The sequence below is a fragment of the Theobroma cacao genome, chromosome 7, assembly GCF_053813885.1.
Source record: "Theobroma cacao isolate CCN51 chromosome 7, ASM5381388v1, whole genome shotgun sequence".
NCBI lineage: Eukaryota > Viridiplantae > Streptophyta > Magnoliopsida > Malvales > Malvaceae > Theobroma > Theobroma cacao.
Window position 1 is genome coordinate 11,887,162 of NC_142645.1, and position 72,089 is coordinate 11,959,250.

Consider the following 72,089-nt stretch of genomic DNA (forward strand, 5'->3'; position numbering starts at 1 on the left):
CCAGTGAGTAAACAGACACCATCTAAACTATCTAAAGGCGAGTAAATGGAGACAATTAAAAAATAATTAACTTCAGCAAATTTTTCACATCACGAATATTCATTTCAACCAAATAATCAATATGGCTCGTGAATTACTCAAAACTTGGCTCATGCCAAATCCTGTACTCGGTGACACCTGGACCAGGAGTATCTAACCGAGCCCGCTAAGGCTATTAAAAATTCATATTTCGCATAAATCATATTTTTATTTTGAAACATAGCCATTCCTTGGCGTTGGCTGAGTCTCACTCTCACGCGGTGGTCCACGTGAAGTGCACTCAAAAAGCCCACCTCAGGAGATACCCTACGTGCCTCTACGACCGAGGTGAGAATATAAAGGAGTTTACCGTACCCCTCTAATAGGCTGGCCCACGGAACCCCCCACTACTGCAGTAGCTAATCTTTTATCTACCACCTGATTTATAAAATCTTTTTCTGCTTGACATGGCAATTTATCGCAACCTAGCCTCTCAAGGCTAAATACACAGTACAAATAATTCTAACACCAAAATCAGTTTAGCCATTCATGCTCATTTATTGTCATAAGCCATTCAATTTAAAACCATAAATTTACAACACAAGCAGGCAGTCTCCAATTACTCTATTTTCAAAATCAGTATTCGATTTTCCAGAAAATTTATAAAATCATTTTATAAAATCACAATTTCTCTTAAAACATTGCAATTTACCATTTAAACCTATTTTTCATAAAATCACACGATTGTATAAAACTACTCTAGATAATTAAGACGATAATAAGTTTACTCACAGTTTCCGAAAACTAAATTCGGGTACTCCAACTATTACTCCTCGAGTGCGATTTCTTTGCCCTTGCCAGAGGATTCGCCACCTTGACAAATTGTACAATTAAGAGGTTTACTACTTTGGTACTAAACCAAAATAAACTAATTTATACTACTAATGCATGATATGATGTGCAAAATGTCTAAATTTTGCCTAAACGCGATGTTAGCCTATTTCGATCTTTTACCTGATAAATCGATATACGTGTCCGTTTAAACTCCAAATTAATTTTTTTCAGTTTCTATACCTCAACTGCACCTAAATTGACTTAATGTTCCTCAGTGTGGTGCAAATTATCAGTCCCGATAGCAAATTACGAAAATACCACTAGCGGGTAAAAATTCATATTTTTGCTCTGAAAATTCCCATTATTTTTCTAGGCTCATAATTCATCATTATTCATCATAATTCCTTAAATAAACATCAAGATCAGCAGTCAATATTCTCCTAGAAAATTCAGCATAATGGGTTTCAATGGGAGAAAATTATTTCTCTAGCTTATTTTTGCTATATTTTAATATAACCTAACTAAAATCACTTAATTCAATTAAAATCAACCAAAACTCAAGCTCAAAACTCATCCATGGAGGTTTGGCCAGCATGGGTGTCCATACCCACTTTCTAATTTTGCATGGAAATGAGAAAAAAAATGCATGGGTAGTGAAAATCACAAGGAAAATCAATGAAATTTACCTTTTTAATGCTTGATTTGATTTTTCCCAAATTTTTTTCAGCTAGGGTTCTTATTTCTTTTCCCCCTTTTTCTCTCCTGGTTTGGACAGCTGAAGAAGATGAGAATTCTGGAATTTTGACATTTTTAAAGACTAAAATAATATAATATTATTTTATTCATTTTTTTTGTTTTATTAATTCCTTAAATTCTAGCCATCCATTTATTTTCAAATTTTCACCATACACTTGTCCCACATATCCATAGCTTAGATAAAATTCTCAGACTTATCCAAAGTCTTGGTGGAGTAATTTTTGAAATTTACACTTTTGCCCCCGTAAAAGTCAAAAATTACATTTTTGCCCCAAAAACTGAAAAATTGCCCATAGACATATTTTTCATCCCTTATACTCATACCATTCTCCAATTTGTCAAATTTGATCTAAATTCTCTCAAAATCTCAAATTTTGTCCATAGATGGAAAAATTATGATTTTACCCCTACACTCCAGAAATCATCGGAATTAAACTTTTTCACTGCCAAACCCTCAAATTAAACTTTAATAAGTTTAATATAATCAATCTTAATCAAACAGGATTAAAAATTTTCGTATTGATCTTCAGGTGGCAAATTACCATTTTGCCCCTATAATACTTAAAGTCTGGATTAACTCCATATCGGACCTCAAACTCTGAATCCTCATTTTAAATCAACCCATGGGTTTTAGTTTTCTCAAATTCATCATCGATTCTCTGTTTAAACTAGTTCAAGACTTATTTGACTGAACCGTACCATTAGGGGTAATACAGTCATTTAACTTGTTTTTCGGGGCAATTCAATAAACAAACATGCTATCCAAAGCATGTGAATGATATATCACAGATAATTTAGGGTCGGGTGTTACACGTTGCACCAATTTTGTGTATAAATCCTGTAATCTCTCCCTATTGTTAGACAAAGTTTCCTTATATAATATAGTTTGTAACCTATTTAAAGAGAGGAGAACCAACTAAATTCTCAAGCAGAAAAAAATATAGAAACTTATACGTTTGTTTTTCTCTTCCTCTCTTGTCTACTATCTCTCTCAACTTCTTTCTGTCCCTCTCTTTTTCTTAAAGTTTCTTCAACCCGCAGTAACGCTTCATCTTTTTGGTCCTTAATTGCATTTTTCACTCTCTCAAAATAATTCATCTAGATTTTAATTGTAAGTAATTTTCAACTTAAATTAAGTTTTTAAAAACTTAATATCTAAATAGTTTTTGATTAAATTGATAGTTTGAGTTCATAATTATAAAGCACAGACTAGCAATCGAATGAGTGATGAGTGGGTGAATGATTGCTTGGTGATATATATTGAAAAGGATGTATTTGATAGTGTTTCTACTTATGCTATTTTGCACCGTTTTCAAAATATAAAAAATCGTCATGGCTAATTATAGTAATATTAGACATTTTTACTTTGAACTATTAAATAAATATACTAAATTATGTTTTCTTTATTTTAATGTTAAAACTTCTAGTTTATGAATTTTAGCATATTTATATATTTTTAATTATTATTATTATTTTAGTTATGACACCGCTCAAAAAAATTTCTAGATCCGCCCTTCATTTACATCTTTTACCCAAACCTTTAAAATTATCAAATTCAAAAAAAAAAGATAAAAGAAATAAATATCTCTCAATTCAATTCTCTCTTTCCTCAATTATTAGTAGAGCAATTAGTAATTGATAATGCAGGAAATTTTAGTTTATCAATTAATCTAAGAATAAAATTTAGTTGAAATTGTAGCATTCTATTTTAATTTCAATTGTGGCCACTACAACATTTTAGACTTGTGGATGCAGAAAAATACACAGCCATAGGTTAAAAATTTGTTGCCTAAAGTTAAGGCTGCACTTAGAAAAAGTGTAACCATTGCCAATGTATAAAAAAGTTTAACTGCATTTTTTTATGAGATTTTGTAGCAAAATTAATATGCAGCCATATAATATATATAAAATCAGAATACCTCTCTAGAATTCCTTATATTGATGGTCGATAATGCACCTTTTCATATAGAATAATATAGCTAATTACAATCTGTGTAATGAAGACCATATCACCCAATGAAGGTAATGGCCTATAATCTAGCTAGGAATTATGCTATAGTCTAGCCATGAATTATGCACAAAATAGAAGTCAATGATTCTGTACATATAAAAAGGAGTGATTCTATACATATGGAAAAAAGATATCATCAAGATCGTCAATACTCCCCCTCAAGTTGGAGCATGAAAATTTGAGATGCCCAACTTGGCAGCCAATTCAAGAAAATGATCCCGTCCTAGAGCTTTTACGAATATATCAGCCAACTAGTATGTAGTGAAAATGTGATGAGGAATTAGTACCTTCGATTGAATGTGATGCCAAACGAAGTGGCAGTCTATTTTAATGTGCTTCTTTCGTTCTTGAAAAACTAGATTTAAGGCGATATGGATTGCAGCTTGGTTATCACAAAATAACAAAAAGGAGTGGAACACATGACACCAAAGTCACGAAGAAGTTGAATCAACCAAATTATCTCACTAGTGACTGTAGCCATGGCTTTGTACTTTGCTTTTGCTGAAAAGCGAGAAATAACTGTTTGTTTCTTTTCCTTCCAAGAAATAGAGGAAGACCCAAGAAACACAATATACCCAGAAGTAGATTGTTGGGTGAGAGGGCATCCTGCCCAATCAGCATCGCAATACGCGCGAAGTGTGAGTGAATTGTCAAATGGAAGAAAAATACCCTAGCCCAGTGCATTTTTCAAATAGTGGAGTACTCGATAAGAAGCCTCTAACTGTGGCTATCTTGGATCACGTATAAACTGACTTAATATATGCATAGTGTAACTAATATCAAGTCGTGTAATGGTAAGATAAAGTAATTAGCCCACAAGATGCCAATATTGTCCTAGATCTTCACAAGGCTGGCCAGATCCTGCAATTAATTGGTGTTGCTACTCCATGGGAAATGCAACAGGTTTACTACCCATCATGCCACTTTTTGCCAAAATATCTAACACATACTTGCGTTAACATAAGGCAATGCCAGTAGGTGATCGCGCAACCTCAATGCCAAGAAAATATTTTAATTTGCCAAGATCCTTGATTTGGAATTTATCATCCAAGTGTCGTTTCAAGAAACTGATTCGAGTCGAATTCGTGCTCGTGCTGATGACATCGTCCACATAAATCAAAACAGCAACAAGGGATTTACCATGACATGATGTAAACAACGAATGATCAGCACGTGATTGTTGGTAACCAATGGCAATGTGAGAGAAAGTAAATTTTTGATACCAATTTCGCAATGCTTGACGGAGTCCATAAAGAGATTTCTATAATCGATGGACACGATGCTCCCCTTTACGTGCAAAACCCTACGAAATCTTCATGTAGACTTCTTCGTCCAAGTCACCATGAAGGAATGCATTGTTTACATCTAATTAGTGTAACTCCCAATTACGAGTAGCAGCGATAGCTAGTAGACACCGAATAATAACTAACTTGCCAACCGGTGCGAAAGTCTCATGAAAATCTATCCCTTCAACCTGAGTGAAACCTCTTGCCACTAGTCGTGCTTTATAATGCTCCACACTACCATCCAGATTGTACTTGACTTTATAAACCCATTTTGAATCAATGGCATGTTTACCTTCTGGCAGAGTGGTGAGTACCCACGTTTTATTTTCCTCCAATGTCAAAATTTCTTTGGCCATAGCGTCCTTCCAGTGATCATGCTTGACTGCCTGAAAGAAGGTTTTTAGCTCATCCGTAATGGAGATGGTCGTTAGGAAGGCATTATGAGTATAAAAAAATCGAGCATATGTGAGATACTTAGATAAAGGAAATATCGTTGAGTTAGCTGATGGTGGAGTGGGCTGTAATGGAGCGAGAGAGTGGAAGCACAAAATTGCAATCTGCCAATGTGCTTGAAATTTTCTAGTGCGTTTAGTCGGAAGAAAGGTGAAATTCTTAGGCATTGAGTAATTAAAGGTACCATTGGTTCAATGGCTGCAACATCATGAGTGGTAGAAGGAGTCCCATGTAACTGATCATGGCCCAAAGAAGATTTATGACCCAAAACTTCATCATGAACAATTGCGTGATCATTGGTAAACTATGTATTATCAAGACTTAACTCATCTATGACCCATGAGTCCATACGCCCAATGTGAGGCTGTTCTGTGTGATCCAATAGAATATACTCATGATTGTTGCCTATTTAGGAGGTATGTCCATTAAGACTTATTGTATCTCTTATAGAATTTTCATACCAAAGAGATTGAGAATTTGCTGGTAAATCGCCAATATTTTGTTGAATTCCTTCTACCACAAAAGGGAAATAATTTTCATAGAAAGTAACATCCCGAGAAGTATAAATGTACTTATCTTTGAGATCAAAGATACGATATCCATTTTGACCATTAGGAAAACTAACGAACATGCCAGGTCAAAATCGTGGGGCAAATTTGTCTCCAAGCCTAGTGTTTGCATGCTTGTAACACAAACAACCAAAGCTCCTCAAGTGCTCATAAGTTGGAGCTTTTCCAATCAATAATTCATATGGTGTTTTGTTGCGTAAAACAAAAAGAGGCATTTGATTAATTAAGTAGGCCACTGTCAAGATCGAATGGGCAGAATAACATGCAATCGTAGCGCCCTAGCAACCTCCAATATATGTCGATGCTTACGTTCCACCACTCCATTTTGTTGTGGAGTGTCAGTGCAACTATATTGACATTCCATCCCATTTTCATTGTAATAAGCCAATAATTCCTCATGGTTGAATTCGAGACCATTGTCAATTCGCAGAATCTTAACTGCCAAATTAAACTGATTCCTTACCCAATGGAAAAAATGAAATAAATAATTTCTTATTTTAGACTTGAATTTCATGAGATAAACCCAAGTGACTCGACTATAATCATCTACAATTGTGAGAAAATAATGTGCTCCTGAATAAGATTGAGTGCAATATGGACCCCAAATATCACAATGAATCAATTTAAAAATGCAATTAGTTTTATTTGTGTGAGTAGGAAAATGTAACCATGTCTGTTTCGCTTTGCAGCATGTATCACAAAATAAATGTTTCTGAGTATCAAAGTAACAAGATAAGTTTGGAATCACAGAGAATTGATGAGCTTCTAGATGTCCCAATCGACGATGCCATAAACTTGCGTTCCATTGCCTGTTTGCCATCAGTGCCATGCGCCCTCTCATGAATTCCAAGAAATAATAGTCTCTTCTCGCTTTACCCACTCCAATCAGTTTCCTCGAACATAAGTCCTGCATCACACAAAAATCAGGCCAAAATATCAGTGTACAATTCAAGTCCTTTGTTAGTTGTGTCATTGATATCAAATTATAACAAAACTTTAGTATGCCAAGGACATTATTCAGAACCAAACGTTGGCCAAGGATCACTTGCCTTAAGGCCCGCACATCAACTATCTCTCCACTAAGAATCTCAATTAGAGGTATGTTAGGATTCTTTACCACATTGGATAGTATCTCAATCTGATAAGTGATATGATTGGTGGCCCTTGTATCGATGACCCAAGGTACTGTAAATGCAGTCTTACAAGAAAAATTATCATTTAGGAGTTTGTTGCCACCATATTTGCCGAAGGAGTCTTTTGGGTTTGTGTCTCTAATAAAGCCATCAGCTGTTGCTGTTGTGTACTTGACAAGCTTAGAATTAAAGGAGATCTAGTTTTGACATTTGCTGCAAAAGATCTACCCATGTGTGTCCCTATGTGTGATGATGATGCACCATTGCCGTAACTTGCTCCTTGTCCCCGTCCTTGATTTCCAACTCGATTTTGTGGTTTGCGCCACCAGGAAGGATACCCATTTAGCGCATAACATTGTTCACATATGTGGGTCGTCTTGTGGCAATGGGTGCAACTCAAATTCCCATCATCGCTGTTTCCACTGTTCCCACCAACGCATGTCTTCTGAGTCCTTTCTCTGATCTGATTAGCAACCCTCATCTGTCCACCTTCGATGTTCTTTGCCATCAGTGCTGTTGCCTCAACGATCGATGTCCTAGCAGTGACGACTAACCTTTGTTTTCCTCTTATGCAGCAACGGTGTATGCTCGACCAATGGATTGTAGTGGTTCGATGCTTAGTATCTGTGACCAAACGGTGGAGAAACTGCCATCAAGACCCATTAAAAAATCATATAGCTTTTCTTTTTCCCTCATGATCTGAACCTTCTTGGTTGCACCACAAGTACAACCGCAAGTGTACATAGGAATTGGGCTAAAGGATTGTAACTCATCCCAAACGTCTTTCAATTTTCCATAATATGAAGAAATCAAGGTCTTCTCTTGCTGAAGGAGAGCAATGGCATGTTTCAACACATAAACTCTAGAAGCAATCTCTTAAGTGAAGCATTCTTCCAAGTCTGATCAAACTTCACTTATGGTGTCGGCATGGGCAGCGCTTCCTTGGATCTCTTTAGCTAGTGTATTCGTCAACCATGACAACACTATTGCGTTGCATCGCGTCCATGGCTGGAAATCTGCTGAAAATCTCCAAAGTTAACATCTGATTTCTTTATGCTTCCGTCCACGAATCCTACTTTGTTCTTGGACTGTAATGCATTTAGAAAATTGCACCTCTAGGTGACCTAATTTTCGCCATTCTCACTAAGAGAATGTGTTACGAAAATCAAACTTGGGTGATCAGAGGGATACAGATGATATGGTGAATTTGTATCGGCTGTAATGGTTTGGGATGTGTTTGCAACCGTTAGCAAATCCCCACTAGTTTTATCTACTGTACCTCTAGACATGCCTGCAAATAAGATTTAAAAGAGACTTGCTCTGATACCATATAAAATCAGAATACCTCTCTAAAATTCCTTGTATTGATAGTCGGTGATGCACCTTTTTATATAGAATATTATAGCTAATTACAATATATGTAATGAAGACCATATCACTTAATGAAGGTAATGACTTACAATCTAGCTAGGACTTATGCTATAGTCTAGCCACGAATTATGCACAAAATGGAAGTCAATGATTCTATACATATGGAAAGGAGATATCATCAAGATCGTCAATAAATATATGGCGGCAATGAAGTCTAGCCTTTGTAGAGGTTTGTTTGGTGCTTGTGGGCACCAAGAAAGATGGTGTCTAGGGCATCTACCTTGATGGTAGTCTTTTGTTCCCCTTTTTTTTATGAAATGCATCCAACTTTCAAATATATATATATATATATAGCTACTGTCACGACCCGGAACTCCCATCGGGCCCGTGACAACCGCCGCGAAGTCCCGATAAGCACTCATTACCCCGAATGCCGATCGAAACCCCGTAAGGCTTAGCATCAACTTCCGCATCTCCCCGGTGAGCGACAGTTATTAAATCTCGCATTTCAAGAAATCATAAGTTGTTTCCAACTCAAAACAATAAAAATATTATTTTCTAGCTCACTGGGGCATTTTCGTCATTTTTTTTTTTGAAATTTCGAAATCCGAAAAAATGTAATATGTAAGTGGAAACACATATTTCATGGTTTAAATTAAATTTTGAAGTCTAAAACATTCGTTTAAAGTAAAATTATAGCTATTTGAATATAATAAAAATATTAAATAAAATATTCTATTTTCTTAAAACACAATATTTTCAAAGTCTTCCTAAAATAACTTTTGTAGCGTAAGAGTAAAATAAATTTATTCATATAGTAATAAAGATAATTAAAGTATGAAATTTTGTTTACAGTGACACGTGGGCCCCCAACTAACCAAGAAGGTGTAGAGCTACGAACCCTTACTTCCTATGATGCAACTCCGAGATTAATTCTCGTCTTAATCAACTATCAACAAACTGTCCTGAGCCTGAAAAATGAATAGGAAGAGGGGTGAGATTAAATAATCCCAGTGAGTAAACAATTACTATCAAAAGCATCTAAAGCCGAGTAGATGGAGACAATATAAAAACGTTATATCTCAATAATGTTCATAACACAAAATTCGTTTCAATCTATACCAAATAATTTCTTTTCATCAAAATTTCCCCGACTTATGAATTTTTTTAAACTTGGCCCCTGCCAATATCATTCTCGCGGGTACCTTCGTCAAGGTATCCCACTGAGACCGCCAAGACTGTTCAATGACCCATACCCATAAACATGTTTTCACATCTGACACACAGCCGTTCCTTGGCGTTGGCTGAGTCTCACTCTCACGTGGTGGCCCGAACGTGAGGTGCACTCAAATCATACCTCAGGAGATACTTCACCCAATATCTCCCCCCGGAGGTAAGTATATAATTGAGTTACCGTGCCCCTCTCATAGGCAGTCCACGGAAACCCCCACCACTGCAGTGACCGTTTAATATACCACCAGACCCATAAAAATTCCAGTAGCATAATATGGCGAATAAAATGTAATCCAGTCTACCGAGACTAATCCAAAATTGTTCATATATTTCATGCCAACCCCAAAAATTTAGCCATCATGCTACCATAGTGTCATAAGCCCCAATTTCAATAACATATAAAATCAAAAATTTCAACACAGTCTCCATATACTCAATTTTCCCAAAACAATATTTGATTTCAAAACCAGTATAAATCTCATTTTTATTAAAAAATATTTTAATTGGAAAACATAATATTTTATAATTTAAATTCACCATTCAATAAAAGCATCAAACAAGTATAATTACTCTAGATATTTAAGACGATAAATTGTCCACTCACAGTTCTAGGAGTCGATGTACTCCTAATCCCAGTCTTCAAGCACAATTTTGGTACTTTTACCAGTGTAATTTGCTCACCACCTATCCACAATGTACAATACATAATTCACCACATCAATGCTTGACCATTATAAAATCAATTCAGGCTCAGTATATATGCATGATATGACATGCAACTTATCCGACTACCGCTTAAATGCGGTGCTGACTTAATTCGGCCTATTACCCGATTAAATTACTAACGCGTCCAATTTAATCTCAAATTAATTTTTTTCAGTTTCTATACCTCAATTGCACCCAAATTGACTTAATGTCCCTCGGTGTGGTGCAAATTATCAGTCCTGATAGTAAATTACGAAAATACCCCTAATGGGTAAAAATTCATATTTTTGCTCCAAAAATTTCCATTATTTTTCTAGACTCATAATTCATCATTATTCATCATAATTCCTCAAATAAACATCAAGATCATCAGCCAATATTCCCCTAGAAAATTCAGCCAATAATGGTAATGGAGGAAAATAAATTCTTTTCTTGTTGTTTTGTTCCTAAATATGCTAAACTAACTTAAAACACTAACATAACTTAAAATCAAATTAATCTAACAAGTTTCTCTCTCCTAACCCATTTTTCTAAAATTGAATTCATCCTCAAATCACATGATTCAACCATGGAAAATGATGGGAAATGCATGGGAAAGGTAAAGCACAAGTCAAAATCAAGAAATTTTACCTTTGGTCACTTGTTTCCTTGAATTTTCACCAATTTTTCCTTGAATTTCTCCCCCTAGGTTTTTGTTTTTCTTTTCCCCTTTGTTTTCTTGCTATGGCCGGCCATAATGAAGAGAAAATGGTGGTGTGGGCTGATTTTTATAGTTAAATAATATAATAATCTAAACTTGCCACATGTCACTACATTATTGGTCCATTTTTTAAATTCTTATCTTTCAAGCTTTAAATCTCCACCACACATTATTCATTAAAATATCCATAACTTAGATAAAATTCTCAAACTTATCCAAAGTCTTGGTGAAGTAATTTTTGATATTTACACTTTTGCCCCCGTAAAAATCAAAAATTACATTTTTGCCCCAAAAATTGAAAAATTGCCCATAGACATATTTTTTATCCCTTATACTCATATCATTCCCCAATTTGTCAAATGTGATCTAAATTCTCTCAAAATCTCAAATTTTGTCCGCATATGGAAAAATTACAATTTTACCCCTAATAGTGAAAATTTCAATTTGACTCCGAATTGATCCTCGAACTCCTAATTACCATTTTGAGTCATCCCTGAACTGTGAAACTCTTAATTTCACCTTAAAATTCCTATTTGAACTAGTTCGAGGCTTAATTGACTTAATGATACCATTAGGGGTAATATCGTCTTTTAACGATTTCTCGAACTTCCTAAATATATAAACATTCTATCGAGCATGTGAATGATATTATAATTATTTTACAAAGCAGGGTTTGACAGCTACAATCCAAAAATTTATGGCAACATTTAAAATATGCACTTCAAATATATAATAACAACACATTTTACATTCTAATATGCTACAAAAAGGTCCAAATTTTACAAATTTTACAACAACCTATAAAGTAAATTATACAAATTTTGCAAAATTTACAGCAAATATTGATCATCAAAGCAATTTTTTTTTGTTAAGTCATTCATGCATTTTCATGAATAGAATGTAAAATAAAAACTACTGGATAACGAGCTAGCAGGAAAGGCTCATGTAACCAATTTAATTACATTGAAACAAAAACCCAAATAACACCCCATCATAATAGAATCATGACCAAAATCAAAACAAAGAGCCAACAGACAACAATCATAACAGCAAGTTCTTTCTATTTGCATAACCAGAATCAAAGCCAAGCAATGAATAAAGTGCTGCGTCTCATTCCTTGTTTCGCAAATTGATAAGCACAATAGTTGCTTTCATAGGGGACATGTTTGAATGTTACATGTCCTCACATATAATTCATTAACAGTAGTAGAATTTACGCACTGATAGTACATCATATATAAGCAAAACCCCAACTATATTCATCCTTAACCTTAACTATACATTTTGTCAAACAACAAAAATGAAGCATAAAGAAACAAAAAAAAAATTAGCTTTCTTGTAGTTAATCATATTAAAAATTTTCAATTTTGTGTAAACACCCCAAAACCGGTTCGGCTGAACTTGATTCGGATTTTCCAATATATATAAATTTATGTAATCTTGTCTCAGAAAAAATTTGAGTATAAAATCGAAAACAATTGGTGAGAAGTTAAGTAGGAGAAAAAAGTTGAAGTAAGAGCAAAGAGTTACAAGAGTGAGAAAGGGAGAGCTGAACCGTAAACTATTTTTCAGAAAAATATTGCTAAGTTAAAAAGACGGAGGCACTTTTAATAAATCTATTTTAATTTTTGACAATGGGCTTAGGTTATCTTGACAAAAAGGGCTTTCTTTAGTTTGTGGGCTTCTTCTTGTTTTTTAAACTCACAAATCTGTTTTAATTTGCTTTTAAGACAAATCTATTTTAATTTAGTTCAAGTGATTACATTTTAAATAGTGCAGCCAAATGAAAATATATTAAATGTTATGTAAGGAGTTAGTTGTATTAAAATAATTGCAGCTAAAATTTTGCACTAAAAGATAAAAAATGTTGCAGTGGGTGTTGAAGATTCAATTACTCAAAGACTTGTTACGGCATAGAATGGAAGACTTGTTGGCCTCAAAGGTCTTGAGCAAGGATCACATTTTCTTTTCAGAAATCTGAATTGAAAGAAGAAAGAGGAAAAGTTAGAAAGGACTGTTCAGAGAAATTGAGAGTAGACCTTCCGCCATCTTTTCTACAATCTTGGGGTTGAATGAGCAGAGCATTCCTTGATTGTTTATCAGCAATTGAGGACTTGTCTTTTTTCCCTTTTTCTTTTCTAACTTGTAATTGGAAAATGCTCGAGTATTCCTACGTTGTTAGAAAGTTAGAAAGGCATCCTATAATGCAGCACTTGAACCACTTACCTCTGCCTTATACCTTCCAGCAACAAATTTAGCTTGCTTTTGGGACTGGAATTAATGTTAAGAATTTCTGAGCCACAAGTTGATCAATAATTATGTCTGTTAGTGATATATGGTTAGAGACCCATAAAATTTCCCTTGACCATGCAATAAAAAGAAAAAGACTTTATTTTTTGTTAGAAAGGGAGGGAAAGATAATAAGCAGAGGGAAAAAAAGAAGAGGAAAACATTTGAAACAATTTATTTTTGGTACAAAATAAAGAAGCACAATTGCAAGAATAAGGATTCAAACCATGTTCTTCAACTACTGAGCCAAACTTAAATTGTTATTAAATATAACTTTTAATTGTACATATAATATTATAATACAATATACAAGAATTGTCATATAAACTAGTTGTGGAATTTTTAAATTTTAGGGATGAGATTAAAAGGTTTTTACATGTCCCTATAGGTTATGTAATAATTAACTAGACATGTGATAGTAGTCTAACTCCACTTGTAATGTTTACAAAGCCCATCAATTGTGTATAGAACAATAGTCCATGTATGTATTGGTCTCTTTAAATTTTATATCTCAAATTTTAAAATTATAAATTTGTCATTAACTATGAAACTAATTTTAATATTTATGACTTTATACATAAAAAAAGAGTTATGACACGTTAACTGAAAATTCCAAAGATATCAAAAGGATTTTGTTTTATGTAATTTTTTTTGTATGATTCACAAATCTAGACAATCAATCTATACTTGTATAGAGTAAAGGTTTTTCATCCATTTTAATTGATCAAGGAAGAGAAAGATCTACTAGGTTGAATCCCAATAATTAATTTGATTAATATTGCTTCTGCTATCAAATCATATATTAAAAATCAAGTATACTTTTTAATTTTCAATTCCTATTATAATAGATCCTAGATTAATATTTTTTGAAAATTATGCAATTTTATTACTCATTACCAAAGTAAATTAACTTTGGATTTTGTAATTACAATAAAATGAAAATAACAACAAAATAACCCCACCTATGCACTTAATCAGGACTTTAGGAATGTCTGGGTGCTATACATGCCAATAAAGTATATGCCAAAAATGTAACATGTATTTAATGGTAAATGTTGAATATATATATATATATATATATATCAAAGAATTAGTCTTTGGACCTTACATGCCAATAAAGTCTATGTATATGCTGAAAATGTGACGTGTATGTAAGGGTGAATGTTGAATATATATATCAAGCAGTTAGCCTCTAGACCTTACATGCCAAATAAACTATATGTATATGTCGAAAATGTGACATATATTTAATGGTGAATGTTGAATATATATCAAACAGCTAGCCTCTGGACTTTACATGCCAATAAAGTCTATGTATATGTCGAAAATGTGACGTGTACTTAATGGTGAATGTTGAATATATATCAAACAATTAGCCTTTGAACCTTACATGCCAACAAAGTTTATGTATATGCCAAAAATGTGACATGTATTAAAGGATGAATGTTGAATATATATCAAATAGTTAGTCTCTGACCTTATCTAAATTGCCATTAAAGTCATTTTGTTGATTGAGAAAACTGTACTAAATTAATTACAATACGTCTTGCTACACTTCAATTATCTGACATACATATTAACGTGAAAAAGTTGAGTACCAAACATTTAGGTTGCCGCCAATTTAGCTTTGGTCTAATTAGAAAATTCTGATTTTTATACCTTTTCACAGCATAGTATACTTTTGGATTTAAACAGGGACAGTTCAATAATTTTAAGGCTTAAAGTGAAATATTCAAATGAGATCTTTTTTTATTGAAATTAAGAAAAAATTTTTATCGTTCTAGCTTTTTTGAGATGCAAAATTTTTAATTAAATTTTTATAATCAAGTTCTTCTTAAATTTCTTTTTCAATTGATAATATAGTTAATCCATTTAATCTTTCTTGAGACATTGTTGATCTTAAATAAAATTTTATTAATTTTAATTTTAAAAAACTTATTTTTTCTGAAACTAGACTTACTGAAATTAATATATGCATTTGGAAAAAAATTGAGTCTTCTTATATGATTAAGTATGTCGATTGACCAAAGTGAGTATCCTCAGACCTTCCAATCTTCTCTGGGTTTCTAAGGGACGATTGGCACAGGAAGTGGAGTAATTTTATTTGATGACTCTGACACTCCTATGGTTTTTCTTTCCCATGTTTCCTGCTGAGCGGCTTTGCATTTGTTGGCTGCTTTAATTTGCCTTGTTTCCTTCTTTTGATGATGTTGTCTGCTGTGGAAAATGGTTCTGCTACATTCCCAAATGGTGTGCTCGCTCTTGATAACTTGCCTGAAAGTCTGGTGCGTCCCTTATGGAAGATTGGAGCTTTTTTCTTGGCTGCATATCGGTGAATTAATTGTTTGGAATTGTTGGAAATATTTATGTACAGGGAACTATGTTTACTTTGCTAGTTCTGTGAGCTAGGTAGTTAGCAAATCGTATTTCTTTTGATTTTGGATCCTGCTTTCTGTACAGGTTCCTCTGCTCTCTGGTAGACTTCTGGAAGGGGGGTTTTGCTGAACCCCTATTTTTGTTCTGGTCTCTCTTGCACAGGCAGTTGAACCTTTAGCCTGTTTTGAATTGTACAGTTTATACTGAAATGAAATCCATGCCTTTTTTTTTTTCTAAAAAAAGTAAGACTAATTCAAGATTAAGGTAATATTCTTTCAAACTATTATCGTCTAATGAATTCAACATTTTACTGTTAACTAGAAAATCCAAAATACCTTAAATTGATCAAATTTATTTTAAAATGAAACAATTGTTTGATCTAATATATATAAGAAGTAATCAATTCTAAATGATTCTTCAAGAGAACTTGTTATTTCATTATCAACATTATCATCAAATTGTTCTTTTTCTATGAATGATACATGTATTATGAAATTACGGTTCTAGGTTCATTTTCAATGTAATTTCTTTAGAAGAAATCATAGCAGATGTAAATCCATCTTTTTTATATTTTTTGCAAAAAGTTAAAAAGTCCTTTTAAATAGGAGAAATAGTTGAGAAATAATAACATTTAGGAATTGAGAAGTGATAAAATATTGAGATTTATTAAGCCTATAATTAGAGAAGTGAAAAAATATGTCATTTTATTAATTATCTTTAGCATTTACATATTTTGATGAAAAATGAGATAAAATAATTGCAAATTAATAAGAATGTGAAAGTGAGAGAAAATAAATATTTATTAACTATGGAAGAAGTAAATGTTTTATTAATTATCTTAATTTTATACATTTTTAATATAATTAATTATATTATAATTATTATAAAATTATGGAGCCTTTTTAAATTTGAGATCGAAAGCTCTTATTTGGATGGAAAGACTGGACCTGAATTTAGAATTTATTTAGATTTCGTTTGGTTGATACGTTTATTATTTACTATTTGCTTAATCTTAATGAAACTTGTAAGGAACAATGATTTTAAAGTCAAGGGTGAAGGTGAGACCAAGGCAGAGGTTAACGTCTAAATATATGTTCCTTCCGAATCTCTACATAGTTTTGCAAGGTCTTAACAATGATAAAGTAGTTTTATTTATATTCAGGTGGTGCCGTACTGTGGTATGGGCCAAGCCCTTTCTCAATCACACTTTCCCTGCCTTTGTATTAACAATGATATAGTGTTCTACAGGGTTAATTAAAGGCATTAAAAACTATATAATGAATTGGGTGATTCTTTCAAGGTTAATGATATAGTGTTCAATGATTCAACTGAGACTTTGATTTCTCCACCTTTTACGTCCAGACAAGAATTGTCATTGGTAACATCAAAATGATAAATTAGGCTTAAGAAATGTTGCCAATAAGTTGCTGGTTGTACCATCTGTTTGCATCCCAGAAGTTCTGAGCAGTCCATTTGCTTCTTTGCCGGACCCAACTCTATCTCTCTCACGCTATTTGCAAAGTTCAGAGAGCATAGGGTCTCACCAAGGTCATTCTCCTGACGACTGCTTTGTACAAACATGAGTGTCTTTGAATCTCCCCCTAACAAATATAAACCTAATTATCAGGCTTTTTACTTCTATCTCTGTGGAAATCCTATGAAAGAAATAACAGAAGTTTGACCATGAAAGTAAAAAATAAAGGAAATTTAAACTTGACTTGTTTTTGTCATTTATGTCAGAATAATTTCCTTGTTAGGGCGTATAAAGATAAAAATGTACCTAGAGAGTCTTGAAGCAAGTGTGTAAGCTTTGAATTCCTGCATGATTAAAGTACAGTTAAGTTTAAAACCTATGAGACACTACTGATTTCTATGTTCTTACTAATTTTGCATTAGAAATGGCATTAGAAATATTTTGCAGTGAGCCTACTAGAAATGGCATTACCTTGGTCTTTTGAGGGCCAAAAACAGCATCAAACTTAAAGGGTTTCTAGGAGCACCATTTGATAGTACAGTGAGTTCACCATCTGTCGTGGATTCAAAATCAACAGCCATTGAAGCTCCTGCTGCTATTTCTTCAGAATTTAGAGGCCTACACCGGCAAAAGACTCTTATGTTTCCTGCAAGAAATGAAAATTTTAAGTTTCAAAATTTTCAACCTATTTCAGATTTTAATATGGAATATTGAATGTGGCTAACAATTCTAGAACCATGTTGTAGAGTTCTTTCCTTTCTTTGGCCCCTCTGAGAAATTTAATCTTGAGATCTTCATGCAAATCTGCTTGCTGGTTTACTTTTGGAAATATGATAATAGGATTATAAAAGAGGCTAAAGAAAATGGATTCATGAGGTGATTAAAAACTATAAAGTATGATTAACTGTGCAGACTAAATGCTAACTTACTTCTGGACAGAATTGAAGAGCCAATTTCATTGATATCCTTGAAGCAATTATTATACATGGATACCTCCTCTGATAGCTTGATGTGTTCCATTTTCATTGTCTGCAAATTGGAACTTAGAATATTGAAATTAAAGTTCTAGCTTTGTATTAATTATAGATGCATCATTCAGTTCCAATTTTATACCTTCAATTTTCTGGTCAGGTCCCTCAATGATGAGAACCATCTGCTCTTCTCTTTCACTTGTCCCTCAATTGCAAAGGCTACAAATGGATATAACAGCATTTGTTCCATATGCAAGCAAGTGTTAGGCAGTTAATTCCTTACTCTTAAGTTCATTTGTTCCAACATGCATTGATTTGCCCATAAGCTCATTTTGAAGCTCCTGTAAAGATTTGCACGCTTCTTGACACTCTTTACTCTTAAGTTGGTTCTCCCTCTTAAGCCCTTCAAAGGCTCTCATCTCTGTTAATTCCTTACTTTGGCGCTCATAATCTCTTTGCAGCTTTTCGTATTTTACTTCCACCCCACAGTCACTCATATCCTGAAAGCAATCAATTTTAAATGATCTCAGATTTTCTTTACTTCCTATTTTCAGCTGTTCCTTTCAAACCTCGAAAAAGTTAGAGAGTTTTATTACCCTTAGTGACTCATGATCTCTCAATTCAGCCACTCCCATGTCTTCCTGTGATTCAGCTTCTTTAAAACCTGTTGCACAAATTTGTTCAGTAAAAGTTTGAGTTCTTCTTGACTTCAAGCCGAGGGCAACCATTTTTTCTGAAAAACAATAAATAAATGGTTTGCACAAATTGTGCAAGTGTGGAGGAAGCTGAGTTGCGAGCTCTGGTGTGGGCATTAAGGTATTGTGATAATGAACAAATTACTCTTGCGGATGTTTATCTGGACAGCCAGGTAGTTACGGGTTGGATTAATAAGAAGCAATTTACTGGAATTTTCGGTCACTTAATTGAGGATTGTGCATATTTGATGGAGAGACTTAACTGTAGAGCTATAAGATGCAGGGAACTATTTTCTATCAAGAATGTCGCAAACACTTATGGCTTTTAATATGAGGTTTGTCCCGTAGAACCTTAAATAAGTATGCCTACATTTGAAGTTCTAGACAATATGAATAAGCAGAGAGAACAAAGATAAGTATCCAAGCTACAAACTTACTTGCAGGAGAATCTTTCCTTACAGTAATACCACATACAATTGGACTCCTCATTAATCCTTCAAATCTAATGAGTAAGCCTCCACCGCTATCAACAAAAGTTTTAATGTTAGATATAACCAGAGGCTTGTTTGCACCTACCCGGCCATATTTGTCTAGGCCGGACACAACCTACAATACGTTCAATCAAACTTGATCAAAAAACAATACTAATCATTTAGTGTAATGTAGATCAGAAGCATAAAATCCGGATTTCTCACCTTCTCTTGTTGTATAAATACATCAAATACTCTAATTCCAGGTGGACCGCTAGTGAAAACTATTTCTGCAAAATGCAGATCAATGTTGTAAAAACCAGGCTCCAATGATGAAAACTCGTATGAGAAGTCACCAAATTGTGTTGTGTTGTACAATGAATTTCCCACTCCATTTCCAACCATGGTATCAGTCCTTAAAACATCACCACCCACATAACAATCATCTTCCGAATAAACGACACCATCTAATTCCACTGCTCCATTTATGCACCCTGCATTGATGCTTATAACAGGAAGGTGTTCATGCTCCTTGTGTAGATAGTCTGCACTTTCTGGTAATGGCCAAACAAAAGAGAGCAACTCTGTGATTTGAAATGACAAGTAATCAAAGAGTTTTGAGAATAAAGAGAAAAGAGAAATGAAAGCTTTATTGGATTCGGGCGTTTGATTTCTGGATTAAGGTAAGAGAAAGAGAGAAGGAGTTTGAAGTTTGCGTTACCGTTGGATGTTTTCAAATTCGAATTTAGGCAGCGGACTTAGGCCTCATGCCTTTCTCACGTGCCGGGGCTTCCTTTCTTCTTTCTCATCAATTTTTGTATCTGCAACCAGTAACCCACAACGCCCTCCCTCCATTCTTAATATATTATTTCTTACTTATACTACATTATCATTAATTAAAATATATTTGTTACAATTATTTTATTATCTAAATAATTTATAATTATTTTCATTGACTTCTTAGAATTTCTATTATCAAATATGTTATAATTTTTTATAATATACTCAATGTCGACTTAGCATCTTTAATATTTTATAACTTAACATCTTTAAACTGTCTTTAGTAAAGCTAAGTAAGATTTTCTTATGAAATAATTACAATTATAAGTAAAAATTTTAATCTCAATTAAAATTATTTTCATATGTATCACATATTACATTCATATAATAAATTAATAAATAAATCAGCATACAATAAGACTTGAACTTGAGACGTAAAGATTTCAAGACTTTCTTTTTTTGTTAAGATAAAACCTCATTTATTAAAAGCAAATAATATTAATCAATAGAAAATGGATAAACAAACACACTTACGTTGGCTTAATTCACGTTAATTTCATTTAAATTCAATAAATGTAAGTTTTAATGAGTTTTCAATACTTGACCCTAAAATTAGAAAATATTATTTTAATGACTTGGCTTAGTCCACACTTAACTTTATTTCTTAGAAACCTTTAATATAATATTTTTTGAAATAATTTATTAAGATTTTTAATATAAAGTACAAGATCCTTAGGTTTAAAATAAATTTAATTTATTGAGAAGTGATTTATATTGCAGCTAACTAATCTAAAGACTGAAAGAAGAAGATTACAGCCACCCTAAACATCTGTTGTTTTTGACCAAACGAAAAGAAAAACATCTTTTATTCTTGAAAATTGCACACCATGCTTTGTAAAAAAAAAAAAAAGAAAAAAGAAAAGAAAAGCACACATATTGTGGGGTTATCAATAATTCCAGCAGCTTTTGTGATTTCTTCATCTTCTTCTTCATTAATTTCAACAAAACCTGTATTTTGATCGTATTCATCAATTCCCCACAAAGGTTGCAAAATAATTGCAATGAAAAGGATAATACAAATCATAGTAAAAAATATAGGACTAAGTATTATAATAATTAACATGGATTAAGTATTTAATTAATGAACATGCAAAGACCAGATTAATTAGTAAAAACTTTGAAGCTGTCGTATATATTTGTCTTGAAATAATATATATAGGCCAAAGTTAACACATATATTGTTACTAACCTTTGTTTTTCCTTAACCAAAAGAAACTAGCAACAGCTAAATAAAAAGCGCATTTGATGAACAACAATTAACATACCTGCAGTCTCATTGATGATTACTAACTCCTTGTCCGACTAGTGCAAGCATTCCTGTTTGACTTTTTTGGCCTTCGATGATGTTTGGCTTCAACCAAGCTCACAATCCATTTGGGTTTACCGGTTCGAAAAACAGCATATCCCATACCCACTCCAAACATAAATCCGGACATGTATCCAATTAGCACAACTTTCCATCCAAATCTAATTTCAGATTTTGAGCCATCTTCTTCTTGTAAATTTGAAGGTGGTGGCTGTTGTGCTTCATTACTGCTGCAATCTCTAGAGAGTGGAAAACCGCATAATCCATCATTCCCTTCATAGGAACTGTTCTCAAACGTGTTGAATTGTTTGCCTTCAGGTATGTGCCCAACAAGTTCATTCGTGGAAAGGTTTAGGGAAGAAAGCATTGTCAGATTCAGCAATTCCTCAGGAATCTTTCCATCCAGCTTGTTTGAGGATAAGTCTAACCATTCAAGATTGATCAAATTTCCAAATGATGGTGGAATATGACCAATAAGGTAATTATGAGAAAGGTTAAGCCCAATGACTGAACTAAGGTTTCCAATAACTCTTGGAATCTCTCCTTCAAACTTGTTATTTGATAGATCAATGATTGTTAATGTGGCAAATATTTTCATTAATTCAACCACTAGCCCTTTTTCAATCAAATGAACAGAATAACTGTAAAAGTTACCCATTGTATCATCAGAACGCCCGATATACGGCATGACATTTCTATTTTCTTCGACATTCATCATAGCCTTGAAATTTTCTATGTACCCAGTTGGCAACTGTCCTGTAAAACTGTTGTTGGAGAGATCCAAAATTTGCAACTTACGAAAATAATGCGTACGCTTTTTGCCATTTATGGAACCGTGCATTTGATTTGATTTCATTACAAGAACTTTTAGCTCTTGAAGATTTCCTAGCCAATGAGGGAATGTAGCATTGATCTTATTGTTGCCAAGATCTAGTACTTGTAGACTTCTACAATTAAGGATGGATCGTGTCAAAGGCCCTTCCAATTGATTAGCATTCAAATTAAGATTCTCCAATTGACATCCCTTTGCAAATGTTGCAGGAATGGTTCCATGAAGTTTGTTCGTCCCCAGATTCAACATACGAAGGCTTTTGCTTAATTTTCCAAAGCATTGCGGAATAATTCCACTCAAATGGTTGTGAGACATGTCTAAAATTTCAAGATAACTCACATTGCATATGAGATCAGACATCTCTCCATTCAAATTGTTATTTGAGATCAAAAAAGTAGATGTTGTCAAAGGTGGAATTGGAGGATCTCCTTGAATCAAATTCGAACTTAAATCAAGAATTCGAATATTCTTCCATGGAAGTTGCTCTAATTCTGTCATAGAGTTGTGAGATAGATTTAAGTAAAACAAAGAGTCTTTCCCAACATCCCACATCCATTTGGGAATCTTGCCGTAAATTCTATTATTGGAAAGGTCTAACCACTCCAAAGCTTTTGAGCCTCTTAAAAATTGGGGGAATTGATTGACATTGCAAGATGACATATCCAAAGATTGAAGATTAGGCAATGTATAATCAGCACTGGCATGATTAGAGTTGAAGTATAGATTGTTATTTGAAAGATCAAGGTATTGGGGATTTTGGACTTTCGAAAACAGGTCAGATTCTTCAATTCCACTAAGATTATTTGATGATAAATCAAGCGAAGTAAGGTTCACAAGTTGAGACATTGAAGATGGATCCAAACCTTGGAGTTTATTATTCTGTAAAAATATCTCTTCTAGTGATATGTGTTGAAATTGCTTGATATAACCACTGAGCTGGTTATGTTGGAGATTTATGGACTTTAATGAGGAAGTGGTATACAACCATGAAGGAAGTGTACCATTGAGAAAATTAAAAGATAAGTCTAGATGGATTAGATTAGGAAAAGCAGTTACCTCATTTGGAATGGAACCTTCTAGTTGATTGTGAGAGATGTCCAACAATTTAAGTTGAGATAGGTTTGTGAGTGAGGATGGAATTTGTCCACTAAAATAATTCCCCAATGATCTCAACATTATTCTCGAAATGTTACATGCTTTGAGATGCAATTCCTCCAAGGAAACTAGGTTACGAATTAAGTTAAGTGAACTTGGACATAGAGGAGCCCCTGATAAAGACAAATACTTCAAAGATAGTAGATTGCCGATGGGATTACGCCATGCTCCAGAAAGATTCGTAAAACTTAGATCCAAATATTCCAAAGAAACTAAATTGCCAATGGAATTAAGCAATGCTCCAGAGAGATTCATAAAACTTAGATCCAAATGTCTCAATGAAACTAAATTGCCAATGGAATTAGGCAATGCTCCAGAGAGATTCGTATGACCTAGATATAATAGCTCAAGATGGTTGCTCTGGTTGAAGTTTGGAAGATAGATATTGAGATCATGATTGTATCGTAAATTGAGCAACTTGAGGTTTGGCAGGTGAAAAATGTTTTCTGGGAATTTTCCTTGCAAACCACAACCTTCAAGACTAAGAGAGCTTAAAGAAGAGGATATATTCATCAAGACAATGGGATTAATAGAAGACATGTTGATTCCATCAAGAAACAGTTGTCTCACCTCTGTTAGGTTCTGAACAAGTCCTCCCAAAGTACGTTCATCAAGTGTTCGATAATAATTCCGAGAGAGATCAAGTGAAACCAACTTTGACAAGTGGGAGATTTGGAGTGGAATTTGTCCTGCGAAGCCTGACTCCGTGAGGTTGAGTTGCTTTAGACTTGTAAACTGAGCAAACTCAGATGAGATATTGGAATCGTTAAAATCGTTATGTGCGAGGTTAAGGTTCTGCAGGCGTGGAAGATGGAAAAGACTGCTATTGGAAGGAATGACACCATATAACCAACTGCAACTGAGGTCAAGGCCAATCACATGGCTTGTTATATTGTCGCAAGTGACTCCATCCCATGAGCAGCAATCAGTCCCTTCCTTCCATGAATCAGTCTTAGGATAAAATGGGGTGCTAGTATCTTCGCATTCCCTAGAAGCAGTTTCGTCGATGGAAAAGGAGCTTTTAAATTTCATCAAAGCTGAAGCCTCGTTGTGAGAGCATAGGGGAGTTGCTGAAGGGGTAAATGAAGAGGATGAAAGAGTAGGCTGAGAACTCAAGCAAAAGAATAGTAGGCAGAGAAGCTGATAGAACATTAGTAAGCACTCCATCTTTCTGATTATAGTTATGAGAACAGAAGCATGTAGTATACTTATAGGTTGCCAAGTCAAACCAGAGTCTTGCAATGCAATAAGGATGCCAAAATGGTTGTTGAGCAAGACATAAACAGAGGGGTCCATCCATTGCCAAAGATGAAAAGCTTTATGTTGTCATTGTTACTTTATGAATCTCGTGTATTGCTTTTATTCTATATATGTGGGGCAGTGAAAAATAATGCAGAGGACACTTTTGGCATTGAAATTATTTATTTAAAAAGAAAAGCATTAAAACTAACAAGGGATTTACATTGTCCACCCAAATCCCTAAAATTATGAAATTAAAAAAATAGAAGAAATAAAAATTAATAGTCTTCTAATCACTACTCTCTCCTTCCTCTGTTATTGGTAGTGATATAATTAATTGATAATGAATGAAATTTTAGTATACCAATCAGTCTTAGAATAGAATTTATTTGAAACTGTAGTATTCTATTTTAATTTCAAATCTGGGGTTGAACATCAATTACTCCAAGACTTGTTATGGCATAGAATAGAAGACTTGTTGACCTCAAAAGTCTCGAGCAAGGATCACATTTTGCCTCTGAATAGAAGACTTGTTCAGAGAAATGAGAATACACCTCCCGCCATCTTTCCTAGTGTCTTTTCCTTAAAAAAGAAAGAAAATAAATAAGTAAAGTGGCTAAAAGGGTATTCTTCGTTCAACGGCTATGATTAATTGTCCAGTGAAAAACGTTCTGCTTCTATCGTTGACTTGGGAATAACGTTGCTCTTTTCGCTTCAAACGTGTCCAAGGGGGGCATCGTGCTTTCTCTTTGTAATTATTTTCGACCCTCCATTGCCTACCAATTTAAGTTAGTGGCTCTTCCAACATATAAGGTTTAAGAAACAAGAATAATTAATGCCCGTGATCATGATACCAAGGCTTGACTAATGCCATTGCTATCCACAAGATTGTGTATTCTCACACCTACTATTAGGATGGAAGAAAATTTTTTTGCAACTATACATTTGATTTTTTTCTAAATTTAAAGGATTAAATTAATTTAGATATATAATTTACAATCTCATTAATAAGAAAAGCAAAAACACCATTTTTTTATTTATATATATTTTCTTATGATTATATATATTTTATAAAATTTTATAAACTAAGTCAATGTCTCTTACTTTGTAACACCAACTTGATCACTCTTGTTATAGTAGTATAAATTATTCAAAAATTTAAAAAATTATATATGAAAAAAATAAAATTATTACGAATAAAAATGAAACATTAGAAAAACATAACAAGCTAAAATGGAATTTATTCAAAGCATTGCATGTTGAAGTTAGCAATATTATTGCTATCAACAAATAATTTTTTTTAAAGTCATGATTTATATATAACGAAGGATAGATTACTAATAAAAATAAATTATTAAATTAAAAAAAAAGAAATAAAAACTAATATTCTTGGAATCACTACTCTCTCTTTCATCTATTATTGGTAGTGCTATAATTAATTGATATTAAAGGATGACATTTTGCTTCTTTCAAAAATCTGTGTTGAAAGAAGAACATGGAAAAACTTGAAAGGATTGTTGAGAGAAATGAGAGTACACCTTCCGACATCTTTCCTACTATCATTCCCTAAAAAAGAAAATGAAAACGAATAAATAAAGTGGCTAAACGGGGATTCTTCATTCAACGACTATGATTTTAATTGCTGCGGATTGGAAGAAAAGCTGAAAAGAAATGTCCAGAGAAATGAAGGTATAACTTCCGCCATCTTTCCTATAATTTATAATTATATCTATAACATAAGTAAAAGGAAGCCCCAAAGGGGCTTCCACACTTGGTCACGTTTGTGGCTCCTTCTATTAATGTGTGGTTAATTTAAAATAGTTGATTTAAAAAGAATTTTGAGATGATTTTTGTGGAGTTGGTTGCATTAGGATTGTCAACAGGAGATTTTTTCTCTTTAGCTTCATAAGAGGTTTTTCCCTATTAAGTGATGGTGTTTTGGTTCACAAGAAATTGAAGCTAACAGTGTTTCCATGTATTAAGAAATATATTTTTTTTATAAAATATAATATAAAAATAAATTTTTTGGTGGATATTTATAGATTTCATCTAAGTTTGACGTGATACAAATTTTTAATTTTTAATGAGGCATGATAGGAATCACAAGGTGGATTAACTCTAAATCATTTTAAAGGCATGAGATAAAAAAGTATTAATTAAAATTGATCAAATTCGAATTAGATCAAGAATTTGAATATTCTTTCATGGAAGTTGCTCTAATTCTGTCATAGAGTTGTGAGATAGACTTAAGTAAAACAAAGAGTCTTTCCCAACATCCTACATCCATCTGGGAATCTTCCCAAAAATTCTATTATGTATAATCAGCACCGGTATGATTAAAGTTGAAGTATATATTGTTATATGAAAGATTAAGGTGTCGAAGATTTTAGAGTTTTGAAAACAAGTCAAATTGTACAATTCCACTAAGATTATCTGATGATAAATCAAGCAAAGTAAGGTTCATAAGTTGAGATAGTGAAGACGGATCCAACCTTGGAGTTTATTATTATGTAATCTTATCTCTTCTAGTGATATGTGATGAAATTGCTTGATATGACCATTGAGCTAGTTATGTTGGAGATTTATGGACTTTAATGAGGAAGTGGTATACAACCATGAAGGAAGTGTACCATTGAGAAAATTAGAAGATAAGTCTAGATAGAATAGATTAGGAAAAGCATTTACCTCATTTGGAATTGTGCCTTCTAGTTGATTGTGAGAGATGTCCAACAATTTAAGTTGAGATAGGGTTGTGAGTGAGGATAGAATCTGTCCACTAAAAAAATTCCCCAATGATCTCAGCATTATTCTTGAAATGTTACATGCTTCTAGATGCAATCCCTCCAAGGAAGCTAGGTTACGAATTAAGTTAAGTGAACCTGTACATAGAGAAGCCCCTGATAAAGACATACTTCACAGACTGTACACTGCCGATGGGATTAGGCAATGCTCCAGAAAGATTCATAAAACTTAGATCCAAATATTCCAATGAAACTAAATTGCCAATGGAATCAGGCAATGCTCCAGAGAGATTTGTAAGACTTAGATCTAATAGCTCAAGATGGTTACTGTGGTTGAACTTTGGAAGATAGATATTGTGTTCTTGGTTGTATCGTGAGGTTTGGTTCGTGAAAAATGTTTTTTGGTAATTTTCCTTGCAAACCACATATATTCATCAAGACTAAGAGAGCTTAAAGAAGAGGATATATTCATCAAGACATTAGGATATATAGAAGACATGTTGATTCTATCAAAAAACAGTTGTCTCACCTCTGTTACGTTCTGAACAAGTCCTCCCAAAGTACGTTTGTCAAGTGTTTGAGGATAATTCCAACAAAGATCAAGTGAAACCAATTTTGACTCTGTGAGGTTGAGTTGCTTTAGACTTGTAAACTGAGCAAACTCAGATGACATCTTGGAACCGTTAAAATTGTTATTAGCGAGGTTAAGTTACTACAGGTGTGGAAGATGGAAAAGATTGCTATTGGAAGGAATGGCACCATATAACCAACTGCAACTGAGGTCAAGGCCAATCACTTGGCCTGTTATATTGTCGCAAGTGACTCCATCCCATGAGCAACAATCAGTCCCTTCTTTCCACGAATCAGTTTTAGGATAGGACGGGGTGCTAGTATATTTGCATTCCACATAAGCAATTTTGTTGATGGAAAAGGAGCTTTTAAATTTCATCAAAGCTGAAGCCTCGTTGTGAGAGCATAGGGATGTTGTTGAAGGGGCAAATGAAGAGGATGAAAGAGTAGGCTGAGACTCAAGCAAAAGAATAGAAAGCAGAGAAGCTGATAGAACATTAGTAAGCACTCCATTTTGCTAATTATAGTTATGAGAACAGAAGCATGCAGTATACTTATAAGTTGCCAAGTCAAACCAAAGTCTTGCAATGCAATAAGGATGCCAAAATGTTTGTTGACCAATACATAAACAGAGGGGTCCATCCATTGCCAAAGATGATAAGCTCTATGGACATATATGTGGGGTTGTCAAGAATAATGCAGATCTGGTGTTGAAATTATAGCAACACTTTAATTTACATTTTAATTAAAGTATGCTATAAGTATACTTATAGGGGATTAATGCAAAACTTTTAGCATTGAAATTATTTATCCAAAAAGAAAAGCATTAAAACTAACAAGGGATTTACATTTTAGTTTACCAATCAGTCTAATAATAAAATTTAGTTGAAACTGTAGCATTCTATATTTTAATTTCAAATCTGGCGTTAAAGATCAATTACTCAAGGACTTGTTATGCAATAGAACAGAAGACTTGTTGGCCTCAAAAGTCTAGAGCAAGGATCACATTTTGCCTTTGAATTGAAAGAAGAAAGTGGAAAAGTTAGAAAGGATGGTTCAGAGAAATGAGTGTACACCTTCCGCCATTTTTCCTACAATCTTTTCCTCTAAAAAAAAAAGAATAAATAAAGTGGCTAAAAAGTAGAGAAAGGTATAAAGGATTGTTCAGTGAAATAAGAGTACATTTTTTTTTTGAAAGGAAAATGGGATTTACATTTTCCACCCAAACTCCTAAAATTATCAAATTAAAAAAAATGACAGCAACAAAAATTAACATTCTTAGAATCATAGTCACTACTCTCTCCTTTCAAAATCTCGTTCTTCTATAATTGGTAGTGCTATAATTAATTGATAATGTAGGAACTTTTAGTTTACCAGTCAATCTAAGAATAAAATTTAGTTGAAACTGTAGCATTCTATATTTCAATTTCAAATGTGAAGTTATTAGAGATGATCTCTATTGGGGTTTAAGTGACATTATCTGTCCCACTGCCATCTCAAGAATCTTGACTAAGATTTAATGTTTTATTTTGGTCCATGAATCATTCTTCGTTGGACGTGGCTGGAACGCAATTGGAAAACATATTCTCCATTTAGAAACTGTGGTATTCCAAGTTCAATAATTGAATAAACAAGATTGAAATTTCTTCATATATCTCGATCTTGTAATACTGACTATTAAAAAATAGGATGGAAATAGATAATTGCTTTTTTTCTTTTTAATTTTGACGATAAATTTACATATTAATTATATAAAAAATTTATATTAACAATTAAATAACTTACATTATAGACATCCATAATTTTTGTTTTTATCTTACAGAACTAATTATAATAACTTAAACTAAAGTGATATGGATGAGACACACCATATGATATAAGATAGAAAGAGAGCGAAAGATAATAAGCAGAGGGGAAAAAAATGGAAAACATTTGAAACAATTTATTTTTGATTCAAAATAAAGTACAATTGCGAGAATAAGGATTTAAACCTTGTTCTTCAACTACTGAGCCAAACTTAAATTGCTAATGAAATATAATTTTTAATTGTACATTTTATATCATAAAATGATATAAAAGAATTATCATATACACTATAGGTTATACAGGCTACGTAATAATAAGATAGACATGTGACGATAGTCTAACTCCACTTGTAAAGTTTACAAATTAAGTCCATCAATCGTATATATAACAATAGTCCATATATGGATTGGTCCGTTTAAATTTTATATCTCAAGTTTTAAAATTCTGAATTTGTCATTAACTAAGAAATTGATTTTAATATTATGATCTTATACATGAAGATTAAAAAAAAAGAAGTTATGATACGTTAAGTGAATATTCTTAAGAAATAGTAATTGAGGTTTTTCACCCATTAGAAAGTTAATTGATCTAGAAAGAGGAAGATCTTAGTAGATTGAATCCCAACAATTAATTTGATTAATATTGTTTTTTTTTTCAAATCATGTATCAAGAATCAATTACATTTTTAATTTTAAATTTTTGTTATGGTTAATACTAAATTAGTTAAACTAATTCTACATGAATTTAACAAAATAACTCTTCAAACTTTTAAATTTAGATTTGAATATCATCTTATGCAAGTCTAGTTCAACATGGTATTAATTTGTTAAACTATTTAGCTTTGTTCATTGGTTTTTACATTGGATATAATTGTAATATTAACTTGTAAATGTCACGAACAAAAGGATGGTTGTGAAATTACAGTTTGTTTTTTTCTTTTAAGAAAAAGAAGATTTTCAATACGTGTCTAGTTGCTAGATTTTACACGCATGCTAATAAAGTCTATGTATGAGCTGAAAATGTGATGTGTATTTAATGATGAATGTTGAATATGTATCAAACAATTAGTCTCTGCACCTTCCATAATTATGAAGTCTATGTATATGCCAAAAAGGTGACGTGTGTTTAATGGTAAATGTTGAATATATATCAACCAGTTAGTCTCTGGACTTTATCTTAGATGCCAGTAAAGTCATTCTGTTGATTGAGAAATCTGTTTAAATTAATTACAAGGATGACTTGCAACACTTCAATTATGTGATGTCCTTATTAACATGGAGAGTTGAGTACCAAACATTTAGGTTGCTGCTTGAACGGCACCGTAACTCCAAATGGACACTAAGAATTAACAAATAAACTACAAATACAACATTTTTTGTTTATAATTGTAAAAAAAAATTGTAGTCATAGATGAAAAATCTGTCGCCTTTTAACTTAAAATCTGCTATTAAAAAAATGAAGTAGAACTAAAGCAAAACAATAGAAGTCTAAGAAGCTGATAGAACATTAGTAAGTATCCCATCTTTCTGATTCAAAGGAATTTCAAATATAATTACGATACTAGAAACATGTGTACTTATAGGCTGCCAAGTCAAACTAAAGTCTTGCAATGCAATAAGGATGTCAAAAGATTTATTAAGGATTGTATCAGCATATTTTGTCTATACGCTTTTGTAATATAAAATTTTTGTCAAAATTTTAAGAAATAATTTAGTTGAGAGTATAGCGTCCAGTTCTAATTCGTAGTGTAGCTGTGAGGATGAAGACAAAGAACTTGTTGGGAGGCAGAAGACATGTTGGGATAAAAGGCAGCCTTCAGCCAGAGAATTCAAATACAAGTTGTCAATTAGACAGGGAAAATAAGTTGTGTTTTGGAGTCATGTGGTAACAATTATAGCGTATTCTTAAGCTTATAGAATGAGTTGCATATTCCTACAGTGTTGATATATATCACTTAGTTTCTATACTTTGGGGTTGGAAATCATGATTAATAATTTTGAAAGTTTTACTCTGAAATTGATGGAGATTTGTTTCCATGGATCCAGAGATTTCTCTCCCCCAGACCAAGTAAACATATGCACTCCATTCAAGTCATGTTAGCGTGTTAGTTTGGGGTTGAAGCTTTAGTTATGGGTCAATAGACATTATCGGTCGCAACTCCCAATTCATTAGCAGAAATCTTGATCAAGACATAAACAGAGGGGGTCCATCCATTGCCAAAGACGCTAAGGCCTATGGACATATATGTCCTCATTGTCACGACTCCCAAAATTTCTATTCCTATAAGTCAATCTAGTCTCCAAAAGCTAATTTATAAAACCTTGTATATTGGTTTTATTCCATTTGTGGGGTTGTGAAGAATAATGCAGTCTGTTCTGGGCAGTTCGATTTCCTTTTTCTGATGTTTTGTGGTCCTGGATGGAGTCCATGTACTGTGTCTCCATTCTTCATTAATAAATTCCTGCTACTCCAAGAAAAAATGCAGATGACTTATACGATACTTTTGGCATTGAATCGTTTATTGAAAAAAGAAATAATTACGTGTGTTAGTGATATATATATGGTTTGAGACTTAGAATCATTGATTTGCCATGTGAGGGTAACGATGGCAGTTGATGACGAGGCTAGAGGACAAGACTCTTGATTATCTAAACTATCTGTTTGATTCCTTTCATCTTTGAGAGACAACATTTTCTGTTACTTTTGTTAAGTGATAAGACATTAAATCCTGTTGGTGAAGTTTTTTATTAAAAATAAATAAATAAAAATTCAAAGTCGTAGACCTCGTTACGAATGCAGATCCTCTACTCCCATAACAAGAAATCGCAAATGCATTGAAACTTTTAGCAAAACCAAACGGTGAAAGCATTTTTAAAGAAAATTTCCCTTGGCCGTGCAATAAAAGGAAAATATTTTTTTTTCCTTTTACGGTAAAAATCTTGAATTAAAAGAAAAATGTTTCAGTAGTGAAATAGTGTTACGTTAAAACCAAATAACACCATTATTTATGAGAATAAACATAATATTGTGCTTTAGAAGTTGGGATAAAAAAGAAGGTAGGAAATTGCAATAGAAATTGTGACATTATTTGTCCCATTTTTATAGCAAGAATCTTGATTAAGGCTTAATGTTTTATTTTGGTCCATGAATCATTCTTCGTTTAACGTGGTTTCAATGCAACAGGAAGGAGTATACTTCATTTAGAATATGTGGTATTTCAAGTTCAATTGAGTAGATAAGATTGAAATTTTTTCATATATCTCAGTCGTGTAACAGTGATCACTAAAAGATAGGATGCAAATAGATATTTTTATTTTTTAAAAAAATAATAAAACTTTGAATTGGTGTCAAATTTGAATTGGCTATAGAAAATATATCGAAGTTCGTCTGGCAATTGATGTGGCAGAGAGTTGCTGTCAAATTTGAATTGGTTAGGCGGAAATTAATTGAAGATAGTCAAGCAATTTCTGTCCTTCGTAAAGCTGGACCAGAGACTATTTCCCATATATTTTTCACGTGCGAGATGACATGGAGAATTTGGAGTTTGTGGTGCCGAGATTAGGGAATTTAATCGGATGTACGTGAAAATTTATGTGTATGAGGGGATAATAGTGAGGTATGGTTATTGTCTTTTTATGTTATTATTTGGACGATTTGATTTTTTCTTAATGAGATTGTGTTTAATGTGAAATCATGGGATACTATGCAAGTCTATGATCTCAATAAAATACGTGTGGGCAGCTGGTCCAAAGCAAAATGGCCGAGCATAGCTGAGCGAATTGATGATATGTTTCGAATACCTCATAGATTAATTAGTGATGTCACATAAAGTTAATCTAATGAGATTAGTTGTTTGATGGATGGCTCCTCCTGAAAGTTGGATAAAATTTAATGTGGATAGTCCGGCTTTAGGTAATCTAGGACCAATTGGAATCAGTGGTGTATTGCGAGATTATAATGGGGTTTTCTTAATGAAGTTCTTAGGTTCAATTAGTGATTGTGACTCTAATTATGTTGAGTTACAGGCTATCAATGAGGCTTTTCATCTTTTTTCCATTTTTTTTGAAATATAAGAAAATATTATTGAATAGAAAACATAAACATGCAGGACCACTCTTCCAAAGATAAGAAGACAAGTTCCCACATGAAGAGCAAGTCCAAATTACAAAGACACTTTGTAAAACTATCCAACCCGAATGAGAACAAGTGACCATGAACAGGACAACCTAAGGAAAAGCTGATAAGAGAAGGCACAACATAACAAAACAAACAACAAAATCAGCCGGAAAAAGAAGACAACAGCTCCAACACAAAAAGCAGCCCAAAGGAGTAAGCAGCAGAAAACCAAACTCAAGGCAACAAAAATCAGCAATCATCTGCAAAAGTCCGAAGAAACGAAGCCAACAAGATCAAAAAGTAGACAACTCAAAATTATTTTCAACAGGATGAACAATCAGCAGATCATCAACTCTTTCAACTCCAGCTTTGGCAAGGGAATCAGCAATAGAATTCCCATATCTAAAAATGTGTTGAATATCCCATTGATTAACTTTGCTAGCCAGAGAAAGTAAATGAAGAACTTTATTTCTCAGCCTCCAAGGAGCCGAAGCAGGATCCTTAATCCATTTAATAGCAGTAGTTGAATCACTTTCAATAATCAGACCATGAGCAATAACCCATCTTGAAGCAGCGAAAAGAAGAAAAGCCTCTTTAATGGGTAAAAATTCATCTTGATTGGCAACCCCAAGCCCCACATTCTTAGAGAATTTAATCAAGATTCGTCCTTTATCATCCCTAAGAATTCCCCCAATTCCGCATATTCCTGGATTTCCCTGTGCTGCACTGTCAACGTTAAATTTTAAAAATCCAGTTGATAGCTTTTTCCAAACCACACTGTTTCTTCTTTGATCCTTTTTAATAGCAACATTAAACTGCTGAGGACATCAATACAAATCTTCAAAATCATGGCAATCTTCTTTCCATTTAGACTTGGACCACCAAGCAATTCTTATTCTAGCAATTTCAAAAGTTTGCACACTGTCCCAATTGCTACCATTAAAAATAACCTCATTCCGTGCTAACCATATAGACCAAACAATTGCAAAGAAGCTCATTTTCCAGATTTCACAATTTTGCTTAACGAAATGCATGGAGTTCCATGCTAAAAAGAAAGTAGACGGATCAGGAGGACTAACCCAAAAAATATCCCACAATTTGCGCCAAGCAGCCCATATTTTCCATGCTTCAGGACACTTAAAAAACAGGTGGTCGACCGTTTCCAATTCTTTGAGGCATAAAATGCAACAAGATGTATTGTTATGAATAATTCGTCTCTTAGCCAGTTCACTTTTAACTGCAATTCTCCCTCTAATAACCTGCCAGCAAAATGTTTCCACCTTTGGCAGAGCAAGACCAGCCCAAACAGCTTTCCATAAAGTCTTATTTGTACCGCTAGAACCAATAACAACATTATAGAAAAGAGCCATCCACAGAATTTTTCCAAACAAGTTTATCTTCCATATTTTCAGTTAAAATGATACCTGTAATCATCTGCAACAATCCACTCCATTGAGCTCTTTCCCAACCAAAAATAGATCTTCTAAGATTAATTTTCCATCTCCAATCACCATTGACCCAAGCACCAAATTCATTGACAGATCCAGTTTTATTTGAAGCGAGAGCAAACATTTGGGGAAACTTATCTTTCAAAATGACACCCTCGATCCATTCATCTTGCCAAAAGAGAACATTATGACCATTGCCCACAACCATGCACATTCCTGAAGATAAAAACTTAAAATACTCATTAGTTGGGGAAAGGGGAAGGGTAATATTTTTCCACATTTTAGAAGTCATTCTACACTTTCTCACATGAGGGGTCAGCTCCAAAGGTCTTCCACCATTTCTTTCTTGGATCACAGCCCTCCACAAACTTCCTTGCTCCTTACTATACTGCCAAATCCACTTAGTCAGTAAGGCTCTGTTTTGAATTTCTAAATCAATGATTCCAAGGCCGCCCTCACTTTTATGTTTACAAACAGTGTTCCAGTCAACCCAATGAAGCTTTTTTCTCCCTTCCGATCCACCCCATAAAAAATTTCTCTGAATTTTATCAAGATCAGCTTTCACTCCTTTAGGCATATGAGAAATTGACATAAAGTATAAAGGCATACTAGCAAGGACAGATTTGATTAAAGTAATTCTTCCTCCAATAGATAACATGCTAGCTTTCCATCCGGATAATTTAGCCTTGCACCTATCAATCACTGGTTGCCATAAAGCTCTAGAACTCTTTTTTGCTCCTAACGGAAGACCAAGACAAGATAAAGGTAAAGAGCCCACCTTACACTGAAGTCTGTTAGCCCAATCATTAACAACATGATCCTCCACCCCAACTCCAAAAAGATTACTTTTAAAGAAATTAATTTTCAAACCAGACATAACTTCAAACAGCGAAGGACTCTCTTACTATTCAGCAAACTATCAATCTCCATAGTACTGAAAATAATTGTGTCATCAGCATATTGTAAATGGTAAATCACAAGATTATTGCTGCCAATACTAATACCATTACATAAGTTACCATTCACTGCTTTTTTCATCAATACACCGAAAGCTTCAGCCATGATATTGAATAAGAAAGGCGATGGAGGACAACCTTGACGAAGTCCCCTTTTCATCATAAATTGTCTGGAAGGCGTTCCATCAACGAGAACTGACACAGAAGCTAAAGAAATGCAACCTATCACCCATTTTCTCCATTTAGTACCAAAGGCCATCTTTTTCATTATAAATTCCAAGAAGGCCCAGTCAACATTGTCATGCGCCTTCTCAAAGCCAACTTTGAAAAGGAGACCACCTCTCCTATCCTTTCTCATGTGATCAACAACTTCATTGGCTATTAAAACAAAATCTAATATCTGCCTGCCTTTAACAAATCTAAATTGAAATTTTCCAATAATTTCAAGAATCACTGCTTTCAATCTGTTAGCAAGTGTTTTAGCAATAATTTTATACAAACTACTCACCAAATTGATAGGAGGATAATCATTCAAATTCTGAGGGTTATCTCTTTTTGGAATAAGAGTAACAAAGGAGGAATTAACCTTCGGATCAATAAATCCTGTTTCTTGAAAGTTCAAAATGAATTCCATAAGATCACCTTTAATATCATTCCATTGACTTTTGAAAAAATCAGTATTAAATCCATCCGGGCCGGGGGCCTTATTCCCATTGCATTTCGAAAAAGCCCTCCAAACTTCCTCTTCAGTGAAATTACATTCCAACTTCAAAACAGAATTGTCAAACAGTTGCAAAAAATCACAATTAATTTCGGTAACCTCAAGAATCCTCCTGAAACCATAAAGTCTTTCAAAATGTCTTGTTGTCTCTTCTTTAATCTCTTCAGGCTTATCAATTTCTCTGCTGCCAACTTTTAGTTTCAGCGTGAAATTTTTCCTTCGTCTAGCTGAAGCTGATGTATGAAAAAATCTTGTATTACGATCCCCACTAGCCAACTATTTTATTCTCGACTTTTGATGCCAAGATCTTTCCTCAATTCTGTAAAGATTCCAAAGCTCCATCTTCCACTTAAAAATTTCACTCCAAGAATAATCAAAGCCAGCTCCTTCTTGAATGTCCACTAATTTATTCTGAATTTCAACTTCCAATTTCTCAATTTTTTCTTTCATATTACTGAATCTGCCTTTCTGCCACTTTTTGATATCAACTTTGACCTCTCTTAATTTTTGTCAAATATTGTATCGAAACCCATCATCTGTTTTACAAGAATTCCATGCTTGCTTAAACACGTCTTGAAAACTGCTATCATCTAGCCAGTGAGTAAAGAACCGAAACGATTTAGGGCCCCAGTCGAAAGATTCCATACCTAAAGAAATCGGGTTATGATCTGACAAAGAATTTGGGAGACATTGCTGAGCCAGCGATGGGAACCAATCCAGAAAATCAGCATTCACCAAGAATCTATCAAGCCTACTAAAAACTCTATTATTGCTCCACGTAAATTTACTACCACACAAAGAAAGGTCGATAAGTTGCATATCATTAATAAAATCCACAAAAGCCTCAGAACTTCTCCAATTTTCAACCACCCCAATCCTTTCTTCTTTTTTAATGACCGTGTTAAAGTCACCAGCAATGCACCACGGCACACAATGACTACTCATAACACCTCTTAACTCATTCCACAGATCAAGTTTTTTAAAATCATCAATTGGACCATAAATATTGCCAAATCTACACCTTTTATTAATTCTTTTAAGACTTCCAATCAATAAGATAAAATTTTTCTAAACCACACTTGTTTCAGCCTCAAATGAATTCTCTTTCCATAAGGAAATAAGTCCCCCTGAGGCACCTTTAGCTTCATCTATCAATCCCTCAAAAACTGCTTTTCCTCCAAGTTGATCAAGCAGCCTACCATTACTCTTACAAATCTTTGTTTCTTGCAGAAAAATGAAATCAGGTTTTTTATTATTCACAAGATTCTTTACTGCTCTTTTTTTCTCATCTCTCCCCAAACCTCTGACATTTCAGGTAATGATCATCAAGAATAAAAGAATAAAAAACCCCAAAAATCATAAACACAAAGAAAGAAGACTTACTTCATAATCCAACTCTGATCATTCAATCTTTCTTCCTTTTCATATCTTGAAAACTCTTCAACCACAGTAGCTCTACTACTTTTAAAAACAATACCCAATCTATCAGCAACAGCCGAATTAATCTCTGCCTCCTTAAGTATGACACTATTTCTATGTGCAATGTCTTCACCGGAAACAAATCTTTCAAATAAATTCAACAGAGGAGTCTTTCCAACCTCAAGATCTTCAACAATTTTTTTTCTGATTCCTCTTCTTTTTTTTACAACTGAAGAAGTCCTTTTCGACTTGATGTTTGCCCTTGAGCCGCAATCACAATTGCTTTCCTTAAATTGAATTCCTTTCTCTGATAATCTTTTACTTCTTCTACATAAACTGACAGCAGTTAAATCATTTCTAATACTGAGTTTATCTCCTTCAAAATCTTCAATTTGTACCCCATCCATCAGTAATCTATTTTCAGGCACAACCAAATTTTGATTTTTCTCTATCAAAAAATTGAAACAAGTCATCCCCCCTCTTTCATAGTTCTATTCTTCCACTACGTTCTTCTGGCTATAATTCCCCCACTCAAGCTGACCCACTACTTTATTTAAATCCATTTCAATACCTTGTAGTCCCAATCCCCTCTCTTTACCACCAACAATTGTGTGTTCACCCGAATCGTTCCCAACCAAAGCGTCACATATATTCACTTGAGTGTCATCACAAACCCTAAAGCCATTTCCGTCCAAGGAACCCATTTCCCCCATTTGCTCCACATCAACGTTATTCAAAATAGAATGTGATTCCATACCATCTAATACCACCATCATGTTCTTAGTACTTTGACTGCGATTTTTCCTTCTGACACTCCTTTTTAGCTTTTGTTTTTCCTTAATTTTGATCAAGGAAGACTTACCTTTTATAACCCTAGAATTGCCTTTAACTTCATTTTCATCTTCTAGCTACTCTTTGTAACGACCCCTACTTAGTCGCTACCGGCATCCAAGACCTCTGAAAAATCCCGCCAAGTCCCGAACAAGCCTAAAAGAAATTTTTTCATAACTCATTGTACACCTTTACTAATCCGTATAAATGTTTGAGCCAATATATATTTTTATAACTTAAAATTTCACAAGAAGCATAGCCATTAAATTTTGACTTTAAGTCATGATATCACAATTAAATACATTGAGTTCAATAATCTAAAATTTATGTTTTATCAAAACTAATATTTGTTTACATAGTAAAACCAAAGTACTATAACTCAATCTCTAACAGCGGAGCGACTCAAAATAAAAGGCCATGAGATGCCTTTACCTATTTACGGTGGGCTGAACTCGTTGATGATTATTCGTTAGGTTGATCTTTGTCTGCAAAAGAGGGAAAAGAGAGGTGTGAGTCTCACAAACTCAGTGATCATCGACTCCGTGAGTAGGGCGTAGATGGGAAACAAGCAAATAGCAGATCAGTTGAATATAAAAATGCAGGATTACAAAAATAATTTATTTTGAACGAGAGTTTGTGCCTTATATGTAAAACCGAGGATTTCTTACGCATTGTAAACACTTCAATTGGTAAGTCAACCAAGGTAGATAAAAATTTTGCTATAAAATAAATCAATAACCTTATTCAAGTCAATCATTTGAAATATTGAATTAAAACAATTTTACATAAAGAAATTTCACCGTCAAAATCAATTGACATTTTACTCAAATCAAATCAGTATATTCAGCAAGCTCTCATGAAATCGAATGTTAATCAGACTCATATGTAAATCACAAATCACCTCGCACTCGAGGAATTAAAATTCATTTCACCATAAAAATAAGGGGAGCTGCAGAAAAACCTTTAAATTTCGTTTTTACCATGCAAAGAAATATGAGTTTGAAAACCCAAAGATGCCACTCTCGAGTAGGGAATGAAAATAAACCCGTGATCCCGCTACCACGTAATAACATCCGGGAGCATCGCTTCCATCGAATTCCCATGTGCCATGTCAGTCTCACGATGTTGGCCGACATCGGAGAATCAAATGGTCATAACCGTGTAATCATCTGGTGGCCTAGCCACGCATACATATATCACAGGCTGTGGCCCCAACCACGCCTAACCGCCTGTCGGTGACTCAATAGTTCTCTAGTTAGAGCTCACTCGTGCACGAGGGTCACACTTAACCGATGTGACATCCGACCTACTCTCAAATCTCTCGATTTAAAAAAAAATCATTTTAGAATCGCTTTATGTCCTTAAAATCTCATCTCAAAATTATTTCCAAATTATCCAACATAGGATATGATAAAATCTATCATTTTTTCAAAATATATTTATGTATGAATTTCAAAATAATAATTAGCATGGTGAATAAGTAATATAACCATGAATACATAATGCACAAATATAAGGCACAGATTTTGATGTAAAATAGTATAAAGGGCTAATTTTTCGTTTTTCTAAACACTTTACATATAATTTATACATATATATATATATATTTATTCAAACCGATTTCTAAACGTCATTTACAACCACAATTTTCTAAAATTGCTACCAACACATGCTATCCATAATTTTCGCATTTAAAATAAGTCATATGTATAAGTATATATATTTACGAAAATTTTAAAATCGACACCTCCTACTCACCTCACAATAGCGGGATATTACGTCGATATTAATTCAAAGACATATTGAGCTACTCCTTACCAATAGTTCGTTATTTCCTTCAGCCTTTTACCACAGTGCACCATTTATTTATTTCTCATAAATATTAAAACCCACTTAATTAATATATCTATTTTTATTCTAACATCCTTATTATATATATATATATAATTTTCTTACCTTTCTTTCCCGTTTCTTCCTCTCTCTTCTACTCGTTTTTCTCTTCCTTTCTTCTCCCTCCTTTCACGCACCAATCGGCTGCACTTTCTTCCTCTCTTTCTCTCACCGCCGGTAACACTCCAATACTCAGCTTTCTCTCTTTTCTTTCCTTAAAATCCAGCAGCAACTTAGCTTTCTCTTCCCTTAAAATTTGCCGCAAACTCTCCTTTTTTGACTCCTCTAAGTGGCAGCACAAAATCTCTCTCTCCCAGTTCTCTCTTTCTCTCTTTTCCTTCCTCTTTTCTTTCTCTGCTTCTCTCGTTTTTGGCCGGCCTTCTCTCCCTTTTTATTTCTCTCCATATGCTGCTGGTTAAGAAGGAAGAAAAAGAAATGACTTTCACGTGGAAGGGAGAAAAGAACGGACATGACAACTTTTGTCCTTATCTCCCTCCTTTCACTCAATCTTTGTTTCTCTTTTTACTCCTTGCCGGCCCCTACCATCGTTCACCATAAAAAGAGATAATTTCTTATTATTTTACTATTACTTTGACTCTTATTAAGTCACATGGAGCCAACATCCATTCTTATCTTCCCTCGTTTGAAATGGCCGGCCCCCCACTCTTTTATGTCTTCCATTGCTTATTCAATCACTTCACACTAATAAATTTGCTTGACTATCCTTTTTACTTAGTTGATTGGCCTTTTCAACATATGTCTTCATCATCACTCTAATTTCAATTTCAACTCCTTTTGTTCCACAAATGGTCGGCCCCTACTAACCAATTTATTACTTAAAAGAAATATATTTTTATTATTATTATATATATATATATTTATCTCATAATTTAATTATTTTATTTTTTTAAAATAATAAAATTTACATATAAACTCTCTCCCAATTAAAATAGACATATGCTCATCTTTCAGATTAATTCCCGTAATTGATAATATTTTATTTTAAAATATTTTTTTCGTCCGTGATCGCTCTCCGACATCTAAATTTACATCAATTGTCCCTTCATCTTAATAATAAGTCTTATTAACGATTAAACGAGGATACGGGATGCTACACTTAGTTTTAGCCTCAGAATAAAGCTTTTCTTCAAACTTATCTAGCAACTTGTTCGAAAAAATTGGACTTATATTGGGAACGTCATGCACCAAGCCACTATCAAGAAAATTTGCCTCCCTTGACATTTCTGACGGGTCAGGCTCACTTATCTCATTAGGCCTTAAATCACTGCCCGATCCACTAGGAGAGTAAACACATCCCAAACCAAATATTGGCTCAGAGCGAAGCTCAAAAGGTCCACCATTCTCACCAGAGAAATTTTTTTCAATTTGGTTGCTCTTTGTGTTCTCTAACGTCACCTTTTGCCTCGGAGCACTATATTCCTCCTCCAGCCCTACTCCATTATCACGTTCTTGAATAAAACAAACTGAGTCAACTGCTTCTCTCTCACATGCGCCAATCTGTTCTTCAATATCCTTGTGTGATCCCCGAGACATCCTACGATCAATATCCATATTTTCCAACGACACTTCAGAATCGACAACCACCGCATCAGGAGCGCAGGCCATCATACCGAAATCTGGAGAAAGACGGCGAGCGAAATGCCTTTCCTTATGAATTGAACTTTCAAAAGAGGTTGATGTAGATTCAAATCCACATAGAGCAAGATTAAACTTATTAATCATCTCCTCCTTACTCATAACTAGCTCAACCACGAAAATGGAAAATGAAGAGCCAGCAGCAACCAGCGTAGCAGAAATTGGAAAGCAAATATCACAATAAACCTCAACCAAAATCTGCGCTGATTCGAAAGATTTTCGATCAGCTGTGTCCCTATCTAACATGACAAATTTGCCCCATTTACTCACTAAGAACTTAAAGAAATCTTCATGCCAAACATGAACAGAAACATTTGAAATCTGTAACCAAACTGGTTTGCCTACCTCTTCCAAAACTGCATGATAAGGATGCATAGAAACAAACCACATTTCAGATCAATCTGCATGATGAGAAATGATTTTGTCCATGTCTCTTCTATCCACAAAGTCACCACTACTTTGAGATCCTTAATAGGGGAGATTTTAGCATATATACATTTAACAAAAAGTTGAGATTCAATCAAACCAATCTGGAAATGTTGCCTAAGAATCCCAATATCGCTTCTATTAATCCATTCCATATCATCCCCTGGTAAAGTTCCTTTCTAGACAATAACATCCTTCAACGTCTTCTCATTTTTCTTACAAGCAACATCCACCTTTTTGTCAAAATGCTTACCATCATTAAAAGCAGTACCACCAGGTTCCCCAACCATCTGATCAGAATCAGGCCCCACAAAACATCTTTGTATGACTGAACCATAATTGGAGCCTCCAGTATCTTCTCTTCTGAAATATTGCTTCCCAAAATCCCTCTCTTAATAAAATCGTGTTTGTACCTTTCAGAAGAGGATTCTTTCACAAAGAGGCACTTACCATCAATCAATCTACCATTCCCTCTTTTCACAACGCAGATCATCTCCTCCTTGAACTGATCTAACAAAGGCAAACTTAGTCCCCTTCCGTTTCTCGTTTTCTCTTCGTTTCGGGATGAAAGAGTCCATAACTTTCCCATTTTCTTCGAAAACTGCCTTCAAAGCAGACCAAGGGACCCTTTCGCTCAAATTATCGACAAAAACTGTAAATAAACTAGATCTCCACCGATCAATAGCCTTAATAGTTCTACTACTCCATTTCTCGTTCGGGCGACCACTGTCGATTGAAGACCTTCTTCGCTGGTAACCTCCGTGCACTCTCTCTCTCTCTCTCCCTCTCTCTCTCATTTTTTTTCCTCAAATGTATAAATGTCTATCATTTTTCCAGTTACATGAGAAAGTTAGCGTTAAACCAAGAAGTCTTGACATGATCTGTTCCAACTGGCATTTCATTAGCAGAAATCTTGACCAAGAAATTAACAAAGGGGGTCCATCCAATGCCGAAGACGATGAAGCCTATGGACATATATGTGTCGTAACGTGCGGGTCCGGAAACCCGACCGCTGGACGTGAATGTGAAAACTCACTAAAAAATTAAACTAGGAGTCGCCACCAATCTTTTTTTTACTAGGTGCGATTGGCCACCTATTGACTCGATTCTAATCGATGCAAACTTAAATTAATTTTAAGCCCACCAAAAAGAACCTTAAACCGGTCTACAATTTTCTGGATCTAGGTTCGGGAGTACGGTTACGCCCGGGGAAGGATTAGCACCCCTCGGACGCCCGTTCCATGAACGGTACCATTTTTAGATTATCCTATTGGGCTTTAATTTTTAATTTCACTAGATTTCCTTAATTATTATTTTTATTTTATCTCCTATTTAACCTAAAATAGAATGCAAATGGGTGGCAAGATGAAGTGCATGGCGTGAGATAAAAATACCGGACGAATAACCTTTTATCGAGGATATTTTTTCAAATCCGCCCATCATACTGGTGGGACTCGGGATATTCTCTCACCTAGGGAATTACCCGAGAAACTCGCCTTCGCAAATTCGACGAATAATTTCCGTCATCGGGGTCATCGTTCGTTTTCTTTTAAAAATAATATTTTTGTGCATAATGAACCTAATTCGGGCAAAAGCTTTTTATTAAAGACGGTCCTCGAGCCCTCCCATCATGCTGGTGAGACCCGAGGACGTCTTTTCACCTAAAGAACTTTTCGAGAAATACTCGCCTTTGCAAGATCCCCGAAAGATCCCATCATCGGGGCTTAAACTCGAAAACAGAAATATTTATATGCAATGATATGTATGATGCAATACATATATGCTATGCAATTATCTATTTTTGTTATTATTAATTATTTTTATTTTATTATCATATTTTCTATTCTTATTTCTTATTATTATTTTTTTTTTATACTTTACCTTTTTTGTTCTAAGTTCTTTGTTTTTCACTTATAGTTAGACAAATTGTTTATAATTCTATGTTATTTTAGTGAATAAAAATTATATATTTTTTTATTGTACTATTTTTATGTATTTTTATATTTTTATTATTATTATATTTTTCATAAGCGATTTTTATTCAAACCTAATGCCTAAGATCCTATTTTATATATATATTTATTATTTTTTTTATCATTTATTATTTATTTATTATTTTTATCGAGTAATTTTTTTTGTATAATCAAACTCTTTATTTATTAAGAATTTCGAAATCTTGAAATCGAGGCCCTCCCATCGTACTGGTGGAGCCTTGATTCGGATTCCGAGCCTAGGCAACATTAGCTCGGGATTGCGACTTCTCGCATCCCAATCGATTATCCCATCATCGGTAAATTATTTTATTAATTATATATATATATTTTTAAAAGAGTTAACTTTCTAATATTGATTCTCATACCTATTTTATTATTTTAATGCTTAATCTAATAATTTTTTAATTTCTTAATTTAATCTTTTAACCTACCATTTGTTTCATTCGTTTATATTATTATTTTATTATTGTTGTTTTTGTTATTTACCTATTTTTTTTATATTTTCTATTTTAATGATTTTGATTTTTTTACTTATTATTATTTTTTTATATTTTTAATTTATATTACCATGTTATTATACTATGTTCCCATTATTTTACTAACAAAAGACTACATTAAGAAAATCATCATAACTATCACAAACAAAAGCCCAAGATTTAAAACTTACCCAAGATTCAAGCCCAACTTAGCCCAGTACGCATCAGTCTGGCAGAAAGCCCGTGAGCATGCCCCAAGTATTCAGCCTTCCTGAGCCAAAACGCAGTCGCTTTGAATGCCCTTGAACTGCCCAATCGTATTCCCCAAAACGACACCGTTTAGCTTTAAGCTCTAACTATAAAACCCCTTCTTCTTTCTTTTCTTCCCATTTCTTCCCTTCACTTTCTCTCTCTACCCACAAACTCTCTAACTTCTCTCTACACTCTTCCTCTGCTGGATTTCTCCTTCTCACACCGGCGAACTCTCCTTGGCTGTCGATCTGCAGGAGACCTCACGCCGGCGAACTCCTCCTTGCAGCCGATCTGTAGGTGGCCTCACGGGTTCCCTTACGGTCGGCTCCCCCAACCGGTGGCGTCACTCCTCACCTGGATCGGTTCTTCTGCTCTCTTCCCTGTGCCGGGTCCGGTGGAGCGACGGTCGGGCTTCCTCGACCACCGATCTGTTGGAGGACCCACGCCGACGAACTCCTCCTACCGGCGCGAACTCCCTTGGCACCGAACTGGTGCTTTTGCTCTCTTCCCTATGCCGGGTCCGGTGGGGCGACGGTCGGGCTTCCTCTCTCTCCTACTGCCGGTAGACTTTGGTCGGCCTCTCCACTACCGTGGGTCGGCTTTTCAACTACCGTTGGTCGGCTTCTCCCCATGGCACATTTTCGTATTTTTGAAAAAAATAATTTTTTGGGTTGTTCTTGCTGCTAGACTAGGGTGTTTTTCATTTTTCAAGTTGCTTTGCGGTTTTTGATTGCTTCCTTTTTTTTGCTTGCAGGATCTCCCTGAGGGATTTTTGGGTTCCTCCCTCTGAATGCTACAGTGCCCCCTCCCCTTTATACCCGATTCTTGGGCTCTGGAGGGGGCACGCTCCACTGCCTTGTCCCTGGGCACCAGGGGGCAAGTTCCACTACCCTGCCAGACGTGAAAAATTCACGTCTGGCAGGTGAGAGAGGTGCCTAGCAGGGTGCGTCCGCACCCTGCCAGTCGTAACTCTCTTTTTTCTTTTTCATTTTTTTTTTTAAAAATTTTATTATATATATATTTTTTACTCCATTTTTTGTTTGTAATTTAGTGTCTACAGCTGCCCCTCTTTGAGCATTTCGAAAATTCGAAATAGTGCAAAGACGTAGACACTGTATTTGACTAAATTCTTTAATTCTCTTACCAATTTTTTATTATTATATATATATATATTTATTTTTTTTATTTATTATTATTATTTTTAAATAAATTCCTTAAAACTGAGGCCACAAGACTTTTAAAATGAACTCCTCAAAACTGAGGCAATGAGAATTTTTAAAAGTGAGCTCCTCAAAGCTGAGGCAACGAGACTTTAAAAATAAACTCCTCAAAACTGAGGCGACGAGACTTCTTTTATTTTTTTTTTAAATGAACTCCTCAAAACTGAGGCAACGATACTTTAAAAAATGAACTCCTCAAAACTGAGGCACCGGAACTTTAAAATGAACTCCTCAAAACTGAGGCACCGGAACTTTAAAATGAACTCCTCAAAACTAAGGCAACGAAACTTTTTTTTTTTTTTTTGAAATGGTGAAAAATAATCAATTCCTCATCTGAAATTCATATGATTTTAAAGATGAATTTCCCTCTTTTTCAATTGTTTTAAAATTTTGAACATGTCAATTCATCTTCATTAGTTTCCTTTTTTTGTTTTTTGGTGTTTTTAGAGCCTTCTCTTTTATCAATGGGGGATGAATCGATCACACTTCCGATCTCTCGTCTTCCCCAATTCATTTCTCATAACTATTTTCTTCCTCTATCGTATGCATGGTCCAATCATTCTTCACATTTTTACTATGCTCCATTTTATTGCTAATTCCATTCCTTTCTTTCTCTTCTTAGACTCCATTTCATTCCCTGTCAATTACGATCCTTTTTCAAAATATTGTAAACATTTCTTACTTTATCATGCTCTTTATTAAGTATCATTCCAATTTTATGACAAATGCAATGCAATGTACTCATATCTCCTCTTTTGGCAGAATGGAAATGAGGGCATTGTTGGGAGCACAAGGCTACTTTTCATTAGAAAAAAGTGAAGTTTCTACAATCAAGTATAATGACAAGGAACAGGGGAAAATTGATCAATACAAAGGGGATAGAGTCCTTTCTTAATGACTGTTTCGATAGATATTAACAGTAGTCTCAAAATTTTATCCCGAAATAGGCACATGTGTCAGCTCCCTTGTCTTTTGTATGAACATCTCGGATCATGATCTTCAGCCTTTCTGTGTTAAGCTTTTGTAGTACTTGGACCTCTTTCGTGTCTAGACCGCCTTTTCGGGTTTTCGCCCTAAACATATCTCCCAGATTCAAGCCGCCTTTTCAGGTTTTCAACTTGAAAATTTTCTTCTTTCTTTTTTTTTTTTGGTTTTTTTTTTATTTTTTATGCAAAATATTTCTTGACAGCATCGGCATTTACCGGATTGGAAAACTCCCTTCCGTCCATCTCCGCCAAAATTAGTGCTCCTCCTGAAAAAGCTTTCTTCACCACAAATGGTCCTTCCCAATTCAGTATCCATTCCCCGCGAGGATCATGCTGATTCGGGAGAGTTCTTTTCAATACTAATTCTCCTTCTCGGAACTGTCGAGAATGTGCCTTCTTGTCATATGCCCTCATCATTCTCTTTTGATATAACTGCCCATGGCAAAGTGCTGTCAACCTTTTTTCTTCTATGAGATTCAATTGCTCATAACGAGCATTAACCCATTCGGCTTCTTCCAACTGTACTTCTTTAAGGACCCGAAGGGAAGGAATTTCTACTTCAATTGGCAAAACTGCTTCCATCCCATACACCAAAGAGAACGGTGTAGCTCCCGTGGAAGTTCGGACTATTGTGCGATAAGCATGCAAAGCAAAAGGTAACTTCTCATGCCAATCTTTGTATATATCTGTCATCTTTTCAATTATCCTTTTGATGTTCTTGTTGGCTGCTTCCACCGCTCCATTCATCTTTGGGCGATAAGGCGTTGAATTGTGATGCTTGATCTTGAACTTGGTACAAACCTCTTTTATCATCGAACCATTGAGGTTACTAGCGTTATCCGTGATGATCCTTTCCGGGAGACCATAGCGGCATATTATTTCCTTTTGGATGAACTTACATACCACTTTCTAGGTCACATTGGCATAAGATGCTACTTCTACCCACTTAGTTAAGTAGTCAATTGCCACCAGAATAAACCAATGCCCATTTGATGCCTTTGGGGTTATCAACCCAATCACATCCATGCCCCACATTGAGAATGGCCATGGTGATGTCAATACATGTAGTGAATTAGCAGGGGTGTGGATTCTGTCCGCATATATCTGACACTTGTGACACTTTCGAGCGAAGTCTATACAATCCGTTTCCAACGTGAGCCAGTAATACCCTGCCCTCATGACCTGTCTTGCCAACTTATGTCCACTTGCATGTGCTCCACAAACTCCTTCATGAACTTCCTCAACTATTCTCCGAGCTTCGATTGAATCCACGCATCTCAAAAGCGTTTGATCCCTACTTCTCTTGTATAAGATGTTCCCATCCAAGAAGAAATTCATTGCCAACCTTCTAATGGTTTTCTTATCATTTTCTGAGCTTTGATCCGGGTACTGCTGAAATTTGAGATAATGCACAATATCATGGTACCACGGTTTCCCGTCTATTTCTTCTTCTACATTAGAGCAGTGTGCGGGGCACTCTCGAAGATTAATCATGATGGGTTGGATCTTGACATTGGTACCAACTTTGAACATTGCCGCCAGCGTGGCTAATGCATCGGCCATTTGGTTCTCCTATCGGGGCAAATGGGTGAAGCAAATTTTATCAAAATTTTCAATCAGCTTTGATACATACTTGTGATACCGGACTAACTTCGAGTCACGTGTCTCCCATTCTCCTCGCAGCTGATAAATAACCAAAGCAGAGTCCCCATATACTTCTAAAATGTGAATTTTTCTCTTGATTGCTGCTTGAAGACCCATGACACAAGCTTCATATTCAGCTACATTATTGGTGCAATAGAAGTCGAGTTTAGCTATGACGGGATAATGATCTCCTTCTGGTGACACTAACACGACCCCTACGCCATGCCCCAAGGCATTCGAAGCTCCGTCGAAAAACATCTTCCAATTCTCCTTCTTTGATTCTTCCCCATTTGTTTGACATATTGACATCAAGTCCTCATCTGGAAACTCAAATTCCATTGGTTCATAATCCTCTTCCACCCTTTCTGCAAGAAAATCTGCGATTGCACTTCCTTTGATAGCTTTTTGGGACACATATACAATATCATATTCAGACAAAAACACTTGCCATCTTGCCACCCTACCTGATAAGGAAGGTTTCTCGAAGATGTATTTAATCGGATCCAACTTCGCAATGAGCCAAGTGGTATGATATAGCATGTACTGCCTGAGTCGATGCGCCGTCCATGCTAAAGCACAACACATCTTTTCCAACGAGGAATATTTGGACTCGTATTCAGTAAACTTTTTACTCAAGTAGTAAACTGCCCTTTCTTTCTTACCAGTTTCATCATGTTGTCCTAACACACATCCCATGGATCCTTCATTTACCGTCAAATATAAGAGGAGGGGTCTCCCAACCACAAGTGGCATCAATACTGGCGGACTCAACAAATATTCTTTAACTTTGTTAAAAGCAACTTGGCACTCCTCGTTCCATGTCCCCGGATTATGTTTGCGAAGGAGTTTGAAGATCGGGTCACATTTGAGTGTGAGCTGTGATATGAACCGGGCTATATAATTTAATCTCCCAAAAAATCCTCTAACTTCTTTTTACATTTTGGGAGGAGGCAAATCACGGATTGCTTGAACCTTATCCGGGTCAACTTCTATTCCTCTTTCACTGACGATGAAACCCAGTAGCTTTCCTGAAGTGACTCCAAAAGTGCACTTTGCCGGATTTAATATGAGTTGAAATTTTCGTAACCTTTTAAATAATCTTTCAAGATTGGTCGCATGGTCCTCTGTTTTGCGAGCTTTTACAATCATATCGTCCACATACACCTCAACCTCTTTGTGCATCATATCATGGAAGAGAGTCACCATAGCTCACTGATAAGTTACCCCGGCATTCTTCAAACCAAATGGCATTACCTTATAACAAAAGGTCCCCCACATAGTTATGAAGGTAGTTTTCTCTCTATCATCTGGTGACATCTTAATTTGGTTATACCCTGAAAAGTCATCCATAAAGGAAAACATGGAGTGGCGGGCAGTATTGTCAACAAGGGTGTCAATGTGGGGAAGAGGAAAATTATCTTTTGGGCTAGCTCTATTCAAGTCTCGATAATCCACACACATTCTCACTTTCCCGTCTTTCTTAGGAACTGGGACAATATTTGCAACCCATTCAGGGTACTTAGCTACTTCCAAGAATCCTGCATCGAACTGCTTTTTCACCTCTTCTTTAATTTTCAACAGCATTTCAGGTTTCATTCTTCTCAACTTTTGCTTAATCGGTTTGCATTCAGGCTTCAAAGGCAGTTTATGGGCTACAATGTCTGTATTGAGTCCTGGCATATCTTGATAAGACCATGCAAACACATCTACACATTCATGGAGTAGCTTTATTAGTTTTTCTTTTTCCATTGACACCAACGTCATACCAATTCTAACTTCTTTCTTATCTTCTTCATCTCCCAAATTAATCGTTTCAAGTGTCTCTTGATATGGGACAATTTGTCTCCCCTCCTGTTCTACTAGTCTTAACAAGTCCGGAGTTAAATCATAATCCTCCACGTTTTCTGTATTGTCAAGTTCACTAACACTTGTACCTTTTTCAAAATTAACTTCGAAACCACTGTCATTATCATCTTCGCATTCATTATTTGGAATCCTGGAAGGTAAAGGGAATTGAAATATGTAGAGCTATTGTATGGGTAAATAGTTAAAATAAAGGGATGAAATGACACGAATGGAAATGATTAATCATGAGAAGAGATATGAGAAATGCACTACGCATGTCAATTTATTAAAATGATAAATGATAAAAAGCCCGATACATAAAATTCCAATGCTCTTGGGCATAAGCATGGATGTTTAGTTTGCATTACTTTGAAATTGAATCACAAGTGACTGGTAAACTCATGGTGGTCCAGCTGCTCAACTTTAGATTCGGTGACCCGAGGTATGTAGTGGGAATCCCATCCACATTTCCTAACTGTTCTTCACCTTCCTCTGTTGCACATATTAATAAATCAGAAAAGGTTTCCCCTAAAGCTGACACTGATTCTCGGCTCCCAACGGTGAGTAATTCAGGAAAGATGCAACCTCCAGATCAGAATGTCTCGTAAAGATGAGGATATGTCATTCCTTGGATTTCCAACTCATGCCCCTTAAAGCGAGCCAACCTTTCCTTTCTTCTTTCGGCTATCATTTCTTCTCTTTCCTTCTTAGTTGGCTTGTACCCCAGGCCAAACCTTTCTTCATTTTTGGTAGTACGTATGGGACTTCTAATGCCTTGTAGTTCTTTTCCCAATCCTGCCCCCGCTCCTTATCCTTTTCCTAATATCTGACTGACAACCATCTTGGTGGTTTTGGAAAGCCTCGGAATAGGCGGTGTGGTTCCTTCTCCAACATACGTGGTGTTAACAAACTCGAAGGATCGAAAGGAACATTCAGGCACCTCTTCCGCCGCTTCCACGTAAGGCGTATCTGCTGGCTTGCTTATAAGTAAGTCCTCTTCCCCGTTAACACAGACAATCTTCCCTTCCACGATGAACTTGACCTTCTGATGAAGAGATGAAGGTATGGCCCCAGCCATATGGATCCAAGGTCTTCCCAACAAATAGTTGTATGAATGAGCAATATCCATAACCTGGAATTCAACGGTAAAGGTACATGGGCCAATTTCTACCAGTATCTCAATGTCCCCTACTACTTCTCATCTTATTCCATCGAAAGCTCTCACGATCATCTGACTCTTTCGCATGTGGGACATGTTGATGGGTAAACGGGCCAAGGTCCTCATGGGCATCACATTTAAGGACGATCCGTTGTCAAGCAGTACCTTTGCGACGGTACAACCTTTACACTTGGTAGTGATATGCAAGGCCTTGTAATTTCCTCTACCTCCAGAAGGGATTTCTTCATCGCTAAAGGATATTATGTTACCCACCGAAATGTTCCCAACGATGTAGTCCAAATTTTCAACTGAGATATCGTGATCGACATATGCTTGGTTCAGAATCCTCATCAGAGAGTTCCTATGTGGCTTTGAGCTGAGGAGCAAAGATAGTAGTGAAATACGAGCGGGCAACCGGTTCAATTGCTCGACTACATTGTACTCACTATGTTTGATGAACTTGAGGAACTCGGCAGCTTTTTTTTCTGTCACCGATCTTTTTGAGCCATCTGTCGATTTCGGAGGTTGTACCTTTTCTTCTCTAGGACTTTGCTCTTTTTCCTTTCCCTTCTCATTCTTGAGATTCTCGAATGCTTTCGGTGAATAGCAGCGTCCGCTGCGGGTAATCCCTCCAACGCCAGTTATATTTACAGCATCATCTTGAGATTCAGCTATCCATTTCTTCGCTTTTGAAACTTGTACACTGCAGTTGTAGTTCCATGGGACAACTTTGTTGTCTTTGTAGGGGAAGGGTTTAGGGACTTCAATGATCATCTTGGCATGGGTTTTGTCCTCCACAAACTCTCCTTTTGGTTCGTAAAAAATGGTTAAAGGTTTTATCTTCATTGGATGAGTGGACTCCTTGGATATCATGTTTACTGCTAACTCTGAAGCTTCCGTATAAAACTCGATCTTTGATTCGTCCATCATTCTTTGCACTTCCTTCCGGAAAGAACTACAATCCTGGATTGAATGCCCCACACATCCTTTGTGATACAAGCAACATAGTCTTTGGATATCTCGTGAGTCATTCACATTAGGACATTCAGGCCACACCTCAAACATATCGGCTTTTACCAAGGCTTCAAATACCTTCTCCATGGAGGTTTCCACTTCCCGAATGTTCCTTTTAACATACACCTCCCTTTCGATTGCATTTACCCCTGCCCCAGCATGATTTGGCAGTGGGTTGTTGTTAACATTCTGTTCTGGCTTTTTTTCAAAGTTCAGGATTCTTGCCTTGATCAACCCTTGCACCTTATGCTTGAATGTCGTGCAATTCTCGATCGAGTGACCTTCTATTCTATAATGATAATCACAGTGGGCGAAAGTGTCATACCATCTCGGGAACGGAGGTTTTAATGGCTCTATGTATAAGGGTGCTACTAGATGGTTTGCAACTAACTGAGTGAAGAGTTCAGCATAAGGGATCGGGATTGGGTCAAATTGCACTTTCTCTTGCTTGTTTCGCCATCCTCTTGATTCATCGGTAGTATGGTTGTTTGAAGGTGTTGTTTGTTGTGTGGTTGAAGCTGTAACAGGTGTGGAAGTGGGTGGGTGAATATTTATGGGGTAGAGTGTCCGCTGGATGGGATTATATGGGTACGGGTTAGGGAAGGCATTTGGTATAGGCGGGTATGGGTATGGGCTTTGTGAAGTGTTGTTCACAGCTGGGTAATAGGGGTATGGTAGGTATGGCTGGTAAGGGTTGTATGTTCCTCCTTGGTGTTGTCCTGAAGTGATGGCTTGGGCTTCTCCCTCTTTCCTCTTGAAAGTTCCCCCTTTCCTTGTGTTTGCCATATCACCTCCTTCTATCTTCCCTTGCTTAATGGCAGTTTCTATCATTTCTCCCGAAATCACCATATCAGCAAAGTTCTTTGTGGCACTACCAACCAATCGTTCATAGTAAGGGGCTCGCAAGGTGTTAACAAACATTACAGTGGTTTCTTTCTCAGTCAATGGTGGCTGAACTTGAGAAGCCACATTCCTCCATCTTTGAGCGTATTCTTTGAAGCTTTCAGTGGTTTTCTTCTCCATGTTTTGTAAAGAAAGGCGATCCGGAGCCATATCTGTAACGTGCTTATACTGAGCTACAAACGCCCGAGCAAGGTCTTTCCACGTGTGGATTCGATTGCGGTTCAGTTGGACGTACCATTTTGCTGCAGCACCAGTAAGGCTATCTTGGAAGCAATGTATCAAGAGTTTGTCACCATGAGCATATGCGGCCATCCTTCTACAATACATGGTGATATGTGTGACCGGGCACTTGGTTCCATCATACTTCTCAAAGTCTGGAACTTTGAACTTTGGGGGTATAACCACATCTGAAACCAGACAAAGCTCAATTGCATCCATAGAACAATACATTCTCATTCCTTCTACCATGCGCAGTCTTTCCTCAAAAAGGTTAAATTTTTTATGGGTATCGGGATTATCTTTCGATTCAACGGATCCACATTTGAGCTTCTCTTGTTCCTTTGGATCATCCAGATCAGGTACAGAGATGGGATCTGAAGGACTTGCCCCTCCAATTGGCCTTTGTTGAGCATAAGTCGGTGGTGGTCCTATTGGCATCCCAAAAAATGGATATTGACCCACGGATGGCATGGGAATAGAAGCATTCCTTGCAGGTGGAGGTGTAAATCCTGATGGATACACGGGGTCTGTATTGGTTTCTGTCTGTTGAACGTCTTCTGGTGTACCAGAACTCCCTGCCGCTTTCTTTCCTTTATCTGTAGATATTAACTCCAAAATTTTTGATAACTGACCCATGATTTCTTCTTGCTTCTTCTCAATCTTATCCATCCTCTCTGAATGCTCGTCCCCCATGATCTTAGAACGGGCTCTTGTATTGTATCTGTGGAGAATTTGTTTTTCTGGAATTTTGTTCTATTAGTTCAAGGAATAAGTTAGAATTTTATGTTGAGTGCATTATTATTTATTACTTTTATCTGAATCATGCATTATGATGCAAATGAAATGTATTTGAATAGGAAAAATATTGGCCATCCAACATTTACCATAAGAAAATCCGCATCCATAAAACTTAAATATCCAATTACATCATTGTCTAAAACCATACATAACTATCAAAAAGAAAAACCGACTTTGTCATATTGGTCCCTAATCATCTTGAGGTGATTGATCAACTGCTCATTCAATTCATCCTTGGGAAGGATCTCTCGCCTGAGTTCTTCGGTCTTGTCTGCCATTACTCGAGCTCTAAATGCCACTTCTCTCATCTGTCTCAGTATCCATTGCATTTCAGCTTCTTTCCTTTGAAGGCTTTGTGTGCATGAATTGTTTCTTTCCCTCATTTGGAAATATTCTTGCCTTATTGCTTCATACTGTGCCTTATAGCCCTCCATGGCAGTTTCCAACATGTCGCAGTCATTTTTCAACTCTTGGATGGTTTGTCCTTGTCTTCGTACCTCGTGCTGCAAAGCGTTGTTGGCACTTTGGAGTTCTTGTATTCTGGCTAACAGAGAAGAATTTGCCACGCTCAGTTCCTCAAACTTGCTTTGCCACTCATCTCGCTCTTTCAAAGCCACCCGTACCTTTCTTGCAGTCTCTTTCTTCACTTCTTCTAGCTCATCCTCATGTCTTCGCTTCATATTCATCATCTCCTTTTCAAGTCTTTTTCTCGTTAACTCACTCTCTAGCGGGACGTCTTGAGGTTCTGGGTTTACGGGATGCTTTGATGGATTCTTCGGGGGGTGTATGACATTTTTCACCCTTTGGTCATGCCAAGTATGATATCCTGTGGTGACTTCATCGGTAACCCTTCCCTGATCTACTCGGCAAGTTTTCTTCCAGTCCTGTGCAATTTCCTCAATTCTCTTTAGCGTTTCCGGCTCTCCATATGTAAACTCTAACTGGTCGAGCTGGTGAGTCATGGGCACGAATTGCTCAGATCCGAACTGTCTCCGCACCATTATTGGGGCATAGCTGATGGCTCCCCAAGGTCCCATCAGTGGTACCCACGGCTTATCCCCACATTTATACATTACTTGCATTCGTGGCATCCATGGAGCTCTCCAAGTCACTTCAATGCTCATTAACCTCCGGAGCCTTGCGACCCACTCTTCTTTCCTTTTGTAGTCGAGCCATTCACTTTCGCAGAACTCAAGGATAGGACAACTCGCAGACAGATAAAGCTTTCGAAATTTGCTCTCTTTGCATTCGAAGTGGCTTTTGATCCATATGGTTAGGAGTTGAGCACATCCGATGAATCGTCCCTCACCTTTGCGTCGACAGAAATTCAAGGATCTGAAGGTTTCAGCTAAGATGGATGGGGCCGGGTTGATGCTCCTTGTCACCTGATCAAAGAAGTCTATGACTGACACCTCCACATGACCTAGAACCTTCGGGAAGACCACTAAGCCGTAAATGGCCATCGCAAAAGCCAAGAGACCTTGTTCATCCTCCATGTGTTTTTTAATATATCCGTTCAAGAAACTCCACGGAAGGCATTCTGTGTCTCCTTTCTTCTTCAAATGCTGATCCACTTCTACCGTAGTCATTCCTAACAACTTGGCCAACTTTCGTCAGTGTCCCGTCTTCTGGGCCCTCCAATAAATCTTGTCAGGCTGCATATGGTCTATCCGGAGCAGAGAGGAGTACTCTTCTATGGTAGGGGTCATGTCCACCTTGTTAAAGACAAAGCAACGATATGAGGGATCCCAAAATTGGACAATGGCTCGGAGCATCTGGTCATCGACTGGTACATATAGGAGCCATGCAATGTGTCCATACTTGTTCTGAAAATTATCTCGGTGAGCACGTCTCCATTGTTCCCAAATTCCTACCATCTCTGTAAAGTCATTCTGCTGAAGATCCAAGTGAACTCTCTCGGGTAAAATTGAGATATGTCCTTAGGTCAAACAGTCTCTTTTTTCTTGTTGAATCTGCCTCATCTGTAACTCTATCTCATAGTCATTTCTGTATATGTTGAGCGGGCCTGCTGATGACGATGCCATGGATATAACTGGGATCTCTTAGGTTGAATGTTGTGTAGCCAATATTTCTCCTATATGCAATTACGGTGTATGCAAATGAACATGTAACATGCGCATGACAAGCAAAATAAACTTAAGTTAGTATGGTAAAAAGAAATAATGGAATGTTAAAAATAATGAGAGAATAACAAGCAATATCATGGGTATTATTGTCTACTCCACGATACTTTATTATCTCGGGGCATAATTTAAAATAGAGGGAGTGGAAGAAATTCCTTCATGTGTACCTACTTATAAGGTATATTCTCACGGGTATGGCCCTTTCTAAGGTTAAGCTGCTCTCGGTACTCTATATGCTGAGCGGGGTTTATAAACAGAGCTAAGGTTCCCAAATCGTTCCTCACTATCGTCCACACGGACTAGTAAGGCACCTCGGTCCTCACCCATTACAGGCTTCAAACGGACTAGGTTCGATTTGAGTGGGAGTCTTCACTAGCCCGTGCGGAGGTTATCACCTCACGAGAGCGTAGCTACTAAACTCCCTCCTAAAAAGGACATAACCCGGGTGGAAGGTTTATGCATGAATGTAAAATGTGCTGTGTGTGTGAAGGAAATCATGAGTTCAAAGTAACAATCTCACATCCCTCTACCCTAAATCCCCACAAGTATTAGAAGCAATAAAGTGATAAATGCGAAATAAACTAATGTACCAAACAAAATATGCAGTACAAATCATTAATATTAAGGAAACAGTGGATTATTTAAAGCCTTGGATAACCTATTATTTTTTAATGGCTCGACTCTCGGCGTCCCTAGTGGAGTCGCCAGCTGTCGTAACGTGCTGGTCCGGGAACCCGACCGCTGGACGTGAATGTGAAAACTCACTAAAAATTTAAACTAGGAGTCGCCACCAATCTTTTTTTTTACTAGGTGCGATTGGCCACCTATTGACTCGATTCTAATCGATGCAAACTTAAATTAATTTTAAGCCCACCAAAAAGAACCTTAAATCGGTCTACAATTTTCTGGATCTAGGTTCGGGAGTACGGTTACGCCCGAGGAAGGATTAGCACCCCTCGGACGCCCGTTCCATGAACGGTACCATTTTTAGATTATCCTATTGGGCTTTAATTTTTAATTTCACTAGATTTCCTTAATTATTATTTTTAGTTTATCTCCTATTTAACCTAAAATGGAATGCAAATGGGTGGCGAGATGAAGTGCATGGCGTGAGATAAAAATGCCGGACGAATAACCTTTTATCGAGGATATTTTCCCAAATCCGCCCATCATACTGGTGGGACTCGGGATATTCTCTCACCTAGGGAATTACCCAAGAAACTTGCCTTCGTAAATTCGACGAATAATTCCCGTCATCGGGGTCATCGTTCGTTTTCTTTTTAAAATAATATTTTTGTGCATAATGAACCTAATTCGGGCAAAAGCCTTTTATTAAAGACGGTCCTCGAGCCCTCCCATCATGCTGGTGAGACCCGAGGACGTCTTTTCACCTAAAGAACTTTTCGAGAAATACTCGCCTTTGCAAGATCCCCGAAAGATCCCATCATCGGGGCTTAAACTCGAAAACAGAAATATTTATATGCAATGATATGTATGATGCAATACATATATGCTATGCAATTATCTATTTTTGTTATTATTAATTATTTTTATTTTATTATATATTTTATTATCATATTTTCTATTCTTATTTCTTATTATTATTATTTTTTTGTTTATACTTTACCTTTTTTGTTAAGTTCTTTGTTTTTCACTTATAGTTAGACAAATTGTTTATAATTCTATGTTATTTTAGTGAATAAAAATTATATATTTTTTTATTGTACTATTTTTATGTATTTTTATATTTTTATTATTATTATATTTTTATTATTATTATATTTTTTATAAGCGATTTTTATTCAAACCTAATGCCTAAGATCCTATTTTATATATATATTTATTATTTATTTATTATTTTTATCGAGTAATTTTTTTTGTATAATCAAACTCTTTATTTATTAAGAATTTCGAAATCTTAAAATCGAGGCCCTCCCATCGTACTGGTGAAGCCTTGATTCGGATTCCGAGCCTAGGGAACATAAGCTCGGGATTGCGACTTCTCGCATCCCGATCGATTATCCCATCATCGGTAAATTATTTTATTAATTATATATATATATTTTTAAAAGAGTTAACTTTCTAATATTGATTCTCATACCTATTTTATTATTTTAATGCTTAATCTAATAATTTTTTAATTTCTTAATTTAATCTTTTAACCTACCATTTGTTTCATTCGTTTATATTATTATTTTATTATTGTTGTTTTTGTTATTTACCTATTTTTTTTATATTTTCTATTTTAATGATTTTGATTTTTTTACTTATTATTATTTTTTTATATTTTTAATTTATATTACCATGTTATTATACTATGTTCCCATTATTTTACTAACAAAAGACTACATTAAGAAAATCATCATAACTATCACAAACAAAAGCCCAAGATTTAAAACTTACCCAAGATTCAAGCCCAACTTAGCCCAGTACGCATCAGTCTGGCAGAAAGCCCGTGAGCATGCCCCAAGTATTCAGCCTTCTTGAGCCAAAACGCAATCGCTTTGAATGCCCTTGAGCTACCCAATCGTATTCCCCAAAACGACACCGTTTAGCTTTAAGCTCTAACTATAAAACCCCTTCTTCTTTCTTTTCTTCCCATTTCTTCCCTTCACTTTCTCTCTCTACCCACAAACTCTCTAACTTCTCTCTACACTCTTCCTCTGCTGGATTTCTCCTTCTCACGCCGGTGAACTCTCCTTGGCTGTCGATCTACAGGAGACCTCATGCCGGTGAACTCCTCCTTGCAGCCGATCTGTAGGTGGCCTCACGGGTTCCCTTACGGTCGGCTCCCCCAACCGGTGGCGTCGCTCCTCACCTGGATCGGTTCTTCTGCTCTCTTCCCTGTGCCGGGTCCGGTGGAGCGACGGTCGGGCTTCCTCGACCACCGATCTGTTGGAGGACCCACGCCGACGAACTCCTCCTGCCGACGCGAACTCCCTTGGCACCGATCGGGTGCTTCTGCTCTCTTCCCTATGCCGGGTCCGGTGGGGCGACGGTCGGGCTTCCTCTCTCTCCTACTGCCGGTCGACTTTGGTCGGCCTCTCCACTACCGTGGGTCGGCTTTTCAACTACCGTTGGTCGGCTTCTCCCCATGGCACATTTTCGTATTTTTGAAAAAAAAAATTTTTTGGGTTGTTCTTGCTGCTAGACTAGGGTGTTTTTGATTTTTCAGGTTGCTTTGCGGTTTTTGATTGCTTCCTTTTTTTTGCTTGCAGGATCTCCCTGAGGGATTTTTGGGTTCCTCCCCCTGAATGCTACAGTGCCCCCTCCCCTTTATACCCGGTTCCTGGGCTCTGGAGGGGGCACGTTCCACTGCCTTGTCCCTGGGCACTGGGGGGGCACGCTCCACTGCCTTGTCCCTGGGCACCAGGGGGCAAGTTCCACTACCCTGGCAGGGTGCGTCTGCACCCTGCCAGTCGTACCTCTCTCCTTTCTTTTTCATTTTTTTTTTTAAATTTTATTATATATATATTTTTTACTCCATTTTTTGTTTGTAATTTAGTGTCTACAATATGTCCTCATTGTCACAACTCCCAAAATTTGAATTCCTATAAGGCAATCAAGTCTTTCAAAGATTAATTTATAAATCTCTGTGTATTGGTTTTTGTCCATTTTTGGGGTTGTGAAGAATAATGCAGTCCGTTCTGGGCACTTTGATCTCCTTTTTTTGATGTTTTATGGTCCTGGATGGAGTCCATGTATTATGTGTCTCCATTCTTCATCAATAAATTCCTGCTATTAAAAAAACACAGAAAAATGCAGAGGACTAATACAACACTTTTGGCATTGAATTTATTTATTAAAAAAGATTAGCATTAAAACTAACAAGGGATTTCCATTTTGCACCCAAACCCCTAAAATTATCAAATTAAAAAAATAAAAGAAATAAAAAATAGTATTCTGAAAACTATAGTCGCTACTCTCTCCTTTCAATATCTCTTTCCTCTATTATTGGTAGTGCTATAATTAATTGATAATGAAGGAAATTTTAGTAAAACAATCAGTCTAAGAATAAATTTTAGTTGAAACTGTAGAATTCTTTATTAATTTCAAATCTGGGGTTGAACATCAATTACTCCAACACTTGTTATACCCCAGAATAGAAGACTTGAGCAAGGATCACATTTTGTCTCTTTCAAAAATCTGAATTGAAAGGACAAAGAGGAAAAGCTAGAAAGGATTATTCAGAGAAATGAGAGTAGACCTTCCGCCATCTTTCCTTCAATCTTGGGGTTTAATGAATAGAGCATTAAGCCTAGAGCGATTGAGGACTTTTCATTTTTCATTTTTCTTTTCTAACTTGTAATTGGGAAATGCTCAAAAAGTATTCCTACGGTGATAGAAAGTCAGAAAGGCATCCTACAACACCGCACTTGAACCACTTACCTCTGTATTATATCTTACAGCAACAATTCTAGCTTGCTTTTGGTACTGGAATTAATGCTAAGAATTTCCATTATGCATGCTATGTGAGTCAATTGATGACGAGGCTAGAGCACAATTTTCTTTATTAAATTTCCAATTGGCATATGCCTTGATTACCTGAATTATTTGTTTGATTCCCTTAAACACGAGGGACAAGACTTTTGGTTACCTTAATTATCTGTTTTTTACTAAATCAATACACATTAATAAAACGCAAACAAAGACTTTTAACTTAAAATCCCAACACCATTTTTTGACAAAAATATCCCAATTGCACTGAAACTTTTAGCAAATCTAAATGGTAGAAGCATTTTTAAAGAAAATTTTCCTCGACTATGCATTTTTAAATAAAATTTTTATCTCAATCTTGTAACAGCGAACGCTAAAAAAAGGATGAAAATAGATAATTTGTTTTTTTTATATTTTTATGGTAATGTTACATATTTATATGAAAAATTTATATTCACAATTAAATGACTTACATTATAATACATTCATAATTTTCTTTATATATTACAGTACTAACTATAATAACTTAAAACTAACTATAATATGATATACGAGAATTATCATATAAACTATCTGTAAAATGTTTAAATTTTATGAATGAGATTAAAAGGTTTGTACAAGTCCCTATAAGTTATATAGGTTATGTAATAATTAAATAGGCATGTGAGCACAGGCGGAGTAGCCCCCCCCCCCCCCCCCCCCCTCCCCCCCAAAGTTCCAAACATTTATAATATTTTCTTAGTTTTTGTTTTAAATATTTATAATTTTACCTTTATTTTTAAACAAATTTTATAATTTCATCCCCTCAAAATATTATTTTTTTTTGTTTTTGCCCCTCCGACCTAAAATCCTAACTCCATCCTTACATGTGACAATAGTCTAACTCCACTTGTACATGAAATTAATTTTAACTCCACTTGTACATGAAATTAATTTTAATGTTATGATCTTATACATGAAGAAAAAAAGAGTTATGACATGTGAACTGAAAATTCCTAAGAATATCAAAATTCTTTTTTGTAAATTTTTGTATGATTTACTAATCTAGACAATCAATTTGTACTTGTATAGAGATAAAATTTTCACAATTTAAAGAATTGATTGATCAAGAAAGAGAAAGATCTTAATACATCGAATCCTAATGGTTAATTTGATTAATATTGATTTTGTTGTCAAATCACCTATTAAGAATTAGATACATTTTTTAATTTTAAATTCTTGTTATGGTAGATCTTAGATTAGTATAAATTAATTATACATAAAATTAAGCAATTAACTCTTTAAACATTTAATTTAGGTTTGAGTCCCATCTTATGTGGGTTTAGTTCAACATGGTATTAATTTGTTAATATATTCAATTTTGTACATTGGGTTTTTATAATTGATTTTACGGTTTGTTTTTTTGAAGACAAAAAGAGGATTTGTTAGTCACTAGACCTTACATACCAATAAAGTCTATGTCTATGCATATGTAATATGCCGAATGGTGAATTATGTTGAATATATATTTGAACTAAATTAATATGCCAATAAAGAGGATTTGTTAATTGAGAAATCTGTAGTAAATTAATTTCACGTGAATTATGTGACATCCTTAACATGGAAACTTAAGTACCAAACACTACACTTCTTGAACGGCACTGTAACTCCAAACGCATACTAAGAGATTAACAAAGAAGCTAGAAATTAAGCTGCACTGTTTTATAGATGTTCACACCAATGACTTAATTATGATCTTTTCAATACATAAATATTTGTAATGGTAGTGATTAAATTTTGGTGTCTCAGATATATATCTTTTCACATCATTGTATACATTTTGATTTAGGATTTATTCAGATTTTGTTTGATTAATACTTTTATTATTTGCTGTTGGCTTAACCTTGATAAAACACATAACGAACAATCATTTTAAAGTCATGGGCGAAAGTGAAACCAAGGCAAAAGTGCATGTCATTTTTTATTAATTCTAATTATATAAGAAAAAATTATTTTAAGAATATCTTTTTAATGTACTTTATATTTTATATTTAGTTAAAAGGAAGTTGCCATTTTAGAATCAAATTCAACTATAATAGTTTTCAAACCAACCCAAGCTAATGCAATAAATGGCTAAAATGCATAACTAATGGTCATCAGTTCCACAAAATTAGAATCCCACACACCAAGGGGTCCAAATAATAGTCCGATAGTAATCTCTTAACACTCCTCCACACCACACAGGGCCAAATTTACCTTTGATAGATCTATCAACATTAAATTTAAGTTCACTCTAAGAAGGTGGAGTCCAAACCATTCCAACTCTAGGATCAAAAGAAAGCCTATTTCTCGATCTTCAAACGTCATAAGAAATAATTTTCAGGATATTGTTTTCATAGACAACCTATTTCTGTCTTCTTCAATCATCTGACCCAGGATGGAATCTACCTTAAACTTCTTTCAAGTCAATGAAGAATTTCAACATCCACTCACCCTAGACATGTTCTGCTTTCATCTCCACTCTGTATTGCCTTATTTCTATCCTCAATTGATTCAATTCTGGTACTAAAAAAATCTACAGCACTCTTACACTACTCATCTAAATTTGCTTCATCAAGACCATTTTCAATATGAAAGATCTCTTTCTCCATAAGGCAAAGCTTGACAAGAACATTTCATTGCCATTGCTGAAGCTCCGAATTTCTCATTTATGGCTTCAAAACAATCGAAACTTCCATTAGTGTCACATGTCCTAGGTATTTTCAATTCAGTAGGGAAAAACTGGAGGCCCCCTGCAAACATTAACCAAATGTTATAACCAGAATTGGAAAATAACTTTTTGTTAAAAAATGATTGATTAATGAAAAAATCTTAAAATCTTAATTAATTTCTCTTATTACGGAATAAGTATTTTACTCTCTCTATCTGATCCTGGTGCACCCAAATTACACCTTAAAAATTTGAAAACTGAATTTTAACCATTAAGGACATGAGAAACAAATTTTATTCAATGTGTTTTCTCTTATAGAGTAAACCAAAATACCTTGAGAATAAGAAGGGGAGGGTAGAGCTACCAAAAGAACAAGGCAAAGCATAGGGAAGGCAATTGACTTCGTCATGATTTCTTCCTTTGCTATCTTCACTTGTGTATGCTTTGCTTTAGTGCTGTGTATGTATTAGCTGAACAATGTGAATAAATAATCTTGAGAGAATAAACAGAAAAAGAAGAAGACAGAGACTCGAATCTGCAGATGGATGAGCAAAGAGGAAAGAGCCAAATGCACCGTATCAAGAAGAAATAAATGAGAAAAGCAAAACACAATGTTTTGCTATTTACCAGTCTAACCACAAGTTACTGTTTAAAAGTTACCTTTACTCATTACCTTTAAATGTCAAGTAGTTAGTTAACATAGATTAATTAATCATTCTTTTCTTCTTCATTCCCTGATTAGGTACAGGGTTGTATATATACTCATTGTACCTTGATTTTCCTGAATGAGAAAAAGTTTTCTAACATTCTCCCATATTCCTTGAGTCTCTGCACCGCCTGCCTCATCATTTTTGTCATGGTATAAGAGCAGGTTGAGGGTTTCAGCAGAGAAAAGGCACAGCTAGATCACAAAGGTTTCTGCATTTTCTTATTCTTTTCTTCCTTGTTTCATTTGTAAGTTTTGCTTTGGATCTGTCTATATTTCACTGTTTGATTGGCAAATTCTCCTTGGCATTAAATCGAACAATTTTAGGGTCATTTACTAGTAGAGCTAGAATTTGATGGGTAAGTTTACAGAATCAGCTGAGTTGATGGCTCAAGCCTTAACAACTGTTGTTGCAAGGCGGCAAATATCACCAACCTCAGATCCCCAATCACCCTACTATTTGCATCATACAGACCAACCTAATTCAGCGGTAATCAATCCCAAATTGACTACAAACAACTACATAGCCTAGAGCAGATCATTCTTTTTAGCCTTATCGATTAGAAACAAACTTGGATTTGTTAATGGTACACTGCCAAAACTAGCTGTGATAAATCCTCTGTATCAACCATGGACATGATGCAACAACCTTATAGTGGCTTGGCTCTTAGATTCACCCACTCAACCAATTGCATCAACAGTGTTTTATATGGAATTAGCTGCTGATATATGGAGCACTTTAAAACAAAACTTTGCACAGTCCGATGACACAGGTGTGCAATTTGCAGTACACACTGGGGAATATTACACAAGGAACAAAGTTAGTGGATTCTTATTTTATTGAGTTAAAGGGTATATGGGAAGAACTAAGGAATTTTATACCACTTCCACACTGTGAATGTGGGAAATGCAATGTTGATTGTTCTACGAAATACACAGACCAATATCAGAAAGATATGGTCTGCAGATTTTTGAAGGGGTTGAATGAGTCATTTTTAAGAGTTAGGTCACAAATAATACTTATGGATCCAATTCTAACATTGGATAAAGTATATAGCTTGGTGCTTAGGGAAGAAGCTCAGAGGAACCTCATGTTTCAACCACAACCAGTGTTGGAATCTGGTGTTATGTTCACTTCAACAGATGGAAAGAAAAAAGTGAGAAAAGATGTGATCTACAGCCATTGTGGAAAAAGAGGACATGTGAAGGAAAAGTATTATAGGATTGTGGGATTCCAGGAAGACTTTAAGTTCACTGAAGGGAAGAACAATTTCAAGAAAGGAAAAGCAGCAGCAAACAGTGTGTCAGCTGGAGGAGATAACCATATTGCGGAGCACCAATCTGATCAGGAGGAGGAGTCAACTAGAGCTGGATCAATGTCCCAATTTTCTATCCTTAAGCAGCAAGTCAATAGATTAATGGAAATCTTGAATGAAAATGGTATGACAAGCATTGATGGTAAGAACACTGCACCAAATAATCAACAGACAAAACACTCCCTTGTTAACTCAACTTTTTAAGGTATTACCTCAACTCATCCTTGTTTTAATGCCTTCAATAACATGCCAACCAAACACAACCATACAAATGTTCTCATGGTAAAACAAAATTCTTGGATAATTGACTCGGGTGCAACAGATCATATTTCTTACTCATTGAGTAATTTTGTTTCTGTCAGACAGGTTAGCCATTGTTTTGTCTAATTACCAAACAATAGAAAGACTTTAGTAACTCACATAGGAACTGTTAGATTAACCCCTCTACTGACATTAGAAAATGTCCTTTGTGTACTTGATTTTAAATTTAACTTGATATCAATAAGTGAGCTTACAAAATGCAAGAAAACATGCATTTTCTTCACTGACAACCACTGTGTTATCCAAGAGATAGCCACATGGAAGGTGACTGGGGTTGCTAAGTTGTCTTCTGGACTTTTTTTGATGTAGGAAAAGGATGAACAAGAGTTACACCAGTTTACATTTGAAAAACTTGTTAAATTTCCTTCTTTTTTTTTCTGTTAATTCCTCTAAGTCAGGGTGCAAGAACTTTGATTTCAGGCATTTTAAGCTAAGGCATGCACCCTCAGAAAGAGTTTATGTATTAAACCAAGCTTTTCCAAATATCAAATGTAGAAATGATTTGCTATGTGAAGTGTGTCCTCTTGCTAAGAAAAAGAAACTTGTTTTCCCAATACATATTGAATTAATTCATGCGGATATTTGGGGACCCTATGAAGTCCCAACTCTTTTTGGACGCAGATACTTCCTCACTATAGTAGATGATTTTTCACGTTTTACTTTGATATTTTTAATGAGAGGAAAATTTGAAGTTTCATTAATCATTCAACCCTTCAATGCTTTTGTTCAAAAGCAATTCAATTCTTTAATTAAATGCATAAAGTCAAATAATGGAAAGGAATTTGAACTCATTGATTTTTATCCAAAAACTGGGATAATTCATCACTTGTCCTGCGTTGAAACTCCAAAGCAGAATGGAGTAGTGGAAAGGAAGCACCAGCATATTTTGGTAGTAGCTAGGGCCCTCATGCATCAGTCAAAGCTTCCAATGCATTTTTTGGGTGATGTAGTGTTGATGGCTATACACATAATCAATAGGGTACCAACCAAAGTTCTTAAAAATAAGTCACCATATCCAGTGCTATACCAAAAAACAACCAAGTTTTGATTATTTCAGAGTCTTTGGGTGTCTATGTTTTGTGTCAACATTGTCACACAATAGAAAGAAGTTTAATAGCAGGGCAAATAAATGTGTTTTTTTAAGGTATCCAAATTACATCAAAGGGTATAAACTTTATGATCTTGAAGCACAAAAGGTCAAAATATCTATAAATATTGTTTTCCATGAGAATATATTCCCATTCAAGGACATACAGCATGATACACAACATTATGAATTTTGTCAAACACCTGATGTGCATGCTGGTCATATTGATGATTTTGACTTTGACCAATCCAATTTACCTGATCATGAACTCATATCTACTAAGTTACCTGAACATGAGCCCACACCATGTCCAGAACATGTTTCCATACCAATTCAAAATGGTCATGATTCATTGCTAGTGAATGATATAGAGCTTAAGGAAACAGAAATAGAAAATACCATTAATCATTTTAATTTTGTTCAGCCACTTAGGAAGAGTTCTAGACACAAACGAGATCTTAAATACCTAGATGCTTACTACACGAAATTACCATCACAATCAAATTCTGTCACTATGCATCCTATATTTGATTATTTGTCCTGTCATCATCTTTCATCAGAACATAAAGCTTTTGTCATATCCTTGTCAATCATTCATGAACCAAGTTCTTACTAAGATGCAGTTAATCATTCTCATTGGAAAGAAGCCATGAATGTTGAACTTAAAGCTTTGGAAGATAATAAGACATGGAGTATAGTTCCATTGCCTCCAAATTCTCATGCAATTGGATGCAAGTGGGTGTACAAAGTTAAACTAAAGGAAAAATGGAGACATAGAGAGATATAAGGCTCAGTTGGTAGCAAAAGGCTATAACCAAGTTGAAGGCTTTAATTATTAGGAGACCTTTAGCCCAGTAGCCAAGCAAACATCAGTGGGAGTCTTCTTTGTTGTTGCAGTAATGTGTAATTGGACATTATCTCAACTTGATGTCAATAATGCATTCTTAAATGGAGACTTGGAAGAAGAAGTATACATGGAGTTGCCACAGGGATATGACATCAAGGGGAAGTACCCAGCTGAAGGTAAGATGGTTTGTAGACTCCACAAGTCCATATATGGATTGAAACAGGCATCTAGATAATGGAATGCCAAACTTACAGCTTCTATCTTAAGGTATGGTTTCAAACAGTCCATGTCAAATTACTCATTATTCACAATGAAAAATGAATATGGGAGTTTTACTGCTCTGTTGGTTTATGTTGATGACATCACAATTGGGAGCACATCCACTAAGGCATCAGATGATGTAAAACAATATCTGAAATCACAGTTCAAATTGAAGGATCTAGAAAATGTTAAATATTTCTTAGGCCTTGAGATTGATCAGTCAGCTGAGGGAATATCCATTTTCCAAAGAAAGTATGTATTGGATCTCTTTGAAGATCGAGGATTGCTTGGATGCAAACCAATGTCAACACCTATTGACTACAATCACAAGCTAAGTAAAGCTGAAGAAAGGGAGTAATTAACTAATCCCACATGTTACAAACAGCTGATTGGGAAGCTCCTATATTTGACATTCACTAGACCAGAGATTTCTTATGCGGTACAGGTGCTTTCACAGTTCATGGACAAACCAGGAAGACAACACCTCATAACAGCACACAGAGTGTTGAAGTATCTAAAAGGGTCACCAGGCCAGGGTATCTTAATGAAGGTAGGAACAAAACCAATAATTTCAGCATAATCAGAAAGTGACTGGGCATGATGCCCAGATACTCGAAGGTTAATAACAGGATACTGCATACTTATTGCGGAATCATTAATAAGCTGGAAGTCAAAAAAGTAGCAGATGGTGGCTAGAAGTTCAACAAAAGCTGAATATAGATCAATGGCAACTGCATGCTGTGAAGTGATCTGGTTAAAGTACCTACTTGCAAACCTTGATGTCAAACATGATGAATCAGTAAGTCTCTATTGTGACAATCAATCAATATTGAATATCTGCAAGAATCCAATATTCCATGAACGGACAAAATATATAGAGATAGATTACCATTTCATCTGAAAGATGGTTTTGACTGGAATCATCAAGCCAATACACATCTCAACCAAACTTCAACTTGCAGATTTATTTACTAAGGCACTACAGCCAAAACAATTCAACAGCTTGATGCTCAAGATGAATGTGATCAATAATCACGATTCATCTTGAGGGGGAGTATTAGCTGAACAATGTGAATAAATAAACTTGAAAGAATAAACAGAAAAAAAAGAAGACAGAGACTCGAATCTGCAGATGGATGAGCAAAGAGGAAAGATCCAAACACACTGTATCAAGAAGAAATAAATGAGAAAAGCAAAACACAACGTTTTGCTATTTACCAGTCAACCACAAGTTATCGTTTAAAAGTTACCTTTACTCATTACCTTTTAAATGTCAGTTAGTTAGTTAACATAGAGTAATTAATCATTCTTTCTTCTTCATTCCCTGATTAGTTATAGGGTTGTATATATACACATTGTACCCTGATTTTCCTAAATGAGAAAAAGTTTTCTGACATTCTCCCATATTCCCTGATTCTCTGCGCCTCTTGCCTCATTGTTTTTGTCAGTATGCTCATAAGCATGTGCGAGCACAGATTTATAAGTTCTTGAATGAACAAGTCTAGTAAGAAATCTCCATATATTTTGCAAAGAAAGATTTTGTTTAATTGGCATACATATTGGTAATAAAACGTAGATTTTGTTCAATTGGCATACATATTGGCAATAGAACGTTTTGCTTTTCTAAATTTTAATGAGATTTTATTATGAACAAATTAGTTAGTTTAAAAGGTTGCATTTAGAAACAACATCAATCCCGAAAGTCTTTTTTGCCAATAATTTTTAATCAGATTGATTCCAATAAATCACTCACTGCAAAATCAGAAAGGTTCAAAGCTAAAATGCCAATTCTACCAATAAATGTCAAAAGTTACTTTATAAAATGTAAGCAAGAAAGGGTAAACCCTTATTATTGAACCAACTTTATAAAATGTAAGCAAGAAAGAGTAAACCCTTATTATTGAACCAACAAATTTTAGTAATGGATCAGGCTAATTTAGACAACTTGAATTATTAGTTAGGTGCATGCATGAGGAGTGGAATATTGTAAAATGATGATCACAATATAGTACTTTGCCCATGTTGCCCTACTTGTCTTTTTAGCAACCAAGATTTCATGATGTGTACGGTAGATGCCCTTTTACTTATGTCCAAACTATAAGAAAGCTTATTTCTCAATCACAATAATGGTTTGGAATCCAAACCATTCGAACTCTAAGATCAAAAGAAAGCCTATTTCTTAATCTTCAAACTTGATAAGAAATAATTTTCCAAAAATTGTTTTCATAGACAGCCTATTTCTGTCTTCTTCAATCATTTGACGTAGGATGGAATCTCCCTTAAACTTCTTTCAAGTCAATGAAGAATTTCAATATCCACTTGCCTTAAACATGTTCTACTTTCATCTTCATTCTGTATTGCCTTATTTCTATCCTCAATTGACTCAATTCTGGTACCAAAAGAATTTACAACAGTCGTACACTACTCATCTAAATTTGCTTCATCAAGACCATTTTCAATATGCAAAGATCTTTT

General features: G+C 35.3%; 2 protein-coding genes and 2 long non-coding RNA genes across 7 annotated transcripts; all 4 read right to left on the bottom strand.

Annotated features, from left to right (window-relative positions):
- Positions 1-9,117: 9,117 nt before the first annotated feature.
- On the bottom strand, positions 9,118-11,194 carry LOC148761673 (uncharacterized). The gene is made up of 3 exons (XR_016027531.1): positions 11,000-11,194; positions 10,269-10,348; positions 9,118-9,402 (listed from the first exon to the last, which is right to left on the bottom strand). It is a non-coding gene; the product is annotated as an uncharacterized LOC148761673 (long non-coding RNA).
- A 5,860-nt stretch (positions 11,195-17,054) lies between these two features.
- LOC148761674 (uncharacterized) lies at positions 17,055-17,629 on the bottom strand. The gene is made up of 2 exons (XR_016027530.1): positions 17,515-17,629; positions 17,055-17,335 (listed from the first exon to the last, which is right to left on the bottom strand). It is a non-coding gene; the product is annotated as an uncharacterized LOC148761674 (long non-coding RNA).
- A 698-nt stretch (positions 17,630-18,327) lies between these two features.
- On the bottom strand, positions 18,328-19,439 carry LOC148761675 (kinesin-like protein KIN-14Q). The gene is made up of 3 exons (XM_088808433.1): positions 19,312-19,439; positions 18,776-18,843; positions 18,328-18,679 (listed from the first exon to the last, which is right to left on the bottom strand). The coding sequence occupies exons 1-3, from the start codon at positions 19,361-19,363 to the stop codon at positions 18,443-18,445; spliced, it is 357 nt and encodes a 118-aa protein (XP_088664559.1). The 5' UTR covers positions 19,364-19,439; the 3' UTR covers positions 18,328-18,442.
- A 129-nt stretch (positions 19,440-19,568) lies between these two features.
- LOC148761676 (receptor-like protein 7) lies at positions 19,569-24,636 on the bottom strand. Of its 4 annotated transcripts, none has more exons than XM_088808430.1 (2): positions 21,450-24,636; positions 19,569-19,634 (listed from the first exon to the last, which is right to left on the bottom strand). In XM_088808430.1, exon 1 carries the CDS (start codon positions 24,627-24,629, stop codon positions 21,471-21,473), a length of 3,159 nt encoding a protein of 1,052 aa, XP_088664556.1. In that variant the 5' UTR covers positions 24,630-24,636; the 3' UTR covers positions 19,569-19,634; positions 21,450-21,470. The 4 variants fall into 4 exon arrangements, with proteins under 4 accessions (XP_088664556.1, XP_088664555.1, XP_088664554.1 ...); XM_088808429.1 differs by lacking the exon at positions 19,569-19,634 and adding an exon at positions 19,772-19,889; XM_088808428.1 differs by lacking the exon at positions 19,569-19,634 and adding an exon at positions 19,772-19,898.
- Positions 24,637-72,089: the final 47,453 nt, after the last annotated feature.

Bases quoted from the DNA above. Each gene is read 5' to 3' on its own strand.
- LOC148761676 (XM_088808430.1), bottom strand. From the start codon at position 24,629: ATGTTCTATCAGCTTCTCTGCCTACTATTCTTTTGCTTGAGTTCTCAG.
- LOC148761675 (XM_088808433.1), bottom strand. From the start codon at position 19,363: ATGAGGAGTCCAATTGTATGTGGTATTACTGTAAGGAAAGATTCTCCT. The intron at 18,844-19,311 runs GTAAGTTTGTAG...TTTGTGCAACAG, and splicing joins AAGGAAAGATTCTCCTGCAA to GTTTTAAAGAAGCTGAATCA. The intron at 18,680-18,775 runs GTAATAAAACTC...GATTGCTTTCAG, and splicing joins GAGATCATGAGTCACTAAGG to GATATGAGTGACTGTGGGGT.